The sequence below is a fragment of the Rutidosis leptorrhynchoides genome, chromosome 1 (assembly GCF_046630445.1).
Source record: "Rutidosis leptorrhynchoides isolate AG116_Rl617_1_P2 chromosome 1, CSIRO_AGI_Rlap_v1, whole genome shotgun sequence".
Taxonomy (NCBI): domain Eukaryota; kingdom Viridiplantae; phylum Streptophyta; class Magnoliopsida; order Asterales; family Asteraceae; genus Rutidosis; species Rutidosis leptorrhynchoides.
In genome coordinates this window covers 614,349,882-614,421,970 of record NC_092333.1, presented here as the reverse complement: position 1 = coordinate 614,421,970, position 72,089 = coordinate 614,349,882, and the positions used below count along the sequence as shown (strand labels likewise).

The 72,089-nt window shown below is 35.5% G+C and overlaps 1 protein-coding gene and 1 long non-coding RNA gene across 2 annotated transcripts; both read right to left on the bottom strand.

Moving 5' to 3' along the window:
• Positions 1 to 42,149: 42,149 nt before the first annotated feature.
• On the bottom strand, positions 42,150 to 43,065 carry LOC139885208 (uncharacterized). Its single transcript, XR_011771954.1, has 3 exons — positions 42,999 to 43,065; positions 42,777 to 42,913; positions 42,150 to 42,507 (listed from the first exon to the last, which is right to left on the bottom strand). It is a non-coding gene; the product is annotated as an uncharacterized lncRNA (long non-coding RNA).
• A 145-nt stretch (positions 43,066 to 43,210) lies between these two features.
• LOC139885197 (uncharacterized) lies at positions 43,211 to 45,090 on the bottom strand. Its single transcript, XM_071869140.1, has 5 exons — positions 44,868 to 45,090; positions 44,397 to 44,570; positions 44,239 to 44,310; positions 43,966 to 44,069; positions 43,211 to 43,876 (listed from the first exon to the last, which is right to left on the bottom strand). Exons 2-5 carry the CDS (start codon positions 44,505 to 44,507, stop codon positions 43,828 to 43,830), a joined length of 336 nt encoding a protein of 111 aa, XP_071725241.1. The 5' UTR covers positions 44,508 to 44,570; positions 44,868 to 45,090; the 3' UTR covers positions 43,211 to 43,827.
• Between the last annotated feature and the right edge of the window lie 26,999 nt (positions 45,091 to 72,089).

Sequence of the window (72,089 nt, the reverse complement as noted above, 5' to 3'; positions counted from 1 at the left end):
GCTATGGTGCTACCGGCTCGTGGTTCACACCATACGCAATTGAGTCATACTCTTTTATAGTGCTACCGGCTCGTGGTTCACACTCGATGCTACCGGCTCGTGGTTCACATCAATTATTTTATAGTGCTACCGGCTCGTGGTTCACACTCGATGCTACCGGCTCGTGGTTCACATCTTAGTTTATAGTGCTACCGGCTCGTGGTTCACACTCGATGCTACCGGCTCGTGGTTCACATCTTAGTTTATAGTGCTACCGGCTCGTGGTTCACACTCGATCACACACATGTTATGGCACTACCGGCTCGATGGTTCATACCATAACACCCACAAATAAATACGTCATATACACATACGTATAATTATTCCACTCACAATACTACCCTTCGCCATTGGGGTTATATCTAAGTCCGCATCACAATATTAACCCTTCGCCATTGGGGTTATATCAACCACATCACAACCACGTGTGATAATGTACACGCGAACGCGTACTTCGTCAAAGGTGGCCAACTAAAACTCACAACCGTGCCAATTGGACCTATACACAAGTCCATCAAATCCACCTATATGTGAAGTGAGCTCTATAACCAAGAAACACTTCACCCCGACCCGCACCCATCCTACACATACATATGCACATAGGATATTAACACTCACCTTGAAGTCTTGAAGAATGCTTCCAAGTAATCTGCAACTCGTCAATGGAAAGTACCTATTCCATTATCACAAATTCAACAACACACTTAGATTGGATTTACAAACCAACCCAATTTGACACTTAGTGCAAATTCGACCCAAATGCACTTCCAAGTACAAACCGCGCCCAAAATTAACCAATAATCACTAACACAAGTGAAAATGGTCTTAATACGCTAATTAAACCCGATCATAGGTGTTAAACACCTATCTTGCCCAAAAAGACACTTAAACCCTAATTTGACCCATAAGAAGTCAATATCACGCCATTAGCAAGTTTTGACACCAAAACATATTTAACTCGGTTCTATGCTTCAACTTAATCCATTTTAAGTTTATAAACCTTATTAAATCGACAATTGGGTCATAACCGTCACCAAACCCTAATTTTGACCCATAGTCAAAATTAGTCAACCAAATAACCCTAAATGGGTTCCAATACTTCCATAATCACTAAACCTAGTGATTAAACCCAATTACAAGTCATAACCATGGCCAATTAGTTCACCAACACAAAATCCACCAACAATAACAATAAACCCGATTACTAGCATCCACAAACTCAATTCAAGAGTTTGAATGGGTTTATTAACAATTTAAGTTCAAACCCTAACTTGAATATCAAATCACTAAGATGAAATTCGGAGTTAGAACTTACCAATACCGCCAAAATGATGCCGTTGACGAGTAGAACAACTTTAATACCCGAGGTTTGACCCGAAACACCCTTCTTCTTCTCCAATTGGAGCTCTCTCTCTCTCTAAAGCTCTACTCTCACTCTAGGGTTTGAAGATGAGAGTGTTTGATGAGTGAAAATGTTATCCAAACTGATCAAAGGATCAGTTTTGATGACCCCAAACCGACCCCAAGTGAAAAGACCAAAGTACCCTTCAGGTCAGTTTTCAGTTTCTTGTTTTGGCCATAACTTTTTGACCGTAGCTCCGTTTTCGATGAATCAAATATCGTTGGAAACGTGATAAGATTTCCTTTCCAATGGTAAGGCTTTGGAACATCAACACAAACTTTATTTGGGGTTGAAAGGATACGTACACACCTTGTCACTTCAGACAACGTCCAGTTTCCTTCGGCGTCCGAGCAAGCAACACGTAAACTTCATACACGCATCGTACACCATAAATACATTATGTACAATAAATATTTGGGTCTTACAGAATCATCAACAACAGGACCATTACAAGGTTAAGTACTATATGCTGTAATAAAAGAAGTTGCATTCACGATAAAAAGATGACGTCATAACCGACGTCAATTGTTTTACACCAACAGTATGCTTCTACGAATAGCAAGCATGAATAAACGTATGTGACCCTTAGGTCATTACAAAACATAGTTTCAAATGTATTAAAGTTTGAATGCAAGATAAACAGTTCATGCGGTGATAACACTAGAGCAGCGGGTGTCTACGGCAAGACTAGCACGACAGCGGAAGCAAATAACCTTAAGCACCTGAGAAAAATATGCTTAAAAACGTCAACACAACGGTTGGTGAGCTATAGTTTAAGTATAACAGTATGTAAGGTAGGCCACGAGATTTCAGTGCTACAAAGAGCGTTTCAAAACAGTATGATAAAGTATATGTTAACCGTGGGCACTTGGTAACTAACTTAACGTTTATACCCCCTGAAAGTACACTTGGCAAGTGCGTATGTCTACGAAGTATTAAACACTCGTTAAATGCTAGCGCTACTAGCCCGAGTGGGGATGTCAAACCCTATGGATCCATATCTAAGATTCGCGTTCACGGTTCAAAAGCCAATGATTAAACGTTACCGAGCTAAAGGGAATGTTTATGCCGTTGTATAACCCACACATATATAAGTTTAATTACTCGTGCCTAGTATGTAAAACATAAAATCCGCATGCATTCTCAGTTCCCAAAATAAGTTAAAGTAAAAAGGGAATGCTATAACTCACAATGATAAAGTAGCGGTAAAGTATGACTCGGAAAGTAAGCAAGTAATGAAGGTTGTCCAAACGGGTCCTAAACCTAAGTCAAATAGTACTAAGTCAGTAAATCGTCCGAATAGGTTTAAAAGTATGTAAATAAGGTCTTAAGGGTCATCATCACTCATCATCAAACAAAAGGCGTAAAGTAAGTTTCGTTTATGAAAGTAGTTTAAAACAAAGGCTGACTTCGATCAGTCACCACGGCCTCTACCCTTACTGAATTAAGGTGAGACCAGTGTCCATGGCTCTGTATACGAGTCCTTTAAGTGTGGTAAAATTTACAGAAGCAAACTCGTCTTCGTTTGACCGTGACGATGGTCTAAGTGCGAGTAGGTCAGAAATTTCTGCACAACGTTAAAGGACATAGTGACGATCGGAGGGCCATAAATCCTAAACCGTAACTCGAATTAAGACGAGTCCTATATAAAAAGTTATCTACTCGAACAGATCTATTTGAAAATCATAATAACAACAGCCCAGGTCTTACTGATCAGACCCGGAATACAGAAAACAGACAGGTCAGTAGGTTCCGGTGGTTCTTGGTGTTCGATGCTTATCACGGTTCTCATCCTTGATGCATGTAGCTTCAAGTGTACAACTCGTTGATGTGTTTGCATCATTTTCACCAAGGTTTGACCATCATAACCCAAGTGCAAGTCTAAGACATGAAGCAAAACTCACTTAAGAGTTGTATGAAGTTTGATGAACCAAAGTTACATCAAAGTCTTAGATCTAACACATACATGAACTTTAAAACTAATAATAAGTTACAAACTTGAAAGTGAACTTATGAAATCAAGATCTTAAGTTGTAGAACATAGTTCTTAGTTTGATCTTGAAGATCCAAGACTCAAAAGTCTAGATCTAACATAAGTGTACCAAGTTATAATAATAGAAAGTTTACTTACATGTTCTTGAACTTTTTAAAGTTAACTTTAGTTCAAGATTAATGAGATCAAAGTTAACTAGTAACATTTGACCAATAACAACCAACAAACATGAAATTAAAGTACATAATACAAAGAAATAACTAAGTAAACAAGTAAAAGGTTCATAGTTGTTCATACTTTAAAGATTCAAACCAAAGTTTGATCTTTAAGAAAGTAAACTTTAAAGTTTGCTTCATGAACTTCAAGTATGAGTTACAACACATGAACTTCCTTTCTTTAAACAAGTATTAAGTGGAGATCATAAACTAGAGAGTTTATGTCTTGTATGTTCTTGTTATAACAAGATAGATGAAAGATCAAACTAACAAGTTTGCTTCTTAGAAGATCACAAGTAAATAACAATAACAACTAGTAACTACATGTATTTAAACATTAAGCAAGAACAAGTAAACAACAACAAACAATGATGATGATTAAGGGTGAGTAATTCGGTTTTTGTAAGAAAAGAAGAAGAGAAAAGAAGTTCCATTTACTTACAAGAAAGAAAGAAACCTTGAGAGAAAAGAGGGTAAAAATGAAAGCAAGTAAAAGTGTGTGTGAAGTGTATGAAGTTTACAAGAGTACAAGCACATAAGTCTTCAAAATTTGAAAGTAAAAACCCACTCCCCAAAGGCCTAAACCTTCGGCCAGCAGCAGAAAAAAGAGGGGAGGGAGAAGTTTGTTGGTCACTAGCATGTAAAGCTCTTTAAAGTTGGTTATTAGATGGTTGCTGTAACAACCCAAACCAACACCCGACAAAACCTTGTGAAAATACGAAATAAAAAAAAAAATTCTGTTGCAGACCATCGGCGCGCCGCGCCATATGGCCCGCGCGCCGCGCCATATCTGGCTGTCCCCGGGACTTTTAACCGCGAAAAGATTGACTAGTTCCCGGCACTTTTAGACAAAACGCTTTTTACCATACAACCAAATATGTAAAACTAACATGTTTCAAACATAAAATTAAAGTTTTACAAGCGGGGCCCACACGACCCAAATTACAAGTTTAGTACAATTTAGGAGTTTCGACCACCAAAAAGTTTAAGTTCCAAACTACACAATGAGCATGGCGTTTGGGATTAAACTACCCAACTATCGGTCAAACTCTGAGAGCTACTAAAACCAAAAGCGTCCCTTAGCAACAAGCGGGATCCCTAGTCCAAAACGATGCCCTTACCCTTGTCCAACACCGAACCTATAAAAGTGGTAAACAACGAGAGGGTAAGCAAAGCTTAGTGAATGCAATAATTACACATACATATATATCGCCCATCTATTTGCAATCACAACACAAGATACCTCGTACGAAACGTGTAACACAAAAGCATGTCATCAACCTCAAACACTTAACAAGTCATACAATAACATAACCGAGTTAGCATATACTCAACACAACCATAAATAATTTAGCATGCTAAATATCAACAAATCTTAATATGGTTAACCATGACGCTATGGTGCTACCGGCTCGTGGTTCACACCATACGCATTGAGTCTCACTCATTTATAGTGCTACCGGCTCGTGGTTCACACTTTGTTTATAGTGCTACCGGCTCGTGGTTCACACTCGATGCTACCAGCTCGTGGTTCACATCAATTATTTTATAGTGCTACCGGCTCGTGGTTCACACTCGATGCTACCGGCTCGTGGTTCACATCAATTTACACACATGCTATGGTACTACCGGCTCGATGGTTCATACCATAACACCCACAAATAAACACGCCATATACACGAATGCATAATTATTCCACTCACCTCAAAATCTCTTGGTGAAAGATAACCGAGCTTGAACACTTCAATGTAACGCACCTATTACATTTATCACAATATCAAAATCACAACTCGAGTTGGTCAACACTCTAAAGCTCACTCCTAGTGTTAATTTGACCCATGGTGCAAATCCGACCCATTTGCACCCTTAACCCTAAAATCGGGTTAACTCATCACAAAACCCTATCATTAACCAAAGTAGGTTCATTACACATTTTAACACTAGTTTTAGGCTTCAACCACACATATTAATTAGCTTAGGTTCATTTTGACCCATTTGACACTTTCAAAGTTAACATACCCATTTTGGGTCAACCACTAACCCATTTACACCCATTTACATAAATCATGGTGTTCTAGCAATTTTACTAGCTAATTAGGGTTCTCTAACAACAAGTAACTCTTCCAAACCCTAGTTAACCCAATATTGAGTCTACATGACTCAAATTACCCTAGAACACCCAAAACACTAACAAAATGGGTTTTATGTTCATCTTCACCCCAAACCCTAGCCCTAAATCAAATTAAACAAAGAAATTAAGATTAGAGCATACCACAACTATCACAACGAAGCTAGAGGGAAGGCGAACAACTTTAATGCTTGGACTTAAGCAAGAAACCTTCTTCTTCTTCTCCAAAATGGGGTTTCCCTCACTAAAAGCCACACTCTCTCTAGAATTGATTTGGATAAGTGTTGGTAGTTGTGGAAGGAGTAAATGAACTCCCCAAAACTGATCTAAGGCATTAAATCCGGCCTCCAAGTGATTTTACCAAAATACCCTCAAAATATCTAATTTAAAAGAAAGAGAGAATCTGTCACAGACAGATGGCGCGGCGCGCCACCAGGCCGCGCGGCACGCAACTCTCCCAGTCCAGCTCCTTTTGCCTTTTTAAATATATACAACCAAACCCCGATTCGAGTACCGCACAATACACTTATATACACATGTGTACACTTCAATTATTCGGGTCTTACAACTCTCCCCCACTTATTCGGATTGCGCCCTCGCAATCCAAGCCGCATGACAAGAGGGAAGATACACTAACACGAACTCTTCGGGTTCCCAAGTGAACTCGGAACCCTTGCTACGCCGCCATTGGACTTTAAAAGTCCTCACTTCTTTATGTCTCAACCTCTTAACTTTCTCATCGAGTATGGCGACCGGTTCTTCGACATATTCCAACTTGTTGTTTAGCTCGATCTCGTCTAAAGGCATCCATAAGGAATCATCCGCAAGACACTTACGGAGGTGGGAAACATGGAATGTATTATGGATCCCCGCAAGCTCTTCGGGTAATTCCAATCGATATGCAACTTCGCCAACACGAGCTAAAACCTTGAATGGCCCAATAAACCGAGGAGCTAACTTTCCCCGTTTTCGAAATCGAATAATACCCTTCCATGGTGAAACTTTAAGCATCACCATGTCGCCTTCTTGAAATTCGATCGTTCGCCTACGTTTGTCGGCATACGACTTTTGCCTATCTTGAGCCTTCTTCAAATGTTCCCGAATAATATCAATCTTGTTGTTCGTCTCCAAAAACAAATCGGTACTCCCGATCTCTCGTTGACCCACTTCTCCCCAACAAACGGGAGTTCGACATCTACGCCCATAGAGCATCTCATACGGTGGCATCCCGATACTAGTATGATAACTATTATTGTACGAGAATTCCACCAAAGGCAAATGCTCGTCCCAACTACCACCAAAATCAATAATGCACGCCCGTAACATATCTTCTAGAGTTTGGTTCGTACGTTCGGTTTGACCGTCCGTTTGAGGATGATACGCCGTGCTCAACTTCAATTGCATACCCATATCTTCATGAAACTTTTCCCAAAATCGAGATGTAAAACGGGTATCTCGATTCGAGATAATAGATATAGGAACCCCATGACGAGCGACCACTTCCTTGATAAACAACTTAGCCAAGGTCTCCGACGATATTGCTTCTTTAATGGGAAGAAACAAAGCGCTTTTCGTCAACCGATCAACTATAACCCAAATCGAATCATATTGAGTCCTCGCCGTCTTAGGTAACTTAGTGATGAAATCCATGGTAATGTGCTCCCATTTCCACTTCGGGATCTCTAATGGTTGCAACTTACCATACGGCTTTTGGTGCTCGGCTTTAACTTACAAGCAAGTAACACATCGTTCAACATATTTCACAACATCGCGTTTCATGCCCGGCCACCAATAGTCTTTCTTCAAGTCGTGATACATTTTTGTCGCGCCCGGATGAATAGAATATTTTGACTTATGTGCCTCGTCAAGTAGCACCCGTCGGTAATCACCCATCTTAGGCACCCACACCCTTCCTTGAAATGACAATAAACCCCGCGGGCCCATAGTAATGAATTCCGATTGGCCCACAATTCACTCCGCATGCTTATTGTGAACATAAGCCTCTATTTGATCTTCACCCATCTTTTCAAGAAAGTCGTTAGTGATAACCAAACGTAACGATGCTACACGTATCGCCGGATGTTGAGTCTTTCGACTTAATGCATCCGCGACCACATTCGCCTTACCCGGATGATAAAGTATCTCACAATCATAGTCCTTCACCACATCCATCCACCTACGTTGACGATAATTCAAATCTCTTTGAGTGAAAAGATGTTTCAAATTTTTATGATCCGAATATATCGTACACTTGACACCATACAAGTAATGGCGCCAAATTTTCAACGCATGCACAACCGCCGCCATCTCTAAATCGTGAGTCTGGTACCTCGTCTCGTGCTCCTTTAATTGTCGAGAGGCATAAGCAATGACTTTACCCCTTTGCATAAGAACACACCCGATGTAGTGACCCGAACTTTTCCATGTTTATATATATTAATTGAGATTGATATTTACATGATTAAATGTTTCCAACATGTTAAGCAATCAAACTTGTTAAGACTTGATTAATTGAAATATGTTTCATATAGACAATTGACCACCCAAGTTGACCGGCGATTCACGAACGTTAAAACTTGTAAAAATGACTTGACGATATATATATGGATATACATATGGTTAACATGAGATTATGATAAGTAAGTATCTCCATAAGTATATTAACAATGAGTTATATACATATAAACAAGACTACTAACTTAAGGATTTCGAAACGAGACATATATGTAACGATTATCGTTGTAACGACATTTAAATGTATATATATCATATTAAGATATATTAATATATCATAATATCATGATAATATAATAATTTAACATCTCATTAGATATAATAAACAATGAGTTAACAACATTAATTGAGATCGTTAACTTAAAGGTTTCAAAACAACACTTACATGTAACGACTAACGATGACTTAACGACTCCGTTAAAATGTATATACATGTAGTGTATTTAGATGTATTAAAATACTTTTGGAAGACTTCAAGACATATATCAAAACACTCATACTTAACGAAAATGGTTACAGTTACTTTCCCATTCTTTTCTTTCATCAAGAATTCTAGTCGTATTCTTACCCGTATTATACACAGCTTCAAAACGTACTTACTATGGGTATATACCAATAGGAACTAGCATGGGATTCCACTTTTGATTATGTCATGTATGACTAATCAATTTTAACTTCTACCATGAGCTAGTCAACTAACTAGAACTCCTTTTAACCCCACTCACCACTCACCAATTAACACTCATCATTCACTCCATTTCACTTCCAAATCTCTTTCTAATTCTCTCTCAACACACCCACACTATTATGAACGCATTTTTCCAGTAGTTAATCATCATCTTCATCAAAAATCACTTCAAGAATCAAGCTATAATCATCATAGGAAGAACACTTCAAGAATACTTCAAAAATCCCTTCAAGTTTACTAATTTACTTCCAAGCTTCCTAATCCATTCCAAGTAATCATCTAAGATCAAGAAACCTTTGTTATATACAGTAGGTTATCTTTCTTATTCAAGGTAATATTCATATTCAAACTTTGATTCAATTTCTATAACTATAAACTATCTTAATTCGAGCAAAAATCTTACTTGAACTTGTTTTTGTGTCATGATCCTACTTCAAGAACTTTCAAGCCATCCAAGATCCTTTGAAGCTAGATCATTTCTTGTCACTTCCAGTAGGTTTACCTACTAAACTTGAGGTAGTAATGATGTTCATAACATCATTCGATTCATATATATAAAACTATCTTATTCGAAGGTTTAAACTCGTAACCACTAGAACATAGTTTAGTTAATTCTAAACTTGTTCGCAAACAAAAGTTAATCCTTCTAACTTGACTTTTAAAATTAACTAAACACATGTTCTATATCTATATGATATGCTAACTTAATGATTTAAAACCTGGAAACACGAAAAACACCGTAAAACCGGATTTACGCCGTCGTAGTAACACCGCGGGCTGTTTTGGGTTAGTTAATTAAAAACTATGATAAACTTTGATTTAAAAGTTGTTATTCTAAGAAAATGATTTTTATTATGAACATGAAACTATATCCAAAAATTATGGTTAAACTCAAAGTGGAAGTATGTTTTCTAAAATGGTCATCTAGACGTCGTTCTTTCGACTGAAATGACTACCTTTACAAAAACGACTTGTAACTTATTTTTCCGACTATAAACCTATACTTTTTCTGTTTAGATTCATAAAATACAGTTCAATATGAAACCATAGCAATTTGATTCATTCAAAACGGATTTAAAATGAAGAAGTTATGGGTAAAACAAGATTGGATAATTTTTCTCATTTTAGCTACGTGAAAATTGGTAACAAATCTATTCCAACCATAACTTAATCAACTTGTATTGTATATTATGTAATCTTGAGATACCATAGACACGTATACAATGTTTCGACCTATCATGTCGACACATCTATATATATTTCGGAACAACCATAGACACTCTATATGTGAATGTTGGAGTTAGCTATACAGGGTTGAGGTTGATTCCAAAATATATATAGTTTGAGTTGTGATCAATACTGAGATACGTATACACTGGGTCGTGGATTGATTCAAGATAATATTTATTGATTTATTTCTGTACATCTAACTGTGGACAACTAGTTGTAGGTTACTAACGAGGACAACTGACTTAATAAACTTAAAACATCAAAATATATTAAAAGTGTTGTAAATATATTTTGAACATACTTTAATATATATGTATATATTGTTATAGGTTCGTGAATCAACAGTGGCCAAGTCTTACTTCTCGACGAAGTAAAAATCTGTGAAAGTGAGTTATAGTCCCACTTTTAAAATCTAATATTTTTGGGATGAGAATACATGCAGGTTTTATAAATGATTTACAAAATAGACACAAGTACGTGAAACTACATTCTATGGTTGAATTATCGAAATCGAATATGCCCCTTGTTATTAAGTCTGGTAATCTAAGAATTAGGGAACAGACACCCTAATTGACGCGAATCCTAAAGATAGATCTATTGGGCTTAACAAACCCCATCCAAAGTACCGGATGCTTTAGTACTTCGAAATTTATATCATATCCGAAGGGTGTCCCGGAATGATGGGGATATTCTTATATATGCATCTTGTTAATGTCGGTTACCAGGTGTTCACCATATGAATGATTTTTATCTCTATGTATGGGATGTGTATTGAAATATGAAATCTTGTGGTCTATTATTATGATTTGATATATATAGGTTAAACCTATAACTCACCAACATTTTTGTTGACATTTTAAGCATGTTTATTCTCAGGTGATTATTAAGAGCTTCCGCTGTTGCATACTTAAATAAGGACAAGATTTGGAGTCCATGCTTGTATGATATTGTGTAAAAACTGCATTCAAGAAACTTATTTTTTTTTAACATATTTGTATTGTAAACCATTATGTAATGGTCGTGTGTAAACAGGATATTTTAGATTATCATTATTTGATAATCTACGTAAAGCTTTTTAAACCTTTATTGATGAAATAAAGGTTATGGTTTGTTTAAAAATGAATGCAGTCTTTGAAAAATGTCTCATATAGAGGTCAAAACCTCGCAACGAAATCAATTAATATGGAACGTTTTTAATCAATAAGAACGGGACATTTCAGTTGGTATCAGAGCGATGGTCTTAGAGAACCAGAATTTTGCATTAGTGTGTCTTATCTAGTTTGTTAGGATGCATTAGTGAGTCTGGACTTCGACCGTGTTTACTTGAAAAATGATTGCTTAACAAATTTTGTTGGAAACTATATATTTTTAACATGTGAATATTATGTGATATATTAATCTCTTAACGCGTTTGATATTATGTGATAGATGTCTACCTCTAGAACAAGTCTCATTGACTCACCTAATAATAATGAAGAGTCAAATGTAAATTGGAATGATTCGTGGACTGATTCACAAGTTCCCGAAGAGGAACCGGAAGAAGAGTCGGAACCAGAAGAAGAATCGGAATCGGAAGAAGAATCGGAACCGGATGAAGAAATAGAACCGGTGGGGGAAATAATAAAACGGTTAAGTAAAAGAAAATCCTCAACCAACCGACCAAGGTTAATTATGGTCAATGGTGTTTCCGCTAAGGAAGCAAAATATTGGGAGGATTACCAATTCTCCGATGAATCGGATTCCGACGAGAATTCCGATGATGTTATAGAAATTACCCCAACTGAATTTAAAAAGGCAAAAGAAAATAATAAGGGAAAGGGCATAAAAATAGAGAAATCTAATTCCAACCCCGATGAACTTTATATGTATCGTCAACCCCCGAAGTCCTTAAGTTGTAACAATGACCCGGGAACCTCTAAACCACCAGGTTTTTCTAAACCAATGTGGAAAATAACGGCTCGTATTAGGGGAACATCATATATCCCTAGAAACTTGGGAAAACGAACCAAAACCAAAGAAGAAGAAACAAGCGAGTCGGAATAAGATAGTTGTATTCGTGTGGTGTAATATATGTAATATAGTGTGCTTATGCTTTATGATATATGTAAAAATTGCTTGTATTAATAAGTATTTTTTATGAATCTAACTCTTGTCTATTTTACAGTATAAAAACACAAAATGGATAGACAACCCAATATTTTAAGAGACCTACCCGGAGACATGATTGATGAAATCTTGTCTAGAGTCGGTCAGAATTCCTCGGCACAACTATTTAAGGCGAGATCAGTTTGTAAGACATTCGAAGAACGTTCCAAGAATGATTTGGTTTATAAAAGGCTTTCGTTCGGAAGATGGGGGATATCACATTGGGAAATCCATAAGTTACGATGTGTTTACTTTGACGCATATATTGCGGGGAACCCAAATGCTATTTTACGCAACGGGTTAAGAAATTATTTTGACTCAGTATATCCAAATATAGGACTTCGTGATTTAGAAAAAGCGGCTAACATGCAACATAAAGAAGCATGTTATGCTTACGGGTTAGTAATGTTCGCTTCTCACCAAAGTGAGAACAAGAACATCGGGCTACAACTATTAAACAAAACGTTCCCTCAAGTGACGGAGTCGGTAGTTGGGGTAAGAAATGAGGTTTTTAGGTTATTACGAGACTGTTGGTCATTACGTAACCCTCGTCCCTTTGACGACGTTACAACACGCTGTCTTATCAACGGCCATAACGGTTATGTTCCACAAGACCAAGGATGGGAAGTAATCCTAGTAAAACCAGAATGCATGACTTGTTTCTGGACGTATGAATTACGTGTCTTTATTGCCTTTGCTGAACGACTTGTGTACTAGCTAGAATTATCTTCACAACCATCTTGTATCAAATTTATTGTGTGCTATATTTCATGCTATATGTAAAATAAGCGGTATTGTAAGTTTGTAAAATATTGTGTAAAAGTTTGAACGCGAAATATTATTACAATCAGTTTTTCATATAGAATTGTAGTAGTTGAATTGTATATTAGCTACTAAGTATGAACTTAACGGGTAGGTACTACCCGAATTTAAACTTATAAAACGCTAATATGAAGAAAAAGCTTTTATAAATGAGTTCATATTATGCTACGAAATACTATTAACTACTCTTAATATTCTGTATGATTAACTTGTTCCATTTAACTATTTTGAAGGAAATGGCACCGACTACTCGACACACCGTGAATATGAATGAAGAGGAATTCCGTACTTTTCTAGCTTCAAACATAGCCGCAGTACAGGCTGCGCTATATACCAACAATAACCTTGGATCTGGCAGTACAGGAAATCGTGTAGGATGCACCTACAAAGAATTCACTGCCTGCAAACCTTTGGAATTTGATGGAACTGAAGGACCGATCGGATTGAAACGGTGGACCGAGAAGGTCGAATCGGTGTTTGCCATAAGTAAGTGTACTGAAGAGGACAAAGTGAAGTACGCTACGCATACCTTTACAGGTTCTGCGTTAACATGGTGGAATACCTATCTAGAGCAAGTGGGACAAGATGATGCGTACGCACTACCGTGGTCAGCATTCAAGCACTTGATGAACGAGAAGTACCGTCCCAGAACCGAGGTCAATAAGCTCAAGACAGAACTTAGAGGGTTACGAACCCAAGGATTTGATATTACCACGTATGAAAGACGATTCACAGAATTGTGCCTATTGTGTCCGGGAGCATTCGAAGATGAGGAAGAGAAGATCGACGCGTTTGTGAAAGGATTACCAGAAAGAATCCAAGAAGATATAAGTTCACACGAGCCCGCCTCCATACAACAGGCATGTAGAATGGCTCACAAACTAGTGAACCAGATTGAAGAAAGAATTAAAGAACAGACTGCTGAAGAGGCCAATGTGAAACAAGTCAAAAGAAAGTGGGAGGAAAATGGTGATAAGAATCACCAATACAACAACAACAACAATCGCAACATCAATCGCAACTACAACAAACGGCTCAACAACAACAACAACAACAACAACAACAACAACAGCAACAGCAACAGCAACTACAACAATCATCCCAACAACAATAATAACCGCAACAACAACAACAATCAGAAACAGCTATGCCAAAGGTGTGAAAAGTATCACTCGGGGTTCTGCACCAAATTTTGCAACAAGTGTAAAAGAAATGGTCATAGCGCGGCGAAGTGTGAGGTCTACGGACCAGGGGTTAATAGAACAAAAGGAACAAATGGTGTCGGAACGAGTAATGGCGGAGCAAGTAGTGTCGGAGCAAGCTATGCCAATGTAGTTTGTTATAAATGTGGAAAACCGGGCCACATTATTAGAAATTGCCCGAACCAGGAGAACACAAATGGACAAGGCCGCGGAAGAGTTTTCAATATTAATGCGGCAGAGGCACAGGAAGACCCGGAGCTTGTTACGGGTACGTTTCTTATTGACAATAAATCTGCTTACGTTTTATTTGATTCGGGTGCGGATAGAAGCTATATGAGTAGAGATTTTTGTGCTAAATTAAGTTGTCCATTGGCGCCTTTGGATAGTAAATTTTTACTCGAATTAGCAAATGGTAAATTAATTTCAGCAGATAATATATGTCGGAATCGAGAAATTAAACTGGTTAGCGAAACATTTAAGATTGATTTGATACCAGTAGAGTTAGGGAGTTTTGATGTGATAATCGGTATGGACTGGTTGAAAGAAGTGAAAGCAGAGATCGTTTGTTACAAAAATGCAATTCGCATTATACGAGAAAAAGGAAAACCCTTAATGGTGTACGGAGAAAAGGGCAACACGAAGCTACATCTTATTAGTAATTTGAAGGCACAAAAACTAATAAGAAAAGGTTGCTATGCTGTTCTAGCACACGTCGAGAAAGTACAAACTGAAGAAAAGAGCATCAATGATGTTCCCATTGCAAAAGAATTTCCCGATGTATTTCCGAAAGAATTACCGGGATTACCCCCACAGCGATCCGTTGAATTTCAAATAGATCTTGTACCAGGAGCTGCACCAATAGCTCGTGCTCCTTACAGACTCGCACCCAGCGAGATGAAAGAACTGCAAAGCCAATTACAGGAACTTTTAGAGCGTGGTTTCATTCGACCAAGCACATCACCGTGGGGAGCTCCTGTTTTGTTTGTTAAGAAGAAAGATGGTACATTCAGGTTGTGTATCGACTACCGAGAGTTGAACAAACTTACCATCAAGAACCGCTACCCACTACCGAGAATCGACGACTTATTTGATCAACTACAAGGCTCGTCTGTTTATTCAAAGATTGACTTACGTTCCGGGTATCATCAAATGCGGGTGAAAGAAGATGATATTCCAAAGACTGCTTTCAGAACACGTTACGGTCATTACGAGTTTATGGTCATGCCGTTTGGTTTAACTAATGCACCAGCTGTGTTCATGGACCTTATGAACCGAGTGTGTGGACCATACCTTGACAAGTTTGTCATTGTTTTCATTGATGACATACTTATTTACTCAAAGAATGACCAAGAACACGGTGAACATTTGAGAAAGGTGTTAGAAGTATTGAGGAAGGAAGAATTGTACGCTAAGTTTTCAAAGTGTGCATTTTGGTTGGAAGAAGTTCAATTCCTCGGTCACATAGTGAACAAAGAAGGTATTAAGGTGGATCCGGCAAAGATAGAAACTGTTGAAAAGTGGGAAACCCCGAAAACTCCGAAACACATACGCCAGTTTTTAGGACTAGCTGGTTACTACAGAAGGTTCATCCAAGACTTTTCCAGAATAGCAAAACCCTTGACTGCATTAACGCATAAAGGGAAGAAATTTGAATGGAATGATGAACAAGAGAAAGCGTTTCAGTTATTGAAGAAAAAGCTAACTACGGCACCTATATTGTCATTGCCTGAAGGGAATGATGATTTTGTGATTTATTGTGACGCATCAAAGCAAGGTCTCGGTTGTGTATTAATGCAACGAACGAAGGTGATTGCTTATGCGTCTAGACAATTGAAGATTCACGAACAAAATTATACGACGCATGATTTGGAATTAGGCGCGGTTGTTTTTGCATTAAAGACTTGGAGGCACTACTTATATGGGGTCAAAAGTATTATATATACCGACCACAAAAGTCTTCAACACATATTTAATCAGAAACAACTGAATATGAGGCAGCGTAGGTGGATTGAATTGTTGAATGATTACGATTTTGAGATTCGTTACCACCCGGGGAAGGCAAATGTGGTAGCTGATGCCTTGAGCAGGAAGGACAGAGAACCCATTCGAGTAAAATCTATGAATATAATGATTCATAATAACATTACTACTCAAATAAAGGAGGCGCAACAAGGAGTTTTAAAAGAGGGAAATTTAAAGGATGAAATACCCAAAGGATCGGAGAAGCATCTTAATATTCGAGAAGACGGAACCCGGTATAGGGCTGAAAGGATTTGGGTACCAAGATTTGGAGATATGAGAGAAATGGTACTTAGAGAAGCTCATAAAACCAGATACTCAATACATCCTGGAACGGGGAAGATGTACAAGGATCTCAAGAAACATTTTTGGTGGCCGGGTATGAAAGCCGATGTTGCTAAATATGTAGGAGAATGTTTGACGTGTTCTAAGGTCAAAGCTGAGCATCAGAAACCATCAGGTCTACTTCAACAACCCGAAATCCCGGAATGGAAATGGGAAAACATTACCATGGATTTCATCACTAAATTGCCAAGGACTGCAAGTGGTTTTGATACTATTTGGGTAATAGTTGATCGTCTCACCAAATCAGCACACTTCCTACCAATAAGAGAAGATGACAAGATGGAGAAGTTAGCACGACTGTATTTGAAGGAAGTCGTCTCCAGACATGGAATACCAATCTCTATTATCTCTGATAGGGATGGCAGATTTATTTCAAGATTCTGGCAGACATTACAGCAAGCATTAGGAACTCGTCTAGACATGAGTACTGCCTATCATCCACAAACTGATGGGCAGAGCGAAAGGACGATACAAACGCTTGAAGACATGCTACGAGCATGTGTTATTGATTTCGGAAACAGTTGGGATCGACATCTACCGTTAGCAGAATTTTCCTACAACAACAGCTACCATTCAAGCATTGAGATGGCGCCGTTTGAAGCACTTTATGGTAGAAAGTGCAGGTCTCCGATTTGTTGGAGTGAAGTGGGGGATAGACAGATTACGGGTCCGGAGATTATACAAGAAACTACCGAGAAGATCATCCAAATCCAACAACGGTTGAAAACCGCCCAAAGTCGACAAAAGAGCTACGCTGACATTAAAAGAAAAGATATAGAATTTGAAATTGGAGAGATGGTCATGCTTAAAGTTGCACCTTGGAAAGGCGTTGTTCGATTTGGTAAGCGAGGGAAATTAAATCCAAGGTATATTGGACCATTCAAGATTATTGATCGTGTCGGACCAGTAGCTTACCGACTTGAGTTACCTCAACAACTCGCGGCTGTACATAACACTTTCCACGTCTCGAATTTGAAGAAATGTTTTGCTAAAGAAGATCTCACTATTCCGTTAGATGAAATCCAAATCAATGAAAAACTCCAATTCATCGAAGAACCCGTCGAAATAATGGATCGTGAGGTTAAAAGACTTAAGCAAAACAAGATACCAATTGTTAAGGTTCGATGGAATGCTCGTAGAGGACCCGAGTTCACCTGGGAGCGTGAAGATCAGATGAAGAAGAAATACCCGCATCTATTTCCAGAAGATTCATTAACACCTTCAACAGCTTAAAATTTCGGGACGAAATTTATTTAACGGGTAGGTACTGTAGTGACCCGAACTTTTCCATGTTTATATATATTAATTGAGATTGATATTTACATGATTAAATGTTTCCAACATGTTAAGCAATCAAACTTGTTAAGACTTGATTAATTGAAATATGTTTCATATAGACAATTGACCACCCAAGTTGACCGGCGATTCACGAACGTTAAAACTTGTAAAAATGACTTGACGATATATATATGGATATACATATGGTTAACATGAGATTATGATAAGTAAGTATCTCCATAAGTATATTAACAATGAGTTATATACATATAAACAAGACTACTAACTTAAGGATTTCGAAACGAGACATATATGTAACGATTATCGTTGTAACGACATTTAAATGTATATATATCATATTAAGATATATTAATATATCATAATATCATGATAATATAATAATTTAACATCTCATTAGATATAATAAACAATGGGTTAACAACATTAATTGAGATCGTTAACTTAAAGGTTTCAAAACAACACTTACATGTAACGACTAACGATGACTTAACGACTCCGTTAAAATGTATATACATGTAGTGTATTTAGATGTATTAAAATACTTCTGGAAGACTTCAAGACATATATCAAAACACTCATACTTAACGAAAATGGTTACAGTTACTTTCCCATTCTTTTCTTTCATCAAGAATTCTAGTCGTATTCTTACCCGTATTATACACAGCTTCAAAACGTACTTACTATGGGTATATACCAATAGGAACTAGCATGGGATTCCACTTTTGATTATGTCATGTATGACTAATCAATTTTAACTTCTACCATGAGCTAGTCAACTAACTAGAACTCCTTTTAACCCCACTCACCACTCACCAATTAACACTCATCATTCACTCCATTTCACTTCCAAATCTCTTTCTAATTCTCTCTCAACACACCCACACTATTATGAACGCATTTTTCCAGTAGTTAATCATCATCTTCATCAAAAATCACTTCAAGAATCAAGCTATAATCATCATAGGAAGAACACTTCAAGAATACTTCAAAAATCCCTTCAAGTTTACTAATTTACTTCCAAGCTTCCTAATCCATTCCAAGTAATCATCTAAGATCAAGAAACCTTTGTTATATACAGTAGGTTATCTTTCTTATTCAAGGTAATATTCATATTCAAACTTTGATTCAATTTCTATAACTATAAACTATCTTAATTCGAGCAAAAATCTTACTTGAACTTGTTTTTGTGTCATGATCCTACTTCAAGAACTTTCAAGCCATCCAAGATCCTTTGAAGCTAGATCATTTCTTGTCACTTCCAGTAGGTTTACCTACTAAACTTGAGGTAGTAATGATGTTCATAACATCATTCGATTCATATATATAAAACTATCTTATTCGAAGGTTTAAACTCGTAACCACTAGAACATAGTTTAGTTAATTCTAAACTTGTTCGCAAACAAAAGTTAATCCTTCTAACTTGACTTTTAAAATTAACTAAACACATGTTCTATATCTATATGATATGCTAACTTAATGATTTAAAACCTGGAAACACGAAAAACACCGTAAAACCGGATTTACGCCGTCGTAGTAACACCGCGGGCTGTTTTGGGTTAGTTAATTAAAAACTATGATAAACTTTGATTTAAAAGTTGTTATTCTAAGAAAATGATTTTTATTATGAACATGAAACTATATCCAAAAATTATGGTTAAACTCAAAGTGGAAGTATGTTTTCTAAAATGGTCATCTAGACGTCGTTCTTTCGACTGAAATGACTACCTTTACAAAAACGACTTGTAACTTATTTTTCCGACTATAAACCTATACTTTTTCTGTTTAGATTCATAAAATACAGTTCAATATGAAACCATAGCAATTTGATTCATTCAAAACGGATTTAAAATGAAGAAGTTATGGGTAAAACAAGATTGGATAATTTTTCTCATTTTAGCTACGTGAAAATTGGTAACAAATCTATTCCAACCATAACTTAATCAACTTGTATTGTATATTATGTAATCTTGAGATACCATAGACACGTATACAATGTTTCGACCTATCATGTCGACACATCTATATATATTTCGGAACAACCATAGACACTCTATATGTGAATGTTGGAGTTAGCTATACAGGGTTGAGGTTGATTCCAAAATATATATAGTTTGAGTTGTGATCAATACTGAGATACGTATACACTGGGTCGTGGATTGATTCAAGATAATATTTATTGATTTATTTCTGTACATCTAACTGTGGACAACTAGTTGTAGGTTACTAACGAGGACAACTGACTTAATAAACTTAAAACATCAAAATATATTAAAAGTGTTGTAAATATATTTTGAACATACTTTAATATATATGTATATATTGTTATAGGTTCGTGAATCAACAGTGGCCAAGTCTTACTTCTCGACGAAGTAAAAATCTGTGAAAGTGAGTTATAGTCCCACTTTTAAAATCTAATATTTTTGGGATGAGAATACATGCAGGTTTTATAAATGATTTACAAAATAGACACAAGTACGTGAAACTACATTCTATGGTTGAATTATCGAAATCGAATATGCCCCTTGTTATTAAGTCTGGTAATCTAAGAATTAGGGAACAGACACCCTAATTGACGCGAATCCTAAAGATAGATCTATTGGGCTTAACAAACCCCATCCAAAGTACCGGATGCTTTAGTACTTCGAAATTTATATCATATCCGAAGGGTGTCCCGGAATGATGGGGATATTCTTATATATGCATCTTGTTAATGTCGGTTACCAGGTGTTCACCATATGAATGATTTTTATCTCTATGTATGGGATGTGTATTGAAATATGAAATCTTGTGGTCTATTATTATGATTTGATATATATAGGTTAAACCTATAACTCACCAACATTTTTGTTGACATTTTAAGCATGTTTATTCTCAGGTGATTATTAAGAGCTTCCGCTGTTGCATACTTAAATAAGGACAAGATTTGGAGTCCATGCTTGTATGATATTGTGTAAAAACTGCATTCAAGAAACTTATTTTTTTTTAACATATTTGTATTGTAAACCATTATGTAATGGTCGTGTGTAAACAGGATATTTTAGATTATCATTATTTGATAATCTACGTAAAGCTTTTTAAACCTTTATTGATGAAATAAAGGTTATGGTTTGTTTAAAAATGAATGCAGTCTTTGAAAAATGTCTCATATAGAGGTCAAAACCTCGCAACGAAATCAATTAATATGGAACGTTTTTAATCAATAAGAACGGGACATTTCACCCGATCCCATTTAAGGAAGCATCACAATAAACTACCATATCTTCGACACCTTCCGGTAACACTAACACCGGAGCCTGACATAACTTCTCTTTTAACAATTGAAAAGCAATTTCTTGCTCGTTCTCCCAAACAAACTTCGCATTCTTCCTTGTCAATTTCGTCAACGAAGAAGCGATCTTAGAAAAATCTTGGATAAACCGACGATAATAACCGGCCAACCCGAGAAAACTCCGGATTTCCGTAGGCGTAGTCGGTCGTCCCCAACTCTTCACCGTCTCAATCTTCCCCGGATCCACTTGGATACCGCCTTCGTTCACAATATGGCCAAGAAATTGGACCTCTCTTAGCCAAAATTCACATTTAGAGAATTTTGCATACAACTTCTCCTTTCTTAATGTCTTCAAAACTTCACGCAAGTGACGTTCATGTTCGTGCATACTTTTCGAGTAGACTAGTATGTCGTCAATGAACACAATGACCGACTTGTCCAACATAGGTTGGCACACCCGGTTCATAAGATCCATGAATGCCGCTGGTGCATTCGTAAGACCAAAAGGCATAACCACAAACTCATAATGCCCATAACGCGTTCGGAAAGCCGTTTTCTCAATGTCTTCCTCACGGACCCGCATTTGATGATAGCCGGACCGTAGGTCGATCTTAGAGAAATACGTCGCCCCTTGAAGTTGATCAAACAAATCGTCAATCCTAGGTAACGGATAACGATTCTTGATCGTCACTTTATTTAACTCACGGTAATCGATGCACATACGCATACTACCATCTTTCTTCTTCACGAATAAGACCGGAGCGCCCCACGGCGAAGCACTCGGTCGGATAAAACCTTTCTCAAGCAACTCTTGAATTTGATTCAACAACTCTTGAATTTCCGTTGGTGCTAAACGATAAGGAGTTTTAGCGATGGGGGTAGCCCCCGGAACCAACTCAATGCGAAACTCGACTTGTCTTTCCGCCGGAACACCCGGTAACTCATCCGGAAAAACGTCTTCAAACTCATTAACTACCGGAATTTCACGAATAGGTGGTGGCTCATTACGAGTATCAACAACATGAGCAAGGAAAGCCATGCCACCGGTAACAACGGAACGACGCGCCCGTGCAAAAGTGCATATCGGCACCGTTCTTCTTCTCTTATCACCATGAATAATCATTTCTCCCCCACTTGGGGCCTTAACACGAATAAACTTGTCATGGCATGCAATATCGGCTCTGTATTGATCGAGCCAATCCATACCAACGACAATATCAAAATCGCCCAAGGTCATTGGAATGAGATTAATTTTAAAAGTTTCGGCACCAAAAACAACATCGCAATTCCTACACACATCAACCACTAGCACCGTCTTGCCGTCCGCTATTTCGACTTCTACCGGACGACTTAACTTAGCTAACGGTCTATCAAGTTTAGGCACAAATTTAGGAGAAACAAACGACAAATTTGCACCGCTATCAAAAAGAATTCTCGCCGGATTAGAATTAACCATAAAAGTACCTGAGACAACTTCGTTCGATTGTTTGGCTTCATCATTAGTCATCAAATAGTTGCGACCCCTAGCCGTACCCGCCGCCCTCTCCAACCTTTTCACATTATCATTTCGCAAGTCGGGACACTCCGGCTTCTTATGCCCCTCTTTGCCGCAATTAAAGCAAGTAACCTTGGTCGACGCCTTAGGACATTAACGAGCCATGTGCCCTCTTTGATTACAATTAAAGCAAGTGGGTCCAAAACTCCCGGAACCACCCTTCTTCGCACTATTAACGCTCTCGGCGCCTCTTTTGGACTTCTTGTTTGAAAAATTCGAATGGCTCGATCCTTCAAACTTCCTTTTCGAAAAAGTAAAATCACTCTTCCTAGGCACCTCCGGCTCAAAACCCCGAGCCAACTCAAACAATTCATCAAAAGTCTTAGCCATACCCCGGCTAATCTTGCTCTTGTAGTCGGCATTCAAGGTACGATAAAAATCTTTCATAAGCTTATGATCATCACCCACATACTCCGGGCAAAAACGAGTCTTTGCCAAGAATGTAGACTTGAGGGTAACTAAATCCATGGAACCTTGTTGCAAATGATGCAACTCGTCCCGGATTCGATCAAGATCGGATGAAGTTCGGTATTCCTTGAAAAACTCTTTCTTGAACTCCTCCCATGTCAAGTCCATGCATTGCTCTTCGCCATACAAATTGATTTTATCATCCCACCACAACTTGCCCTCTTCACGTAACATGCTAGACCCAAACCTCGTCTTCTTCTCGGGAGGACACTCCGCAGTACGGAAGGCCCCCTCGATGTCCGAAATCCAACAAGTACTTTTCAACGGATCCCTCACCCCATTAAACGTCGGAGGTTGAGTATCCTTAAAATTTTTGTAGTGGAAGTCTCTCTTTCCATCACCCCCTTCACCTCGAGGATAAATGTTTCTAGCATCAAGGGCCTCTTCAATAGTGGCCTTCATTCGTTCGTTTATCATTTCGGTCACTTGCCCATCGACCGACTCTTGGAAGACCTTTCGAACGTCCGCAAGAAAATACGATTTCAACTTCTTAAAGACGGCCTCGACCTTGGTAGAGAACTCGGCGTCTTCACTTGTACTTCCGTTATCGTGATCGGGACCGTTTCTCGTCTTCATTCTATAAAACGAATTAGCTTAAACCACGAAACGAAAGGGCAAATATACACAATTACATACATATACGCCTCACTACCCCATCTCGCTCAACAATCGTTGTACATTGCTTGTTTGACCCGATTTGCACCCGTAGTAATGGTAGCTAGTCATTACTACGCGAGCACGTCGCGCTAACTCGCTAGTACAACGTCCATCTCGCTTGATGATTGCTAAACACAACACAAACAAATAGCGCATGATTAGTTCACATAAACCTATGCACTAATCATTCCGATCCGACCCAAAGTCCTACAAGTCCCGCATAATCACGCACACAAAAGTCTAAGTCTAGGCGCCTATCTCAAGTCACCTAAATCCCTTAGACCATGCTCTGATACCACTTGTAACAACCCAAACCAACACCCGACAAAACCTTGTGAAAATACGAAATAAAAAAAAAATTTTGTTGCAGAGCATCGGCGCGCCGCGCCATATGGCCCGCGCGCCGCGCCATATCTGGCTGTCCCCGGGACTTTTAACCGCGAAAAGATTGACTAGTTCCCGGCACTTTTAGACAAAACGCTTTTTACCATACAACCAAATATGTAAAACTAACATGTTTCAAACATAAAATTAAAGTTTTACAAGCGGGGCCCACACGACCCAAATTACAAGTTTAGTACAATTTAGGAGTTTCGACCACCAAAAAGTTTAAGTTCCAAACTACACAATGAGCATGGCGTTTGGGATTAAACTACCCAACTATCGGTCAAACTCCGAGAGCTACTAAAACCAAAAGCGTCCCTTAGCAACAAGTGGGATTCCTAGTCCAAAACGATGCCCTTACCCTTGTCCAACACCGAACCTATAAAAGTGGTAAACAACGAGAGGGTAAGCAAAGCTTAGTGAATGCAATAATTACACATACATATATATCGCCCATCTATTTGCAATCACAACACAAGATACCTCGTACGAAACGTGTAACACAAAAGCATGTCATCAACCTCAAACACTTAACAAGTCATACAATAACATAACCGAGTTAGCATATACTCAACACAACCATAAATAATTTAGCATGCTAAATATCAACAAATCTTAATATGGTTAACCATGACGCTATGGTGCTACCGGCTCGTGGTTCACACCATACGCATTGAGTCTCACTCGTTTATAGTGCTACCGGCTCGTGGTTCACACTTTGTTTATAGTGCTACCGGCTCGTGGTTCACACTCGATGCTACCGGCTCGTGGTTCACATCAATTATTTTATAGTGCTACCGGCTCGTGGTTCACACTCGATGCTACCGGTTCGTGGTTCACATCAATTTACACACATGCTATGGTACTACCGGCTCGATGGTTCATACCATAACACCCACAAATAAACACGCCATATACACGAATGCATAATTATTCCACTCACCTCAAAATCTCTTGGTGAAAGATAACCGAGCTTGAACACTTCAATGTAACGCACCTATTACATTTATCACAATATCAAAATCACAACTCGAGTTGGTCAACACTCTAAAGCTCACTCCTAGTGTTAATTTGACCCATGGTGCAAATCCGACCCATTTGCACCCTTAACCCTAAAATCGGGTTAACTCATCACAAAACCCTATCATTAACCAAAGTAGGTTCATTACACATTTTAACACTAGTTTTAGGCTTCAACCACACATATTAATTAGCTTAGGTTCATTTTGACCCATTTGACACTTTCAAAGTCAACCTACCCATTTTGGGTCAACCACTAACCCATTTACACCCATTTACATAAATCATGGTGTTCTAGCAATTTTACTAGCTAATTAGGGTTCTCTAACAACAAGTAACTCTTCCAAACCCTAGTTAACCCAATATTGAGTCTACATGACTCAAATTACCCTAGAACACCCAAAACACTAACAAAATGGGTTTTATGTTCATCTTCACCCCAAACCCTAGCCCTAAATCAAATTAAACAAAGAAATTAAGATTAGAGCATACCACAACTATCACAACGAAGCTAGAGGGAAGGCGAACAACTTTAATGCTTGGACTTAAGCAAGAAACCTTCTTCTTCTTCTCCAAAATGGGGTTTCCCTCACTAAAAGCCACTCTCTCTCTAGAATTGATTTGGATAAGTGTTGGTAGTTGTGGAAGGAGTAAATGAACTCCCCAAAACTGATCTAAGGCATTAAATCCGGCCTCCAAGTGATTTTACCAAAATACCCTCAAAATATCTAATTTAAAAGAAAGAGAGAATCTGTCACAGACAGATGGCGCGGCGCGCCACCAGGCGGCGCGGCGCGCAACTCTCCCAGTCCAGCTCCTTTTGCCTTTTTAAATATATACAACCAAACCCCGATTCGAGTACCGCACAATACACTTATATACACATGTGTACACTTCAATTATTCGGGTCTTACAGTTGCATGCATGGGGATAACAAGTAACTAGCTAGTAACAAGATTCTTAATGAAATAAACTAACTAGTTAGGCATTAAATGGACTACTTACATGTGGTGCTGGGCTAACTAGTCCACTTAAGGGTGTAGGGTGGGCTTATAAGCCCATGTTCAATCATAAAGCCCAAGTATGTATTAATTAACAAATAAATCCAATTAAAGCCCAAGTAACTAACTAATCACCATAGTTAATTAAAATGATTAATAAAACTTAATCATGAACGTAAATAATACTTGAAAATATTATTCGTAAAAGTTTCGTGTGTCACAAAGACGTTTCGGGCAATTAAAGTCAAGTACGGGCAATCATGGCAGCATGTAAATGTAATAACATACATTCGTTAAATCACACGTATTAATAATAAACATTATTAATAAATAAACGTTGGAAAAATCCAGGGTCGTTACATTACCCACCTGTTAAAGAAAATTTCGTCCCGAAATTTTAGGCTGAGGTAGATGGAGGAGTCGGGAAAAGGTGAGGATACTTCCGCATCATTTGATCCTCTCGCTCCCAAGTAAACTCAGGTCCTCGTTTGGCATTCCATCGCACTCGGACGATCGGAATCTTGTTGCGTTTCAAAGTTTTGATCTCACGATCCATAATCTCGACAGGTTCCTCCACGAAGTAGAGTTTGTCATCAATTGTAACAAGTAAATTTGGGTGTGGAAGGCGAGTTGGGGCAATCACGAGAGATGTGACTTTTTTGCCCACAAGTATAGCAAGTGGGTACATGACCACCGGAGCCACCTTTCTTCACACTGTTAACACTTTCGGAACCCTTCTTGTTCTTTTTGTTGGAAAAGCTCGATTGACTCGAATTCTCGAACTTCCTCTTTCCAAAAGTAAAACCACTCTTTCTCAACACAAGCGCTTCAAAACCCTTCGCCATATTGAACAATTCATCAAAGCTCTTCACCACGTTCACACTAATTTTCTCTTGATAATTATCATTCAAGATCCTATAAAAATCTTCCTTCAACATCTTATCGTTCCCGACATACTCCGGGCAAAATTGGGTCTTGGACAAAAACACGGATTTGAGAGTGTTCAAATCCATCGACCCTTGCCTCAAGGAACGTAACTCGTCCTTAAGCCTAGTAAGATCGGCCGGAGTTCGGTATTCATCGAAAAACTCTACCTTGAATTCATCCCAAGTAAAATCCATGCGTTGTTCTTCACCATAACCTTGGATTTTCGCATCCCACCATAGCTTAGCGTCACCCCTTAACATGCTACAACCATACCTTGTCTTCTTATCAAGAGGACATTCACAAGTACGGAAAGCCCCCTCCATATCGGAGATCCATCGAGCACTCTTGAGAGGGTCTCGTTCACCTTCAAAGGTGGGAGGTTGAGAATCCTTAAAATTCTTATAAAAGAAGTCCCGTCTCCCCACATTATCCTCTTGATGAACGGCCTTCACTTGCTCCTTGACTACATTGACTAATTGCTCGTCAATCGTATCTAGAAACATTTTCTTAACATCCTCGAGGAACTCCGCCTTTTGACGTTTAAAGATGGCCTCAACTTTGGCCGTGAACTCAACGTCCTCACTCGTACCCCCATTTTCGGTGTCGTGTCCGTTTCTCATCTTCATTCTATAAAACGGAAAAAATTAAACAACGAACGGAACAAAAGGACATAACACGTATGCATATACGTATACCCCACACTACTCCATCTTACTCAACAATCGTCGTACATTAATTGTTTGACACGATTTGCACCCGTAACAATGGTAGCTAATCATTGTTACGCGAACACGTCGCATTAACTTGTTAGTACAACGTCCATCTCGCTTGATGATTGCTAAACACAACACATATCAATTAGCACGAGGCTAATTCACATAAACCAAAGTACTAACCATTCCCGATTAGACTCAAAGTCCTACAAGTCCCGCATAAAAGCGCATGCACAATAAAGTCTAAGTCTAGGCACCTATCTCAAGTCGCCTAAATCCCTTAGACCATGCTCTGATACCACTTGAAACAACCCAACCCGTATTCCATACGATAAATTTTTTTTTTTTTAAATAATACACATTTACGCGCCAATTAAATATGTAACCATTCCACACGTTCGTTGGAACATACAACAAGTTTTAGTGTTTACAAAAGGCACAAAGGCCATTAATGAATGAGGTACAAGTTTGACCAATACAAAAATGATAGTTTTAAACCAAACAACACATCGAGCATGGTTTGGGACTAAACTACCCAAAACGCTAGGCCAACTTCCAAAAGCTCCAACAAAACGTCATCAAAGGACACCTAATGCCCGATAACCCATTTGCCTTTATCCACACCTGCATCTAAAAAGATAAACAACGAGAGGGGTAAGCTAATGCTTAGTGAATGCAATAATTATACATACACATATATAATATATCTACTTGCAAACACTTACACAATACCGTACACAAGCTAGCAATTCGACAACCATGCAAAACATTATGCATATACCAATAACCGCAATTCACATTGAGCTAGCAATAACAAAAGCATATAGTTCATATTTAAGTATGCTAATGCACAATTCATACAACCATGGTTAACCATCGTAAAAGGAATGGTACTCTAATTTCCCATTGGTGTTCATAACAACCGTTAGTGCACAACACATATATCACTAACCCTTGGACAACACATATCCGTTTATAAAATCGTTAGTGTACAACACATATAACACTAAATCGGACAACACATATCCATTCATAAATCATTAGTGTACAACACATATAACACTAAATTGGACAACATATATCCGTTCTTAAAACCGTTAGCGTACAACGCATATATCACTAACTTGGACAACACATATCCATTTCTACAAGTAAACACATCATATACGTACATGTATACTTATTCCACTCACCTTGACACAAGGATGATGATTATGCACGTCCGAACTTCAAGGCAATGTACCTAATTCATTAAGTACACATTCAATACACCAACTAGTGGAATTAACCACATTACACATACTTGAGCATTTAATGACCCAATTTGCATTAAATGACCCAACTACCACAAAACCGTCCATAATTGGCCAAGACTCAACTTTAATCACTAAAGCTAGTGAATTAAAGTCTGCTAACCTCAACTAACGTAACTTAGGGTAATTTCATACCCAATTCACCCAAACTAGGTCAACATTACTCTTTTGACCCATTTTAACATTTACACATTCAAACTTAGTCAAACATGACCCATTTAACATCTCTTTCAACTTTAAACAAGTGTCTTGATGCTCAACAACACAATTTACACTTAAAATTCTCATTAAACAAGACCAAACCCTAGATTACATCTATTTAGGGTTTTCCTTTCATCACATGACCCAAGTTCACCCATTTTAACCCCAAATGGGTCATACAAGTCTCTAGTGGCCAAAACCTAACCATAAACCAATTAAAACGCAAATCATAGAGTTATGACTTACCAAGACTACCAAAGTGTAGCTAGAGATGCAAGGAACAACTTTAACACTTGGGTTCGGGCAAGATTCAACCTTCCTCTTCACTAAAACAAGCTTTCTCACTCTTACAGTATCACTCTCTCTCTAACTTTGTTTTTATTTAATTGGAAATGAATTAAATGAGAAAGAGATAAGGTTGGATCAGCATTTACTCCCCCAAAACTGGCCCTATGTGAAAAGACATCAATGCCCTCAAAAGATTCCATTTAAAATGGACAAAAAAGTAAAACAACGACCTCTGTCGCGTTTCGCGACACTCAAACGCGATAAACAAGTTTCAAACGCGATAACCTTGACAGAATTCAGGATTTTGACACGTCGCGTTTTGATGCGACTTGTCGCGTTCTGCGACGTACTGGGTCGCGATACACCTGCTCCAGACGCGACAACTTGCCAGTAACCACACAACTTAAATTTTTAAACACCAAAACTCTACAATATCGAGTATAGATATGAAATTAAGCGTACACAAGGATAAATAAGTACCTTAAGTCACATTCGGGAGGAACGGGATGTTACAACTCTCCCCCACTTGAATCGGAGCGCGTCCTCGCGATCCAAGCCGCATGACAAGCCGGAAGATAAACCAAAGCAAACTCTTCGGTTTCTCATGTAAACTCGGAACCCTTTCGATGTCGCCATTGCACTTTGAAGGTTCTAACCTCCTTGTTTCGCAACATCTTAACCTTTTCATCAAGGATTGCAATCGGCTCTTCCGCATACTCTAACTTGTTATTCAGCGCAATTTCATCCAATGGCACCCAAGTCGAGTCATCCGCAAGACACTTACGAAGATGGGAAACATGAAACGTATTATGAATTCCCGCAAGTTCTTCGGGCAACTCTAGTCGATAAGAAACCTCACCAACACGTGCCAAAACCTTGAAAGGACCAATAAACCGAGGAGCTAACTTTCCTCGTTTCCGAAACCGGATAACACCCTTCCATGGAGAAACCTTAAGCATCACCATGTCACCTTCTTGAAACTCAAACATTCTCCTACCTTTATCGGCATAAGACTTTTGTCGATCTTGCGCCGCTTTAAGTCGAGCCCGAATCATCTCAATTTTACTATTTGTCTCCAAAACCAAATCGGAGCTTCCGATTTCTCGTTGACCCACTTCTCCCCAACAAATGGGAGTTCGACACATACGCCCATAGAGCATCTCATAAGGTGGCATTCCAATACTAGTGTGGTAACTATTGTTGTATGAGAATTCCACCAAGGGTAAGTGCTCATCCCAACTTCCACCAAAATCAATAATACACGCCCTTAACATATCCTCTAACGTTTGGTTCGTACGCTCGGTTTGACTGTCCGTTTGAGGATGATACGCCGTGCTCAATTTCAATTGAGTACCCATATCTTCATGAAACTTGTTCCAAAAGCGGGACGTAAAACGAGTATCCCGATCCGAAACAATAGATATAGGAACCCCATGTCTCGATATCACCTCCTTGATAAACAACTTGGATAAAGTCTCCGATGATATCGTTTCCCGAATGGGAAGAAACAAAGCACTTTTCGTCAAACGATCAACTATCACCCAAATCGTATCATATTGGGTTCTCGCCGTCTTCGGTAACTTAGTGATAAAGTCCACGGTAATGTGCTCCCATTTCCATTTCGGGACTTCCAAGGGTTGTAACTTATCGTACGACTTTTGGTGTTCGGCTTTAACTTGCAAACACGTGACGCATTGTTCAACATACTTAACCACATCACGTTTCATACCGGGCCACCAATAATCTTTCTTCAAATCATAGTACATCTTTGTTGCACCCGGATGAATGGAGTACCTTGACTTATGTGCTTCATCAAGTAGCACATGTCGGTTACCACCCATCTTAGGTACCCACACTCTTCCTTGAAACGACAACAAACCACGCGAGCCCATAGTAATGAACTCCGTTTGCCCCACAATCCGCTCTTCATGCTTGTTGTGAACATACGCTTCTATTTGAATCTCACCAAGCTTTACAAGGAAATCGTTAGTAATAATCATGCGTAACGATCCTACTCGTATCGCCGGATGTTGACTCTTTCGACTCAACGCATCCACGACCACGTTCGCCTTTCCCGGATGATAAAGTATCTCACAATCATAATCCTTTACCACATCCATCCACCTACGTTGACGATAATTCAAATCTCGTTGAGTAAAGAGATGTTTCAAACTCTTATGGTCCGAATAAATCGTACACTTGACACTATACAAGTAGTGGCGCCAAATTTTCAACGCATGAACCACCGCCGCCAATTCAAGATCGTGAGTCGGGTATCTCTTTTCGTGTTCCTTTAATTGTCGAGAGGCGTAAGCGATGACTTTACCTCTTTGCATCAAAACACACCCGAGCCCATTTAAAGAAGCATCACAATAAACCGTCATGTCTTCTACCCCTTCCGGCAACACTAACACCGGAGCTTGACACAATTTCTCTTTTAACAATTGAAAAAGCGATTTCTTGCTCGTTCTCCCAATTGAATCTTACGTTCTTCCTCGTCAATTTAGTCAAAGGAGAAGCAATCTTAGAAAAGTCTTGGATGAACCGACGATAATAACCGGCCAATCCGAGAAAGCTTCGGATTTCCGTAGGCGTAGTCGGTTGTCCCCAACTCTTCACCGTTTCTATCTTCCCCGGGTCTACTTGAATTCCTTTTTGATTCACAATATGGCCAAGGAATTGGACTTCCCTTAGCCAAAATTCACATTTGGAGAATTTTGCATACAACTTCTCCTTCCGCAATGTCTTCAACACTTCACGCAAATGGTGCTCATGTTCCTTCATACTCTTAGAATAAACGAGTATGTCGTCGATGAACACAATTACCGACTTGTCCAACATAGGTTGGCACACTCGGTTCATAAGATCCATGAATGCCGCCGGTGCATTCGTAAGACCAAAAGGCATAACTACAAATTCAAAATGCCCGTAACGCGTTCGAAAAGCCGTTTTCTCTATGTCTTCCTCACGGACCCGCACTTGATGATAGCCGGACCGTAAGTCAATCTTAGAAAAATACGTTGCACCTTGGAGTTGGTCAAACAAATCGTCAATCCTAGGTAATGGATAGCGATTTTTGATCGTCACTTTGTTCAACTCCCGATAATCGATGCACATCCGCATACTTCCATCTTTCTTTTTCACAAACAAGACCGGAGCACCCCATGGCGAGGAGCTCGGTCGAATGAAACCCTTCTCAAGTAACTCTTGGGTTTGATTTAACAATTCTTGCATTTCCGTCGGCGCTAAACGATAAGGAGTTTTAGCAATGGGAGTAGCTCCCGGAACCAACTCAATGCGAAATTCTACTTGTCTTTCCTCCGGAACCCCCGGTAACTCATCCGGAAAAACATCTTCGAACTCACTAACCACCGGAATTTCACGTATAGGTGGTGGCTCTTCACGAGTATCAACAACATGGGCAGGAAAAGCCATGCCACCACTAACAAGAGAACGACGTGCCCGTGCAAAAGTGCATATCAGCACAAGTCTCCTACGCTTATCACCGTGAATAATTAACTCTTCCCCACTTGGGGTCTTCACTCGAATAGATTTTTCATGGCATGCGATATCGGCTCTATTTCGATCGAGCCAATCCATACCAACAACGATATCAAATCGCCCAAAGTCATAGGGATGAGATCAATTTTAAAGTTTTCGACACCAAACACAACATCACAATTTTTACACACATCAACCACTAGCACCGTCTTGCCGTCCGCTATTTCGACTTCTACCGGACGACTTAATTTAGCTAGCGGTTTGTTAAGCTTAGATACAAATCGAGGCGACACGAAAGACAAATTAGCACCGCTATCAAAAAGAATCCTTGCCGGATTAGAATTGACAATGAAAGTACCTGAGACAACTTCGTTCGATTGTTTGGCTTCATCATTGGTCATCAAATAGTTGCAACCCCTCGCCGTACCCGCCGCCTTCTCTAACCGCTTAACATTATCATTGCGCAACTCGGGACACTCGGGCCTTTTGTGCCCTTCTTTACCACAATTGAAACAAGTAAATTTGGGTGTGGAAGGCGAGTTGGGGCAATCACGAGAGATGTGACCTTTTTGCCCACAAGTATAGCAAGTGGGTACATGACCACCGGAGCCACCTTTCTTCACACTGTTAACACTTTCGAAGCCCTTCTTGTTCTTTTTGTTGGAAAAGCTCGATTGACTCGAATTCTCGAACTTCCTCTTTCCAAAAGTAAAACCACTCTTTCTCAACACAAGCGCTTCAAAACCCTTCGCCATATTGAACAATTCATCAAAGCTCTTCACCACGTTCACACTAATTTTCTCTTGATAATTATCATTCAAGATCTATAAAAATCTTCCTTCAACATCTTATCGTTCCCGACATACTCCGGGAAAAATTGGGTCTTGGACAAAAACACGGATTTGAGAGTGTTCAAATCCATCGACCCTTGCCTCAAGGAACGTAACTCGTCCTTAAGCCTAGTAAGATCGGCCGGAGTTCGGTATTCATCGAAAAACTCTACCTTGAATTCATCCCAAGTAAAATCCATGCATTGTTCTTCACCATAAACTTGGATTTTCACATCCCACCATAGCTTAGCGTCACCCCTTAACATGCTACAACCATACCTTGTGTTCTTATCAAGAGGACATTCACAAATACGGAAAGCCCCCTCCATATCGGAGATCCATCGGGCACTCTTGAGAGGGTCTCGTTCACCTTCAAAGGTGGGAGGTTGAGAATCCTTAAAATTCTTATAAAAGAAGTCCCGTCTCCCCACATTATCCTCTTGATGAACGGCCTTCACTTGCTCCTTGACTACATTGACTAATTGCTCGTCAATCGTATCTAGAAACATTTTCTTAACATCCTCGAGGAACTCCACCTTTTGACGTTTAAAGATGGCCTCAACTTTGGCCGTGAACTCAACGTCCTCACTCGTACCCCCATTTTCGGTGTCGTGTCCGTTTCTCATCTTCATTCTATAAAACGGAAAAAATTAAACAACGAACGGAACAAAAGGACATAACACGTATGCATATACGTATACCCCACACTACTCCATCTTACTCAACAATCGTCGTACATTACTTGTTTGACACGATTTGCATCCGTAACAATGGTAGCTAATCATTGTTACGCGAACACGTCGCATTAACTTGTTAGTACAACGTCCATCTCGCTTGATGATTGCTAAACACAACACATATCAATTAGCACGAGGTTAATTCACATAAACCAAAGTACTAACCATTCCCGATTAGACCCAAAGTCCTACAAGTCCCGCATAAAAGCGCATGCACAATAAAGTCTAAGTCTAGGCACCTATCTCAAGTCGCCTAAATCCCTTAGACCATGCTCTGATACCACTTGAAACAACCCAACCCGTATTCCATACGATAAATTTTTTTTTTTTTAAATAATACACATTTACGCGCCAATTAAATATGTAACCATTCCACACGTTCGTTGGAACATACAACAAGTTTTAGTGTTTACAAAAGGCACAAAGGCCATTAATGAATGATGTACAAGTTTGACCAATACAAAAATGATAGTTTTAAACCAAACAACACATCGAGCATGGTTTGGGACTAAACTACTCAAAACGCTAGGCCAACTTCCAAAAGCTCCAACAAAACGTCATCAAAGGACACCTAATGCCCGATAACCCATTTGCCTTTATCCACACCTGCATCTAAAAAGATAAACAACGAGAGGGGTAAGCTAATGCTTAGTGAATGCAATAATTATACATACACATATATAATATATCTACTTGCAAACACTTACACAATACCGTACACAAGCTAGCAATTCGACAACCATGCAAAACATTATGCATATACCAATAACCGCAATTCACATTGAGCTAGCAATAACAAAAGCATATAGTTCATATTTAAGTATGCTAATGCACAATTCATACAACCATGGTTAACCATCGTAAAAGGAATGGTACTCTAATTTCCCATTGGTGTTCATAACAACCGTTAGTGCACAACACATATATCACTAACCCTTGGACAACACATATCCGTTTATAAAATCGTTAGTGTACAACACATATAACACTAAATCGGACAACACATATCCATTCATAAATCATTAGTGTACAACACATATAACACTAAATTGGACAACATATATCCGTTCTTAAAACCGTTAGCGTACAACGCATATATCACTAACTTGGACAACACATATCCATTTCTACAAGTAAACACATCATATACGTACATGTATACTTATTCCACTCACCTTGACACAAGGATGATGATTATGCACGTCCGAACTTCAAGGCAATGTACCTAATTCATTAAGTACACATTCAATACACCAACTAGTGGAATTAACCACATTACACATACTTGAGCATTTAATGACCCAATTTGCATTAAATGACCCAACTACCACAAAACCGTCCATAATTGGCCAAGACTCAACTTTAATCACTAAAGCTAGTGAATTAAAGTCTGCTAACCTCAACTAACGTAACTTAGGGTAATTTCATACCCAATTCACCCAAACTAGGTCAACATTACTCTTTTGACCCATTTTAACATTTACACATTCAAACTTAGTCAAACATGACCCATTTAACATCTCTTTCAACTTTAAACAAGTGTCTTGATGCTCAACAACACAATTTACACTTAAAATTCTCATTAAACAAGACCAAACCCTAGATTACATCTATTTAGGGTTTTCCTTTCATCACATGACCCAAGTTCACCCATTTTAACCCCAGATGGGTCATACAAGTCTCTAGTGGCCAAAACCCTAACCATAAACCAATTAAAACGCAAATCATAGAGTTATGACTTACCAAGACTACCAAAGTGTAGCTAGAGATGCAAGGAACAACTTTAACACTTGGGTTCGGGCAAGATTCAACCTTCCTCTTCACTAAAACAAGCTTTCTCACTCTTACAGTATCACTCTCTCTCTAACTTTGTTTTTATTTAATTGGAAATGAATTAAATGAGAAAGAGATAAGGTTGGATCAGCATTTACTCCCCCAAAACTGGCCCTATGTGAAAAGACATCAATGCCCTCAAAAGATTCCATTTAAAATGGACAAAAAAGTAAAATAGCGACCTCTGTCGCGTTTCGCGACACCTTGTCGCGTTTCGCGACACTCAAACGCGATAACCTTGACAGAATCCAGGATTTTGACACGTCGCGTTTTGATGCGACTTGTCGCGTTCCGCGACGTACTGGGTCGCGATACACCTGCTCCAGACGCGACAACTTGCCAGTAACCACACAACTTAAATTTTTAAACACCAAAACTCTACAATATCGAGTATAGATATGAAATTAAGCGTACACAAGGATAAATAAGTATCCTTAAGTCACATTCGGGAGGAACGAGATGTTACATGTCCAAACGGGTCCTCAACCTAAGTCAAATAGTACTAAGTCAGTAAATCGTCCGAATAGGTTTAAAAGTATGTAAATGTCTTAAGGGTCATCATCACTCATCATCAAACAAAAGGCGTAAAGTAAGTTTCGTTTATGAAAGTAGTTTAAAACAAAGGCTGACTTCGATCAGTCACCACGGCCTCTACCCTTACTGAATTAAGGTGAGACCAGTGGCCATGGCTCAGTATATGAGTCCTTTAAGTGTGGTAAAATTTACAGAAGCAAACTCGTCTTCGTTTGACCGTGGCGACGGTCTAAGTGCGAGTAGGTCAGAAATTTCTGCACAACGTTAAAGGACATAGTGACGATTGGAGGGCCATAAATCCTAAACCGTAACTCGAATTAAGACGAGTCCTATATGAAAAGTTATCTACTCGAACGGAGCTATTTGAAAATCATAATCACAACAGCCCAGGTCTTACTGATCAGACCCAGAATACAGAAAACAGACAGGTCAGTAGGTTCCGGTGGTTCTTGGTGTTCGATGCTTATCACGGTTCTCATCCTTGATGCATGTAGCTTCAAGTGTACAACTCGTTGATGTGTTTGCATCATTTTCACCAAGGTTTGACCATCATAACCCAAGTGCAAGTCTAAGACATGAAGCACAACTCACTTAAGAGTTGTATGAAGTTTGATGAACCAAAGTTACATCAAAGTCTTAGATCTAACACATACATGAACTTTAAAACTAATAATAAGTTACAAACTTGAAAGTGAACTTATGAAATCAAGATCTTAAGTTGTAGAACATAGTTCTTAGTTTGATCTTGAAGATCCAAGACTCAAAAGTCTAGATCTAACATAAGTGTACCAAGTTATAATAATAGAAAGTTTACTTACATGTTCTTGAACTTTTTAAAGTTAACTTTAGTTCAAGATTAATGAGATCAAAGTTAACTAGTAACATTTGACCAATAACAACCAACAAACATGAAATTAAAGTACATAATACAAAGAAATAACTAAGTAAACAAGTAAAAGGTTCATGGTTGTTCATACTTTAAAGATTCAAACCAAAGTTTGATCTTTAAGAAAGTAAACTTTAAAGTTTGCTTCATGAACTTCAAGTATGAGTTACAACACATGAACTTCCTTTCTTTAAACAAGTATTAAGTGGAGATCATAAACTAGAGAGTTTATGTCTTGTATGTTCTTGTTATAACAAGATAGATGAAGAATCAAACTAACAAGTTTTCTTCTTAGAAGATCACAAGTAAATAACAATAACAACTAGTAACTACATGTATTTAAACATTAAGCAAGAACAAGTAAACAACAACAAACAATGATGATGATTAAGGGTGTGTAATTCGATTTTTGTAAGAAAAGAAGAAGAGAAAAGAAGTTCCATTTACTTACAAGAAAGAAAGAAACCTTGAGAGAAAAGAGAGTAAAAATGAAAGCAAGTAAAAGTGTGTGTGAAGTGTATGAAGTTTACAAGAGTACAAGCACATAAGTTTTCAAAATTTGAAAGTAAAAACCCACTCCCCAAAGGCCTAAACCTTCGGCCAGCAGCAGAAAAAAGAGGGGAGGGAGAAGTTTGTTGGTCACTAGCATGTAAAGCTCTTTAAAGTTGGTTATTAGATGGTTGCATGCATGGGGATAACAAGTAACTAGCTAGTAACAAGATTCTTAATGAAATAAACTAACTAGTTAGTCATTAAATGGACTACTTACATGTGGTGATGGGCTAACTAGTCCACTTAAGGGTGTAGGGTGGGCTTATAAGCCCATGTTCAATCATAAAGCCCAAGTATGTATTAATTAACAAATAAATCCAATTAAAGCTCAAGTAACTAACTAATCACCATAGTTAATTAAAATGATTAATAAAACTTAATCATGAACGTAAATAATACTTGAAAATATTATTCGTAAAAGTTTCGTGTGTCACAAAGACGTTTCGAGCAATTAAAGTCAAGTACGGGCAATCATGGCAACATGTAAATGTAATAACATACATTCGTTAAATCACACGTATTAATAATAAACATTATTAATAAATAAACGTTGAAAAAATAAGTCGTGTCGGAAACATTAAATCATATCGAGAATTTGGTTCAAAATAAGTCGAAATTTTTCCGGGTCACCACAAAATCAAAATTAACAACATAATGTTACTTTATAACCCTTATCATCAAAATACATACAAAGTGTTCTATAACCCTTATCAACAATTTCTTCCGAGTTACTCGAATCATAACTCTCTTCTTTATATCCTACAGTACCATTCTAATCCTTTTTTAATCCATGGATCTTTGGTACGATATAAAAATACCATCATAATAAGCTACAAAATAACAAATAAACATCAAATAAATCTTATAAAAAAATTAAACTCAAATACAAATGAGTTCGCAAGAACAATAACTCAAACTTAATAGTACAGTACACTTTACATACCTCAAAAATGATATAAGAAAAATTAGATGCAAGAGCATTGAACTTCAACACTTTGTTAATATACAAAAACAGTGTGTTTGACATTAGTACTATAAACTAAGTAAAGAAAATGATACGGAGTATATATTAAAAAAATGACCATAAGCTAAAGTAAAGAATCTAGCTGTTTAAACGATGAGAACCTAATAAGTCAAATAACCTACCATGCATTCTATGTAGAATGTACTGGTCAATTGAAAAATGTCAATCTTTTAGTTTGAATATACAATATGCTTTCTACAATACCTATGTTAATACCTTTCTATTTTTCATTTCGTATTGAGACAACTTTTAATAGTGTAGAGCAAAAAGAAAAGAATGGCTAATTGATCCATCTATCTATTAAATAGGGAATTAGATAAACATTTAGTTTGAATCTGAATTCTATAGTATAGTAACATTAATCAGTCAAGAATGCCAATGACCAACAACAATAGCAACATATAACGCACGTAACACATATAATCAAATTAACAAACTTCACATAGCATGAACACTTGTCACACAAAACAGATAGCGAATTCAAGCAGAATAATTAATATTCAAAAAGCTAAAAGAACATAAAAAAAACTTACCAACCGTAGTTGCAATTCAGATACACACCCACAATAACCTACAACGAAATGATACATTAAAATAACACAAAGATTAAAAAAATGAATAGTCAAAAGGATACGTGTTTGATTAAAGTAATAGCAATAGTTCCACTGGAAAAAAACTGATTGAATGTTCTTCAATTCCTTACAAATTAACATAAGAATGAAATAAGATTGGATAAGTAATCAATCCTTTACGATCCATCCGATCAGGAAGGTTCGTTATGTAAAAAGTTGTGGTAGGTTTTTTTCAATTTTGATTCATAAGGATTAGGAATTGAGAGATTGTTACCGTTACGTACCTTGTAATACCAACCATCCTATTCTCGGCGATAAACCGATCTGCCTCCCATGATCTGCCGCCGATTAGCCGGGGTGAAAACCCTAAACCCTAAATCTAAACCCAAAGCCTAAACTCTAAACCCTACACCTTAAACCCTAAACTCTTCTAAATCCTCTGTTTTAAAAACTAAATCTAAACCATAACCCTAAATCCTAAGCCCTAAAATCTAAACCCTAACCTAAACCCTAAAAGCTAACCCTAAACTCTAACATAAACCATAAACTTTAAACCCAAAACCCTAAACACTAAACTCTGAACCCTAAACCTAAACCTACAAATAAAGCAAAACTTAAACCTAAACATAAAGCTAAACCTAAACCTAAACTCTTCACACTAAACCATAAAAGCTAAACCCAAACCCTACAACCTAATCCTAAACCCTAAACACTAAACCATAAACCCTAAACCCAAACCATACAACCTAATCCTAAACTCTACACACTAAACCCTAAACTTTAAATCCTAACCCCTAAATTGTAAACCCTAAACCTAAACCTATGTGTATATCAACATATTCTGGAATTTATCTTATAATGCAATAAAAAGATGGATGCTAAAGGCACTAGCTAGTCAAATTGGTAATGTTTTTTCGTTACCGAGTCACTCTGGTAAAGTCATAGTATGGGTCAATTATTTAAATAAGTCATAAGTAACCTATAATGTATTTCCGCCATTGTTGTACAATCTGTTTAAAACATGCATCATTATATTAGTACTCGAGGTTAAATTTCTTTACCATTGTTTTCACATACCTAGCATGAGCTTGCCGTAATGATGACCGGATTTCGGAGTAAGTTGTAAGTGTCCATATTGAAACCATTGCGTGGTCATTCCATAGCATTAGTTGGACGAAGTTGTCACTGTAAATGAAAAAACAACCTTCAGCAGTGAATTTACAAGGGATTATAGTAAAATTGTTTTGGTCACATAATTATAAATGCAGTGGTTTCTCATTTGAGGTTTATAATGTCGATAGATCTCCGTTGTTTTTGGCCTTCTTGTGAGTTTCCACTGGTTCTGATTTGGTCGACGACCTGAATACACCCTATGTGGTCTATTGAATAGGGATGCTAGATTTGATTTAAGCCCTTAATTTTGTATCATGTATCAAGATCTACTTGTGATATCAAGATCTACTTGTGATTCGCTTTTCCTTTTCATCGAGATTGAGGATGGAGTCGAAGAACTACTTTCACTGGATGAGGAAGTTGGTATCTAGACACAAATTAGCATGTTTGTGTTAAAAAAATATTTCAATTTGCTCATAACTTGTCTCATTTCCTGGATGTAATAAAAACTAAGTAAATTAGCTACCTTTTGAGCAACTGATTATCTAAAACTAAAACAAAATTGATGAAACTAAACCAAAATTTACATTACACCTCATCACAATTTCAAGAACATAGACAAGAAAGAGCTCAATAAGTTGATAATATAATAAAACTATTATTTGACCTTTTGAGAGAGAAAAAGATTATACTACTGTAATTATTTAATTATTTATTTAGCTAAAGCTAAAACAAAATTGATGAAACTAAACAAAAATTACACAGCACCTCATCACATTTTCAAGAACACAAATAACAAAATCAGAGATCATTAAAAAAATGATGATAAAACTTAAAGTTGTTATTTTACCTGAAGATTGATTGTCATTGTGTCACAAGGAGATGATGCAGCAACGAGTGGATCACTAATTTGACTTAAAAATGACGTTGCTATCAGCATCAAATCAAATCAAGATAATTGAATCAAAACTCATATCCAACCAACCCGTTTTGACACCACCATTAGTATTTAAGCTTCAATTACAGGCAACAATTTTGAGGTTGAAACAACTCCAATTCAAAAGAGATTTCAATAAAGCATACTACTACCTGTGAACAACAGCCCAATCTTTAAAAGTCGCCTAACGTCTACTTTGAATGCATAAAACCTCGAAACTCATTATCCCGAGAAGCAATTTATAAATGTATCTGTGATCACAACTAACGTGGAAAACTATTCTTCAATAAATTATAAGGACTACATAAGTGGGTCAACCTGCACCGGTCAATTTCCACTTGAACAATACATTGATGGTTTCGAGTCCTTTACAGGTTATGTTATTGAAACAAATGATCACAATATCTAAAATGAATGGTACCTTTGAAGTGATGCTTGACATTGATATGTTGATAAAATTTGCACCTGCCTCAGTTGCAACAGCTTTTGCAAGCATTGTTTTACCGGTATCAGGGAGTCCAAAGAGCAGAATTCCTTTACAAGGCTTAAAGTGATCACCTTTTTTGTCCGATTAATGAAAAACGTAATCTATTTAATAACGTGAAACATTATTATAAAATTATAGTTATACTTGTGCTCCTACCTTTGTTAACTGCCCTTTGCAAAACAGTTCAGGGCGCTGAAGAGGTAGCATAACCAGTTTTTTTATAGTTTCTTTAACAGATTCTAAAGCACCAATATCCTCGAAAGTAACACCGAGCTCGTTAGGGGGAATAACTTCAGCAAGGAGTCTTTTCTCAAACTCGTTTTCTGTAACCACATCCTAAACATCAGAGATTAAGATTAGGACCTGTTAAAATTATAAAAATAATTAATTAACGATCAAAAGATTCAAACATCAACTTCAACTTGAGGGTCTTCTTAGAACTTTTATTTTCATTTTGAGTACCTTGCAGTATATCGATCCCATACTCGAGACTACAATCCACATTATGAAACGATAAGCAGAAAGCACTTAAAATGCATCTAGATTATTTATATTTTTCTTTTTAATATCTAATAATTGCGACTTGTAGAAGCGATAATTAGTTCTTATGGTGGAACAGTGCATCAAGGTTGGGGCAATCAAGACCCACACGTTTCAGAACCTGAAATCGCGTAATCAGAATCATTAGAAATGGCAACATTGATATACTTATTTATGAACGGGTCCTCGGAGTAATGTCGAATACATAGGTAAAATCAAGAAATAAAAATCAAGTAACTTCGATATACTTATTCTTCCTGTTCCTGACCAGACCTATTTCAACCGCTAAGAAAAACTCACTTTGGCCATGACCAACCCAGCTATTTTACAACGTATAACTTTACAGAAAATAGATTAACATCATGAAACTGCAGAAAACAAAAGAAAGACATGGCAACACTCACCGCACGGATGCTAACAATATTTGATTGTGATTTCATTTTCTCTATATCACGGTCCAGCTGTTGCTTCCAGTCTGAAAGTAGCAACTCATCCTACCATGATTTCAAAAAAGATAAAATTAAAAAAGCTCCATAAGCACTTATGAAACACCACATAAATATAAAAAGTAATTTTCACTTACTTGGGCATCTGTATAGTCACTTTGTTTGGGAAAAGACGACTAATTTGCTTCATCGTTTTAGGGGCTTCTTTGCTCTTACCATGCATTCTTCCAAAACTATTATCCTGAATAAATTTCAAAAGGTTGTTTTAACAATTTGATGTAAATAATTACAATGCAAACATCCTTTAAAACTATGTAGCATCAAAAACATCCATAAGTAACCACGTGAAATATATGCATATGAGTGTGTAATATGCGTTTCAAAACTGATCAAAATTATTCATTGCATACCGGGAAAGCCAAGTCGAGTAAAGTTGTATGATTGCTACCAAACTTTGTAAGCAACAATCCTCCAGGATGAGACTGCAAATCATGTGCAACTTAAAACTATTAAATATCAAATAGACATATAATGATGAATGTGTGTGTGCGCGCATGTTACCACTTACTTTCTCCTTACGACTATCCATTTCAGTGTTTGAAGCGATGCCAACGACATTCCCAGGTAAACTCTCAAGCTTACTCTTGAATGAAGCATAGACTTCCGGGTTTCCCAACATCGATTTCTCTATATCTTTCACAAACAAAAACAACGAACATTTTTTACTTCCTTCGACAGCAACCTACATAAAACGTGCACTTTTATAATTAGACGTCAAATTTTTAACCAACTTAAGTAGAAAAAAAGTCAACATAATTATTCACGGTTATATAGCACACTGTTTCAAATTATATTATACTATTTTAATAAATTATCACATCAAATGAACTGTACTGAAGATATAATCACTAATAACAACAACAATTGGCCCCTGATTTTTTTTTTAAAGTTTAGAAAATAACCATAGAAAACAACAATGTGTATTCAAACAGATACAGAAACCAAGAAGAAAAGAAAATAGCCTTGAGTCTAGACTTACCGCAAACAGTTCATTGATGGCAAACTTTTCGACATCATCAGCAGAAGAAGAATCAAGGCGCAGCGAATCAGCTGTGCATAAAATTCATAGTAGTTGCCACAATTCTGCTTTTGTTTACATTTCTAAACACAAACCAAATAAATATTAGATATATTCATCATAAAAATAAGGTTATGATAATTGTACACATGATATTTATTTAAGAATAGGATTGTTAGTCATACTTTATCGACTTGATCCCCTGATGTATATCACATCACATAACAATGATTTAGTAAACATAAATTCTAAATCATAGTCAAAATTACCACGTTTAGGAATAAACATGAATCATAATACTCAACTAAATACGAACCCTAGCACGTTGCGAGATGTTAATCAAATGGGCCCTTGTAATTCCTAGTACCTGATTATGTAACAAATAATATATAGGATTTAACTATAAACAAATAGGACTCCATTCTTCATACACACTCATGCCTTCAGTAACCTAATGAGGCAAAACAAACATATGTTAATGTAGGTTCGTATTTTGATTAACAAACTGCAATAGATGGGCCCTTGTTCAAACCGTATTTTGATTAACAAACTTACCACGTTGCGAGGTGCTTCGATTTCAAACCCTAGCACACAGTACAATTGCAAGCGTTTTTTTTTTTTTTGTCTCAACCCCCTTTCGTAACAAATAGAAGGGACGCCCCTTTGTGCGTTTAATCCGTATTATTTAAGGGTATTTTAGAGAGTGTTTATTCTAACTTGATTTATTAGCTAATAAGTTTAGATGATAAATAATAATTATTGGATTAAGAGGTATTGTGAAGTAATTTTTTGATCTAATGGTGATTAAAGTGGTTTCACAAATGAATTATTAGTTAATAATGACTCTTTTTTAATATATATATATATATATATATATATATATATATATATATATATATATATATATATAGGGGCAGGATCAATGGGGAAGTAACCAATCGGGGGGAAGCACAAATTTTTTTTTTTTCATTTTTTTGAATTTTTTTTTTCCGGCATCAAGATCACACGAAAATATGAACATTTAGAAGAGACACTTCGTGATGAATGTTATTATTTAGGCGGGAAAACGATCGACAAAAATAACATTCAAGATAATATTGTTCGTGAAGAATATGAACGTTTTTTTCATGTTTTGTGAAGTAAAATTTAGCCCGTGTTAAAAACTCAATCTAAATCCTAAATCTAAACCCTAAATTTCTAAACTCTAATATCTAAACCCTATAAACCCTAATATCTAAACCCCAATAGCTAAAACTTCAAAATATGCTCGAAAAACACGATAATTATTATATATTACTTCTTCGAGCGTTTTCCCGCCAAAATAAAAACATTTATCACAAAGTGTCTCTACTAAATGTTCATATTTTCATCTCATCTATAATGTTCGTGAACAAAGTTTTTTCACAAAACGAAAAAAAAAAAGTTTTTGCTTCCCCCCGCTTCCCCCCGAATGGTTACTTCCCTCTTGATCCTACCACTATATATATATATATATATATATATATATATATATATATATATATATATATATATATATATATATATATATATATACATTAAATTAAAGATTTTACTAATGACAACTTTAAGAATTATTGTTAACATGCATTGAATCCTTGTAAATAGCGGTTATCACTCACTTTCAAAATGGCAGTTATCAAAATGTACAGAAATATAAAGCATTGTAATGACAGCTCTAAGAATTATCGTTAGCAAAATCCTTAAATTAATAATGTTGATGTAAAAGGATTAAAAATGTCAAAATTAATAATAACCCCACTATGGGCTCTGGTATAATAATAATAATAATAATAATAATATTTAGAGTAGATGAAAGATTATCTACATTTCATCTCACATTCCTCGCATGTGCGAGATTGAATATTGTTTTTGTTGTTGATGTTGTTGTTGTTGTAATAATAATAATTATTATAATAATAATAATAATAATAATATATTAAATTAAATAAAATATAAATATTACTGTATATAATATTAATAAATATAAATATATTATAAATTATATATTATAAATTCGAAATTACAAATATAATATAATAATAGTAATATGCCACCAAATCCACATGGCTGAGTTAGCAGAACATGAGTAGAGATTAGAGAAGGGAATAATTCTAGCCAGTGCTGATTTCAGATAGAAATTTTTTCGTACTAATTATATCTGAATATTATTTTAGTAGTTGTTTAATTTTAAAAAAAAATTACAAATTCAAAAAATATACGTGATTCGAATAGTTAAATTTAATGGTGTCCTATACAATTTAAAGGAAAAAATATAAATTCGAAAAATATATGAAATCTTGTAGTTAAATTTGGTGGTGTTATATGCAATTCAAAGCGTATTTTATACGTAAAAAATTCAAACTAGTGGTGTTCCGTGATCCCACTGGCTATTACATAAAATCAAAGCATCTTCCATCGTAAACATCCGTTGGCGTGTGAAAACACCAAACTTCTACCTTTTTCGTCAACCACTTATAAAAGAGTCTTGTTAAAATGTTTTAAAATTATTTTCTTCGAGAAGAAAAGAACGTTCTTTGTTGAAAAATAATATATAGTGTGAAATTAAGTTTAACTCTGAACTTGATACTTGATGTTAAACTTGAAGTTGAATGAGTAACTGAGTTTTAAGTGAAGTTAAAACGACACACATCTGATCTTCACTAACAACATATATCAAAATGATAATAAGATGACTCACTTACAAGATAATCCGATTAAACTAGGGGTGTTCATAAAACCGTCAAACTACGAAAATCGGCTAAACCGTATCGATTTAGTTAGTTCGATCCAGTTTTGGATATTAGCGGACCAACCGCCGATTTTACAATCACCAACCACAAAACTCGGTCTGGTTTACGATTTTTTTAGACCAACGACTGGTAAACCGGACCAGACCAGACCAGACCAGATTAATCAGTAGAATGAATGTATTTGTTCTCGGTTATTTGAGATATCGTAAGTTATCACCAGCAAGAACTAAAACAGAGCAAAAAAAGAAATTAATATATGTCACCTATACAATGAAATAACCACGCAGGCTTGCATGAGTGACCACCGAGTTGCCCAATGAAGCACACCATCCGGGTTCAATTCCTGGCTATGCCAAATTGTTCAAAAAGGGAGTGTGACTAGAGGGTGCGCATAATGCGCAATTTACCCGGTACCAAGTCTTGCGCTCGGGGGGTTTGATTACCCGAGGTTTTACCTTCTATGGGGAAGCCAATGTGCTCGTTCGTATTAGGGTTTTCTCGCTTACCCAAAAAATCTATACAATGAAATTAAAAATTTATACATAACGAACGTTTACCTAGCTCACATCACTTTGATAAGAAAAGATAAAACAAAATATCTGTTGAAGTACAACAACTCCTATTTACCAAGTATCTGTATTTTTCCATCTAGTTGTTGCTCTGAGTATGATGTTATTCATTCTACAATATAAATACATTTATAGCCAAGTTACCACATCAGTCACTAATAAATTTGCAATCACTAATTAATGAGAATACATTCCCCTGTTAAGTGTCTGGCATAATTTTAAGGTGAAATGTGTTGCCTTACTAGTTGAACATTCAATCCTCTGGCCCAGACATGTATGGTAATCAAGACACGAATAACACAAACTCTTACATAATAGCATCACTCTCCTTTTGAGGCATGTCTCCATGAAAAAATTGTATATTTCATGTAATATACACAAAACAATATGGAAAAAAGAACTCGAAACAGTCAAATCGCTCAAACCGGACCAAACCTTCCAGCAAGACAACCTACTCGGCCTATTCTAGTTTATGTAGAAACTGTAGATGCCAGTTTTGTGACGACCCGAAAATTTCCGACCAAATTTAAACTTAATCTGTATATGATTTCGACACGATAAGCAAAGTCTATAATGTCGAGTCTCAAGAATTTTGAACAAATTACATGGACACGGTTAACCTTTGACTATTCCCGACGATTCACGAACCATTGTGTGTAAATAAACATGTAAATATAAATATATAAATATAAATATAAATGTATATATTATATTTTAAAATACACTTTAATCAATTGGAATTAAAAATATAAAATAAAATACAGAATAATTAAGTTACTATTAAAATGAATATATATAAATATATATGTGATTTTTATATCAAATTAATATGATATGTAGATTGTGATATAATAAAATATATAAAATTAATTAATCAATATATGTTATATTACTTATAATTATTAAATATTACATAGCTAATGATATGTAATAACAACATATAAACTTACTTACAAATTTAAAATCTTACATTATTATTATTATTATTATTATTATTATTATTATTATTATTATTATTATTATTATTATTATTATTATTACTAATAAACCTTATAATTAGTAATAAGAATATGATTTTAGTTATTATTTTGATATCACCAATATTATTATTATTCTTATTATTATTAATAGTAATTTTATTAATAATATTAAAAGTATTATTATTATTATTAAATTCATATTTATTAAATATTAATATTAAGTATATAAATATAATATATAGATAGATACAAAATCAGTTAGGTATCCATTCTAAATTCTGTACTGGCTGTTTAATCCTGTCTCTAATTTGATTCCATGTCAAGAATCAAGTTACCATACAAGTCCAAAATCAGTTGCAAGTTTTAATCATACTGTTTAAAATTTTGTTCCTGTCTGTAAAAGAATCGAAGTCCATCACAGATACACACAAAATACTGTTAAATCATGAATGTAAATACATTATATATATCCATTGTTGGAAAAACTTGATAAAAACATGTGTTTTCACCAAAGTTTGGACACAAATAATTATATGTTCGAGTGACATATAATAGTAACTATTTAGTGAGTTTTGTAGTCCTTGACGAGGGCTTTAAAATGAGTTAAAGAGTGTCCAAAATGGTTTAAATGTGAATGAAATATCGAATCTCAAAGTTGCTAGTTTGGTGCAAAATCTAGAAGTTTTAGTATTTTGTCCCACATCGGTTGTGGGAACAAACCTAAGGCTATAGTTTTCACTATAAATAAAGGCCTTAGGCTTTGAAGAAAAATACACTAAAAATTGTATAGGCATTCTTATACAATATGGGTTTTCTTCTTAGCCACAACAAGGTCTCCCCATTCCAGTTACCTTTCAGGCAAGTGTTCAAGTCCGGCAGTACGCTGCTTCGGACCGGTGTACCCTGGGAATAGACGTCGAATCTGTTTAAGGGAATTGTGTCAAACACAAGCCCGGTTCAACCATTCAATTCGGTTAGATTGTCAAATCGGTTAGATCGTTCTATCTTTTTCCGTTCTTAATATGATTATTTATTATACGTATTGTCTATCTGGTTATTACGTTTGTGATAATATGTATATCTATTTCAGTTTCGTATATATTTTACCTACAAACTTAGATCGTCAACCCGAGGGATTTCTAGCACATGGACAAGAAAGGAAAGTGTGTAAACTTGTTAAATCTTTATATGGATTAAAACAAGATCCTAAACAATGGCACCAGAAGTTTGATAATGTCATGCTTGATTCAGGATTTAAAATCAATGAATGTGATAAGTGTGTGTATGTGAAAGACACACCAAGTGGATATGTTATCCTTTGTCTATATGTAGATGATATGCTCATTGCTGGTAGTAATGAAAAGATGGGTGTTTCATACAAAAAGCTGAGTAAAATGGGGACTTGTCCCACATCGACCCAAAGAGGGAAATTTGGGTTGTATATAAGCTTTTGACTTCAAGCTATGTTGTGAACTTGTGTACTTGTGTTCTACTCTAACACCTACGTGCGCGCAGGGGGGTGCATAAAATGGGATTTGGGCTTGGATTTCTCTGATCCAATGCATGCCCGCGCGACATGCGAACACGAATGCAGCTCCGAAATTCTGGGCCAGTGCGAGCCAGTTTTGCAATCTATTTTTTTGAAACCAAAAATGTGTTTACCTTATCAACCAAGAAAAGGGATTTTTCTTGTCCACCAAGAACAAATCTTTTCCTTATTTGTTGATTTTGTAAATTGTTTCCGGTTTTAAAAGATAGCGTTTTCAGTATAAATACCAAGGCTTTGGTATTTAGAAAAGACACACACACAAAAAACACAATGCAAATTTACCGAAAACCTTCACCTACGAATTCAAGTTTCCATCTTCTTCTCGGATCAACTTCGGTCTCCCCGTTTCCGGTTGTTTTTCAGAATGTCTTAGTCGGATGCTACCGCCTTGAATAATGCTAAGAATGATGGTGGAATTGTTGCACCGCTACCTAATGACGTTGTTTCTCATGCTGAGAAACCTGAAAAGTTCACTGGTGTGGACTTTAAACGTTGGCAGAAAAAGATGCGTTTTTATCTGACCACGTTGAACATTGCGAGGGTCTTAACTGAAACCGCTCCCCAACTTATTGAAGGGGATGCTCAAACTGTGAGCGCGGTTGAGGCATGGAAACATTCTGATTATCTGTGCCATAATTATGTCTTGAATGGTTTATAGAATTCTCTCTATAACGTGTACTGCACAACAGAGACTGCCAAAGAATTATGGAAGTCTTTGGAGAAAAAGTACAAGACTGAAGATGCTGGTACCAAGAAATGGGTAGTAGCTAAATTCTTGGATTTTAAAATGGTTAACTCAAAGACTGTTATGAGTCAAGTCCAAGAATTGCAAGTCATTATTCATGACATACATGCTGAAAAAATGGTAATCAGTGAGAGTTTCCAAGTTGCAGCAATAATTGAAAAGTTACCACCAAGCTGGCTTGATTTCAAGAATTACTTGAAACATAAGCGAAAGGAAATGACTGTTGAAGACCTTGTGGTCCGTCTTCGCATTGAGGAAGACAACAAAGTTGCTCTTAAAATGAGCATTACCCCTAGTTCAGCAAAGGTTAATATTGTTGAACATGGTCACTCCTCAAAAGGTAGCAAGAGTAAAGGAAAGACTGAGAAAAGTAACAAGGGGAAATGGTTCAAGTTTGGACCTAAAGGTGGTGTTGCCAAAAAAAGAAAGGTTTCTCTGGCAAATGCTTTAATTGTAACAAGCCGGGTCATCGTGCTGATGAGTGCAAGAAGCCAAAGAAAGAGACTATCCGACAAGCTAACATGGTTGATGATGATGCTGACAACCTGGTTGCTATGGTTTCTGACCTCGCTATTATGGTTTTCGAGATTAATCTGGTTGGTTCTAATACCAGAAAGTGGTGGGTTGATACTGGGGCTACCCGTTATGTGCGTGCTGATAAGAGTCTCTTTAATACCTTCAAAGAGATTACTAGTGGAGATAAGCTGTTTATGAGAAACTCTGCTACAGCTGATATCAAGGGTGAAGGAAATGTGATTCTGAAGATGACTTCTGGAAAGGAACTTACTTTGACTAATGTGTTGTATGTTCCTGAGATTCGTAAGAATCTTGTGTCTGGATGGTTATTGAATAAGTTTGGCTTTAAACTAGTGTTTGAGTCTGATAAGGTCGTGTTGACCAAAAGTGGTGTTTATGTTGGTAAAGGTTATGCCCTTAATGGCATGTTTAAGCTAAATGTAATTGTTATTAACAGTGAAGCTAATAAAACAAGTACTAGTTCTGTTTATTTGCTTGAGTCTTCTAATGTGTGGCATGGTAGACTAGGTCATGTTAATTTTAATTCCATTCGTCGCTTAATTAAATTGAATTGCATACCAACTTTACACATTGACTCAAAATATAAATGTAAAACATGTGTTGAAGCCAAATTAACAAGATCATCCTTCAAATCGGTTGAACGAATAGCCGAACCCCTTGATATGATCCACACTGATGTGTGTGATTTGAAATCTATTCCAACGAGGAATAATAACAAGTACTTCATTACTTTTATCGATGATAGCATGAAGTACTGTTACGTTTACTTATTAAAAAGTAATGATGAAGCAATTGAGAAATTTATTGTTTATAAAAATGAAGTTGAGAATTAACTTGAACGGAAAATCAAGGTTGTCCGCAGTGATAGAGGTGGTGAATATGTTGCACCTTTTGCTGAATTTTGTGCGCAAAATGGCATTAGACATGAATTCACTGCACCTTACTCACCCCAATCAAATGGCACTGCTGAACGAAAGAATAGAACCTTGAAAGAAATGGTGATATCCATGTTGGCGTGTTCTTGTGTAAATCAGAACATGTGGGGGGATGTCATTCTATTGGCAAATTATCTTTTAAATAAGATACCCTAGAGGAATCGGGATAAAACCCTAAATGATTTATGGTGAAAAAGAAACCATTCTATGAATACCTCAAAGTGTGGGGGTGCCTAGCAAAGGTAGTTGTTCCCTACCTAAGGAATAAAAGATAGGGTCAAAGACTGTTGACAGCATATTTATCGGATGTGCTAACCACAGTAGTGCTTATCGCCTCCTTGTGCATGAATCCAAGATTTTGGATATACACAAAATTTCGATAATAGAATTGGGAAACGTTTCATTCTTTGAAAATATATTTCCATACATTACAAATTACAAATGAACGTGAAAGTTTGTCTAGAATAGACGATGTAGGTGTTGAGGATGGGATACCTAATGAGTTAGTTCAAGAGGAACTAATAGAATTAAAGGAACATCCTCGATAAATGGCATATACTGAATGTATAAAAAGATATACGTGATATTTAAAACCCTCTTAAATGGTATATTTAAGGCTGTGTTTAAGTGAATGGAGACAGTTTTGTCATGATACAAGGGATATGGTATGACATTCCTTGTGAGAAAAGCTATAGAGAACATGAATGATGCGTCTTATATTCTCATGCTTTGGACTTGAAGTCTATATAATACTAGACTTAGACTTGTTAATAATGATCGTCTGCACGATCAATTAACAACTAATATTGCACTATGTTGAAAGAATTCATATGTGGAAATATAATTTGAGTGCGAGAACTTTGTTAAGTTTTTTAAATTCGATGTCTCTAGGTCAAACCTAGAATATGACTAAGAATTGCTTAAATGTGTTAAAATATAGATCACAAAAGATGTAAATCTTATGTGTGGCATTTGAACGCTTCATTTATTAAAATCATATTAGATATATATGATTATGATATCAAGTTGCAGCATTAAAAGGATGAGCAGTAACCCTTGTTAGTTGTGTAAAATGAACACAAATAACTTTAAAATGTGGGGGTGTCTTGTATTTGATATCAAGAACATGAAACATGATAACGCGTTTTAATGTATCTAATGAGTTTGTACTAGATCCGACTTAGCATATGTTGTAAGCAAGCTAAGTAGATACAAGAGTAATCCAAGTACATCTCATTAGAGCTAAGTCAGTAACAGATATCCTGCAGTGATCAAGGGACACTGTGATGCAAGCTAGATATCTGATACGAATGATTCCAGAGCGACAAGTGGGGTATGTATTCACACTTGGAGGTGCGACTATATCGTGGAAATCGTTTAAACAAGCGGTTATTGCTAGATCCAGGATGGAATCAGAATTCATCGCTTTAAATAAAGCTGGTGAAGAGGTAGAATGGCTATGTCAATTCGTTAAAGATATACCAGATGGCCTAAGCATGTGTCGGCTATATGTATACATTGTGATAGCCAATCGGTGATTGGTAGAGCTCATATTACAATGTGTAATGGTATGAATAAACATATGAGACGTAGACATAATAAAGTACGACAACTAATCTCTAAAGAAATTATCACTATTGATTATGTGAAGTCAAAGGATAATGTTGCGGATCCGCTGAAAAAAGGCTTAAGCAGAGAGTTAGTGTATGATTCGTGCATGGGAATGGGACTGAAGCCCATGAAAGGCTAAGTTTATATGAAGGAAAACCTATCTCAGTTGACTGAAGATCCCAAGATCTGAGTTCAATAGGACAACCTACTTGTATGAACTAGCGACGATCACTGTGGGGGAGATAATTACTAAACTAGCATCCCTACACTTTTAAAGGGAGTTTACTAATTAAGAGTAGACTTCCTAGTCCATTCCTAAAAGTGACAAGTAAGAGGATAAGCCTATGGCTTTTAATGATTCAACTGAAATAACCATGCGTGGTTAGTCAGTAGCCATTCGGTGGTGAATCACCTATGTGAGAGAGAAGTGGGGTCGCTTCGAAGAGTATTGTTGGGGCACAATACTTGATAAGCTCTCGCAGAACCAGGCTAATGTTCATGACCATAACGAACATAACTATGAGGACTTGAAGTTGTCAGGGAGAGTCTTGTGTGAAGCGTATTGTCGCCTACACAAACGACATACGAGTTCAAAGACATCGCCTTCTACTCAGAGCCAGTAGACTAAGTACGTTTTCACAAGCGAAAGTTCAAAGGGTAACACCTACTTATCGTATGCAAGATTCAACCACTGAAACTTAATCGGAATATTGTTGTTTCTGAGATCGATCTCCATTCATGTGGGGGATTGTTGGAAAAACTTGATAAAAACATGTGTTTTCACCAAAGTTTGGACACAAATAATTATATGTTCGAGTGACATATAATATGTTCGAGTGACATATAATAGTGACTATTTAGTGACATATAAAATGACTATTTAGTGACATATATAGGCATTCTTATACTATATGGGTTTTCCTCTTAGCCACAACAAGGTCTCTCCGTTCCGGTTACCTTTCAGGAAAGTGTTCAAGTCCGGCAGTACGCTGCTTCGGACCGGTGTACCCTGGAAACAGACGTCGAATCTGTTTAAGGAAATTGTGTCAAACACAAGCCCGGTTCAACCATTCAATTCGGTTAGATTGTCAAATCGGTTAGATCGTTCTATCTTTTTCCGTTCTTAATATGATTATTTATTATACGTATTGTCTATCTGGTTATTACGTTTGTGATAATATGTATATCTATTTCAGTTTCGTATATATTTTACCTACATCCATATCTGCAATTGAGGAGAATTAAACAGAAAAATAAAGAAACCCATCATCTAAACCTCTGTTCTTACACTTTTTGGTCATATATCAATTTCGAACGAATTTTCAAAATATGTTAATGCAATCTTGTTAGGAATCGTCTATCTAAACTATCTGTAAGTTTTCAATCCTCAATTTTTTCTATTAAATTCTAATTTGAGAGTCAAAGTTTTGGTTTTAAAAGTCAACTGAGTATTCTTGAATCAAATTCGAGTTTGTTTTGATGTTTCCAGTTAATTTGATGATCCATAAAGATTATAGGAATGATTTGAAACACATTTCATGTTGTAATCATAATCTATAATATTCTTAATTTCAAAACCAACTTTTGAGCTCATGTGTTCGTGACAGTGATATACACTGAGTTGAATTCGAAACAAATTTCAAAAACTAAAAATGCAGAGTTGTTAGGAATTATTTACTTAAACTTCCTGTAAAATCTCAAGTTCCAATTCTTAATAACGAATTCGAATTTGCGAGTCAAATTTATTTTGTCAAAAGTCAACCAATTTGTTCATCGAGAAATTAGAGCTCGTTTTGATGTTTCAAGTTCAATTGACGATTCCAATAGTTTTTAGGAATGATTTGAAACTAATTTCGTGTTGTAAGAATTGTCCAAAACGTAATTGAAATGGAAGAACATTTTTTTTTTTTGGAACCTACTAGCTTCAGCAGTAGGCTCAAATTCAGTTTTTTTTGATTTTTTTTTTCAAGAACACTTTTATTTTTTGTTTCATGTTTGTTTAAAAGTCCTAAAACCATTTTGATGATTGACTATTAAAAATGAAGTTGTTTGGTCGTTTGATTCCAATGAAGAAGATGATGAGTATTGATAAATTTGGGTTAAATATATATGGTTATAGATATAATCAAGAAAGACAGAAATGGCAGAATGGTTTGAGGGTGTTGTGTGTGAGCGAGAGGTCTTGGGTTCAAACCTTATTTGGGGCATATTTTTTTAGAAAAGCTTTGGAAGGTAGATTTCTTTACCAAAATTATTATTATCATTATTATTGTTATTGTTACTAAAATTATAATTTTTATCATTATTATTGTTACTAATATATGTATTATTACTATTATTATGATTAGGATTATTATTATTACCAAAATAACACAAACTATTATTATTATTACTCATATTGGTATTAGTATCATTATGTACTTATTAGTATTATTGGAATCATTATTAACATATGTATTATCATTATTATCATTATCATTTTTGTTATTAGTATTATTGTTATTAATAAAGTTATTATTAGTAGGACTATTATTAGTGAATCATTAATATCAAGACTATCATTTTTAACAAATAAATATTTTGTACATAAAACATACTTATTACATATATTATAATTACATTAATATTTCACATAACTATATATATCAAATCTATTAACATTATACTTACATATAACAAAACAATTGATTTTTAGATATAACACTACACATATATGTAGATATATAGATATTCTAAAATGAATAAGATAATAATTATCTTAAAGTAATATATATAATATATAAGTTAAGATATAAAAAAAATATAAATGAAGTATATGTTTTTAATAAAATTTGGTATACAATTTATATAAACTATAAACACATAAATAATATATACTTAATAAAGGAAATTATGTGATTTCCATTATACGTTTTAATAGATATACAATTGATATAGGTTCGTGAATCCGAGGTCAACCCTGCTTTGTTCAGTTTCATCGTGTGAATATTTTTACTACAAAATATCGTATCGTGAGTTCATTTGATTCCCTTTTACCCTTTACATTTTTGGGACTGAGAATACATGCGCTGCTTTTACAACTGCTTTATTAAATGCTTTTGAAATATATTTGAACTGCGAATACATGAAATGTTTTTATAAATGTTTGACGAGATAGACACAAGCAAAACATTCCTCGAATGAATTATTATGCAGACAGAAGTTCTGCGGATTATTATTGAATTATGTGGACGTGATAATTGCCACCAATTGATGAATATATTTTCCCCTGATTATTATTGCTTGGTAACCTAAGAATTAGTAAACGGGTATGGCCCTAATTCACGCGAATCCTAAAGGTAGCTACCAGGTTTAACACCCCCACCCAGAATGTTCACTAGACGGAAGAGCTAGTGGGCGTGGTGTTTAGTACTTCAAAGTTTATATATTATACAGACGATAAGTTCTGTTTTGGGGATATTATTATGCGCATTATATGTTAAGGTCGGTTACCAAGCCAAGCTATGAAAGCAAAGTGAATGTTATGTATCGAGAGAATGATTTTTATACACAGGTTGTGTGTATTAGTTTTTGTGCACGAGATATGTGTACGATTATTAAAAATCGCGGGGCAGCCTACGGGGGAGAAAAGGATACAAACCTACTCTGCTAAGCATTATGAAAAATGGTTTCGTACACGAGATAGGAGTACTATATTTAAAATCTTGTGGTCTATCAAAATGATGAATTTTAATGTTTACGATAAACCTATGAACTCACCAACCTTTTGGTTGACACTTGAAAGCATGTTTATTCTCAGGTATGAAAGAAATCTTCTGCTGTGCATTTGCTCATTTTAGAGATATTACTTGGAGTCATCCATGAAATTTTTCAAAAAAACGTTGCATTCGAGTCGTCGAGTTCAATCAAGAATATTATTAAGTCATTTATAGTTGGATGTATTATGAAATGGTATGCATGCCGTCAACTTTCGATGTGATGAAAGTTTGTCTTTTAAAAACGAATGCAATATTTGTAAAATGTATCATTTAGAGGTCAAATACCTCGCAATGAAATCAACTATTGTGAATCATTATAATGTATATGAACGGGTCCTTTCAGTTGGTATCAGAGCGGTGGTCGTAGCGAACCAGGTCTTGCATTAGTGTGTCTAACAGGTAGTTCTTAGGATGCATTAGTGAGTCTGGACTTCGACCTAGTAATTGTTAGGTTATATTAATGAGTCTAGACTTGAACCTGGTCTGCATATAAAGAGCTTTGATTACCATTCTTTGTCGAAAAATATCTGCTTATCAGTCTCGACACGTCTTATTGCAATTATTGCATAGATGGTGTACAGAAAAATTCATATCACATCACATTAAACCTTGTCTGACACGTTTTCTTAATTTCCTCCGTAATCTACAGGATCTTCTGTACTCTATTTAGGTATTCTATGTAAATAGAATATCATCCAATATTCGAAAATCATTTCATATCAAAAACTCTTTATCTAACCGTACAAGATGGAACTCGTCACTAGTTCAAGTCCCTCGGATTCCGATATGAAGTTCACCTAAGCTTCAAAAGCAGTGTCACCAGAATGACTCAACCAATCAGCCATCCCTAATTCATCTGATGGGTTCGTAGTCGACTTAATCAATGAAGACGAGAATAAGTCAATCCTTTCCACCAACCGAATTCACCTATTGACGAAGAACCTGAAGCACTTACCGGTGAACCTGTTCGTAATACCATTTTCTCTCTCATTTTCAGAATATCTCATCACAATTATATACTATCTCAAATTCTAAATCTTATTCATCCGCTCGTTCTGACCGACAATCATCCCGGAGTAATAGAAGAAGTCAACGAACTTCGCGCTCGAGTAATAAATTTGAAAAATATAATGCAAAACGTACCAGCTTCAGCAACATCACTGGCACCAACAGTACCACCACCAACAGCAACATCCGTATCCTACACCTCAACATCAAAATCTATACCTCGAACATCAATATCATATGAACCATAGATACCAAGGAGTACCAACAACAATGAACGATGAAGTATTGACCCATAACTTTATTTAAGAAATATTCTGCGAAGAATATGTGATTCCTAATAGTTAACGATGAAGTATTGATCCATAACTTCATTGAAGAAATATTCTGCGAAGAATATGTGGTTCCTAATAATTAACGATGAAGTAATGATCCATAACTTCATTAATATTCTGCGAAGAATATGTGGTTCCTAATAGTTTTAGAGATTACTTAATCTAGCTCAAACTGAAAAGCAATTGAGATTAATATCATATTAACTCATTAAATCCATGGTTACATCTGAAGAAAATATATATGTAAGTATATATATTTTCATAAATATTGTAATTAAAAAAAAATTCTTTTGTACAAACTGTTAATGGTGAAAATATTTTAACGGGTAGGTAATACCCGAGGAATATTTAGATTTCACATTAATAAGTTGCACTGTACATTCTTCGAATCTGATTCAACGGGCATTTACTATCCTACTTTCATTCACACATATACGTATCCGTTCACCGCATAATTACCATTTTTATTCAAATTTCGTATTTGGATTTTGACCTATCAGAATCCAACAAGTGGCATAATGAAGAAAACATTTGAAAAAAAAATTTGTTAGAAACAAACAAATTAAGTAATTGAAATTTTGTTAAGATCCACGCTAACAAAATCCTAGCTAACTGTTCCTAGCTAACTGTTAACTCTTTATTACATTTAATTTATCGCAATTTATTTATCGCAATTTATATTCTCGCAATTTTATTTATTGTCATTTAATTTCTGTTATTTATTTTACGCACTTTAAATACCGGGACACGTATACAAGGTTTTGACATACCATATCGACGCATATATATATATATATATATATATATATATATATATATATATATATATATATATATATATATATATATATATATATATATATATATATATATATATATTATTTGGAATAACCATAGACACTCTATATGCGGTAATGCCCGAGTTAGCTATACAGGTTTGAGGTTGATTCTTAAATAATATATATATTTTGAGTTGTGATCGAGTCTGAGATGAGACGACCCGTCCTAATCCATCTGGATGGATACATTACATTTGGTTACATAGCGAGGTACTTGACCTCTATATGATACATTTTACAAACATTGCATTCGTTTTTTTTTTTTTTTAAACAAACTTTCTTTACATCGAAAGTTGACGGCATGCATACCATTTCATAATATATTCAACATAATTGACTTAATAAAAATCTTGATGATCTCAACGACTCGAATGCAACGTCTTTTTAAATATGCTATGAATGACTCCCAGTAATATCTCTAAAATGAGCAAATGCACAACGGAAGATTTCTTTCATACCTAAGAAAAAACATGCTTTAAATTGTCAACCAAAAGGTTGGTGAGTTCATAGGTTTATCGTAATCAATCATTTTCATAATTTTAATAGACCACAAGATTTCATTTAATCAATAATCATACACTCGTAAGTGTTTAAAATTCATTCGTATGGATTGAACACCTGGTAACTGACATTAATAAAATGCATCTAGAATATCCCCAAATATATAAACATCGAAGTACTAAAGCAGCTCAAATTCTTTGACTGGGGCGTGTCAAAGCCCATAGATCTATCTTTAGGATTCGCGTCAATTGGTGGCAATTATAATAAACACCAATTCTTAGGTTACCAAGTTCAACAAGGGCGATATCCGGTATAACAATTCAACCATAGAATGTAGTTTCAAGTACTTGTGTCTATTTCGTAAAACAGTTATAAAAGCAGCGCATGTATTCTAAGTCCTAAAAATATATATTGCAAAAGCATTTAAAAAGGGAGTAATAAAACTCAATATACTGTATTTTGTAGTAAAAATACATATGACGTCATTGAACAAGTGTAGGGTTGGCCTCGGATTCACGAACCTATATTATTCATATATTTATTAAAACATATACTTGTAATCGAACAAGTTTAGATATTATTATTAATTGTTATTTCAGTAACTTTGTATGTTTCATTGATAACTATATTAACTATATTTATTTTATATACTTTATATAAATAATTAGTATTTATTATGAAAATATTAATGTTGTTATGCGATATGTTTTAAATATATTCTTATATAGCTATTTATTTGTTAAAATATTATCAATAATAATAAATAAAAATTTGTATCTTTTTATGATAATAATAATAATACTTAAACGTAATTAGATTTAGTAATGATACTGCTATTAATAGTTTCGATAATAATACTAATAATAAAAGTAATGTTAGTAATAATAATAATAATTTTAATGAAAAGATAATAATGATGAGATAAAAATGTTAGTTTTCATAAAAATAATATTTTAAATAATAATGGTACTTTTAATAAAAATGATGATTCTAATAGAAATTTTAATAGTCATATTAATAATAATATTATATATTTTAATAATAATAATAATAATAATAATAATAATAATAATAATGATAATAATATTAATTATACTAATAATCTTATTTCTAATATTGGTAATAATAATAATTACTTAATAACAATCAATAATAAATAATTATAATAATAATAATAATAACAATAAAAAAATAATAATAATGAAATAATAATAATAATAAGAGTATTAGTAATAACTACCTCAAAGGAGTAGCCCTTAAAAAAAACCCAAGTCCGGGTTTGAACCCGCGACCTCCTGCTAACCCGATAATATCCTTAAACATTACTCCGTATCAGTTTTTCTATTATTATTAAGATTTTAATATCTTTTAACTTGGTTTTTCTGTTTTGAATCATCATTAATCATCATAAACGTTTTCTCCATCATATTATAACCCCATCATCATATTTACCATTATCATCATCTATCATACTATCATCATCACGAAATCATTATTTCATGTATTATCAATATAATCCTCATCATCATAATCCTATGATCACGTCTACCATCCTAACCATCACCAATCATCTTGAATCAACACAATCATCGTCATTTATGCTCGTATATCATTTTATTAGTATAATAACTATTGAAGTCCTATCAAAAATCCAACATCTAAGATAACCGAATAGATTATACTCGGCCCATATCTAAAATAGAAGTTTGGCAGCCCAATAAAATGAAACTCATTAAAGCCTAGTCCCTAATCCATGTAACTTAAAAGGTTTACTGTATCATTACAGTCATCTAGTACCATCGCCATTTTAATAGCAACCGAAGCAAAAAACACAAGTATAGCTGTCCATATAACCCAATGTTCTTACTGCCCACTTAGATAATTTAATTGGTCCATGATTTAAATATTTCTATGTCCAAGTAAACACGAAACAGAAGTCGGCAACTCAAAAACATGTGTTAATATAGATTGAATGATGGGTTAAAGTTTGTGGGGTTCATCTGGTAATGGGAACTCAAACGCACCATTCTTACATCATCAGCATATGCCACAAAGTTACTTTTTTATATATATAATGGGACGCCTTTTAACCCAACATATGTCGGCCATGAGTAATGATTTTTGTTCCACTTGCTTATTATTAATACGTTATTTATTAATATTATACCTCCATGTTAAACGAGCTTTAAACACTTTCTTATCCTTTTCATTCGATAAAGTGTTCAAAGATTGTGAGTTGTGGTGATGATTATGGTGGTTGATCATGGTGGCCGTGAAGCTTGGGTGATGAAGAGATGAGGGTTGATTAATCATTTTATGTGTATGTATCATATAACTATATGTGTACGTGTATGATACTTGTAGACTGTAATAAAAACTTCAAGACGGAAAATAGCAAATAGCGAGTAATAGAAGTAACAATACTCTGTCGAACATGGTGGTTTAAGGTGATGGGGTTTCAGCAGTAACGGGGGACAGTTGTGATGGTTTCTTGATGATAATTAAGGTGGTAATCTAAGTTATGTTTGTTTATAATCAAAACAGAAAAATATATAGTGAAGGATGATGGTTACATGGTGGTCGTTGATGATGACGATGGTACACAATAGCAGTTTGAAGTAGAAGGTGATATATTTTGATGGTTTGTGTATCGTTGGCAATATTAACAATAAAGATGGTTCGGTTTTGGTTTGAAAACTGAGCACAACAAGAGTAATTGCTCAGTAGGCTTTGTGTATCTTTGGGGTGACGTTTGAACCGGAACACAGTAGCAGAAATCCAAGTGAGTTTCAAACAAGAAGAAGCAAGTAAAAGTCGATTGTATTATCATGAAAGTTCACGAAGGAGTTAGAAGAAGAGTACGCACATCAGTAGCATTTAAAAGAGTAGTAGATGGTGGTTTTGTGGTGTTTTAGGATGGTGGCAGGTTGGCGTCCATGGTGGTGTCGTGGAGGTTGAGGTGGTGGCTATAGGTGGCCGGTTCTTGGTGATGGGTGCAGGAAGGTGATGGTTAGTATGTGTTTTCATGTGCCTTTCTATATATGAGTAAATGTATATAGATAGTGGGTTAATTGATTTAAGAGATAGGAGACAGGAAAATGAATGATTGAAAGTTGATTGAATTCATATACGTGCATAAGTATCTAATTAATTATAGAGGTGGTGGGAAACACCAAAAGCAAAAACAGTATTATCCGTGATTAATTAATTGTTTCATTTTATTGTATCTGTCGACATATATTATTTATTATGATAGTGGATGGATTTACAGTAAATTAACCCAACATTGTTCAATCACGGGTAATTAACAAAAGCAATTGATTGTGATGTGAAACAGATTTGAATAAATATTTCTTCTTATAATTTGTACTTAATTAATATTAATACTTAACAAATATAATAATACTAATAATAATAAAAATAATGATAAAAGTAATAAAAGTAATGATAACAATAATTTTAAATAAAAATGATAATTTTTAGTAATAATAATAATAAGCATATTAATTACTAAAATTAAGATTTTACTACTAACTATAATAATAATGATATTAATAATGATAACAATAATATTAGTAATATTAATAATAATATAACAAATTAAATATTTCAAATTATTATATATATTTTTATATATGCATCTATTTACAAATAGAAGTTCGTGAATCGTCGATAACATTCAAAGGGTGATTGATTACATAAATATAATTCCAAAATTTTGAGATTCAACATTACAGACTTTGCTTATTGTGTCGAAATCATATAAAGATTAAGTTTAAATTTGGTCGGAAATTTCCGGGTTGTCACATGAGACATGTATACAATGGGTCACGATACGTATTAATTAATTCGAATATTATATATTAAACTATATATGAATTATTGAATTGCTAAATGTAGACTACCAACATTGGACAATTAAAATGAATTAAAATATTGATTATAACATATGAAACTAAACAATTCTTCAAGTTTGCCACTTGATTTCATATTAAACCTCATTTGTATCTTGACAATTACAATCTGCGTTCAAACCTTTCATGATTCTTAAAACACCTCAATCGAGAGGATGAACCAACCACACTTTACCTAAGGAAGGAAAGATTGATGCATATAGTTGTGCACCTGAAAATACTCGAAACCTGAGTAAACGTTTAACACGTATCTGTGCTAGCTCCTTTGGCGTTGTTATTTCCGAAAATAACCTTACAATCCCACTCCAAATTAGCCAATTTTGTCACAGCTCCAGCAAATCAACATCGATCTTTCATTCGGACTAGCCTTATTATAACCTTGATATATAATATTGCCTTTCATTGTCGTTACCGGAGAACCGTTTATATCCCACCACATTAGTAGTAAACTTACCATCAACCTCATTAATCTTTGACTCTCCAAAAAACCAATATATTTATTCATTAAAACCCTATCGTATACTCATCCGCATCTTGTAACAAGAACTGTAATACCAATTACTGGAATCAGCAATCAGTATTTTGAAATCTCGCAACGTTTCTATATCAACAGTTATATGTTTACATACAACATTTATCTCTTAGAATTATGATCTTTCATTCTAAAATTCTGAAAAGCACCCAGTCTACAAATCAATACTTCAAATTCTGAAAAAGCTGAATACAACAGCAAAAACTGTACACGACTTTAACAATCGAAAGTTTGATGATAAAGAATAGTATGTTGGCAAAGCTCAGAAAAGTTGAAACTGGAAAACGGATTGAGCAAACCAAGAAGGAGGCTGTACACAAATCACAGAGAATAAATCTGCCTTCAAAGAATCCTGATGATTCTGTTTCTGATGAAATCTTTAGCGAATACCTTGCTCCTTAATCGCTCTAAATCATCGTGCATGAATTTCTTCATCACAATTTGATTCTAAAATTCTAAGATATTATCGTATCTTTCATTATAAATATCCTCAAAATTTCTGAAGATATCTTCATAAATATTCTCGTCCGATATTAATTATCTCTCCGTGCTATCTGTGATATATCATAAAAGGAAACTATTTTAGTTTCTAAATTCTGAAAAATTCGAACTTAAAATATTTTTGAAGTAGTGTTAGGAACTGATGCATGAGTTAGTATAATATAATGACACTTGATCAACGTGATTATATTACAGTAAGTCATGCTGAGTTTCTAATGGAACATGGTGATTCACAGACCATAACGTCATCATGTGCCATATTACACGACTCTTACATTCTATCTAATCTATAAACATATCAAGAACATATTTTCTTGATAGTCCTATCTTTTCCCTTGAATTCTAGTAATTTGACAAGTCAGATTGAGCTATTACCATTTCTTTCTTAGAACATTAACTATGTTCCTTCCGAAATTCATATCTGCGAATTCCGGACCATTGCATGCGGTGCTTAATGGATAGAAGAGAAAACAGAGCATGAAGATCCTAAATAGAAATTGGAGTATAAATCGCAACAAATAGGAGAGAGCATTAACTGTGGATGACAAAGATTATATAAGACAGAAGTAAGGACTCCGAAATATAAGGAAAAATATAAAGCCCGATAACAACACATAAATTACAAACCGTGTATATCAATGTTTATCACAAAATAAAGATACAGGAGAATTAAAAACATAATAACCCCAAGGGCGAAGTAGAAGTAATCAGATTCCTCCAATGGAAGTTGGAAAAGGAGAATGATTGTTGCGATAGTCAGGATAAGGACAAGGATCAGAACTGGATTAAGCGTTTTTACAATCTTTTGAATTTAGGAGTTGAGTATAGGAGTGGTAAAAGTAATGGAATAGAAGAAGTTAATTTATAGTGAAATATCTAATAAAGAAATCAAGGCAGATTTTCGCATTTAATTAGAGGCTCCTAACTTCCTTAAATTACGAAGAATCAAATCTTATTACGAAGATTTCTTCTAAATTCCTTGATTTTCAGAAATTAAACGTGACTACGTCACCGATTAAGATGAACTGCATTTACTCTTTTTACTCTTTTGTGATAGCTTCACTTATACTTTTCGCGTAATCGAATTATTTTATCCATATTACTCACTGATGATAAAAACTCTAATTTCTATCTCGTATGCGTCATGAAAACATATTTATTGTCAGCCATGATGATTTCAATCAAATTTCGGGACGAAATTTCTTTAACGGGTAGGTACTGTGACGACCCGAAAATTTTCGACCAAATTTAAACTTAATCTGTATATGATTTCGACACGATAAGCAAAGTCTGTAATGTTGAGTCTTAAGAATTTTGAACAAATTACATGGACACGGTTAACCTTTGACTATTCCCGGCGATTCACGAGCCATTGTGTGTAAATAAACATGTAAATATAAATATATAAATATAGATATAAATATAAATGTATATATTATATTTTAAATACACTTTAATCAATTGGAATTAAAAATATAAAATAAAATACAGAATAATTAAGTTACTATTAAAATGAATATATATAAATATATATGTGATTTTTATATCAAATTAATATGATATGTAGATTGTAATATAATAAAATATATAAAATTAATTAATCAATATATGTTATATTACTTATAATTATTAAATATTACATAGCTAATGATATGTAATAACAACATATAAACTTACTTACAAATTTAAAATATTACATTATTATTATTATTATTATTAATATTATTATTATTATTACTAATAAACCTTATAATTAGTAATAAGAATATGATTTTAGTTATTATTTTGATATCACCAATATTATTATTATTCTTATTATTATTAATAGTATTTTTATTAATAATATTAAAAGTATTATTATTATTATTAAATTCATATATATTAAATATTAATATTAAGTATATATATAGAATATATAGATAGATACAAAATCAGTTAGGTATCCATTCCAAATTCTGTAATGGCTGTTTAATCCTGTCTCTAATTTGATTCCATGTCAAGAATCAAGTTACCATACAAGTCCAAAATCAGTTGCAAGTTTTAATCATACTGTTTAAAATTTTGTTCCTGTCTGTAAAAGAATCGAAGTCCATCACAGATACACACAAAATACTGTTAAATCATGAATATAAATACATTATATATATCCATATCTGCAATTAAGGAGAATTAAATAGAAAAATAAAGAAACCCATCATCTAAACCTCTGTTCTTACACTTTTTGGTCATATATCAATTTCGAACGAATTTTCAAAATGTGTTAATGCAATCTTGTTAGGAATCGTCTATCTAAACTATCTGTAAGTTTTCAATCCTCAATTTTTTCTATTGATTTCTAATTTGAGAGTCAAAGTTTTGGTTTTAAAAGTCAACTGAGTAATCTTGAATCAAATTCGAGTTTGTTTTGATGTTTCCAGTTAATTTGATTATCCATAAAGATTATAGGAATGATTTGAAACACATTTCATGTTGTAATCATAATCTATAACATTCTTAATTTCAAAACCAACTTTTGAGCTCATGTGTTCTTGACAGTGATATACACTAACTTAAATTCGAAACAAATTTCAAAAACTAAAAATGTAGAGTTGTTAGGAATTATTTACTTAAACTTCCTGTAAAATCTCAAGTTCCAATTCTTAATAACGAATTCGAATTTGCGAGTCAAAGTTATTTTGTCAAAAGTTAACCAATTTGTTCATCGAGAAATTAGAGCTCGTTTTGATGTTTCAAGTTCAATTGACGATTCCAATAGTTTTTAGGAATGATCTGAAACTAATTTCATGTTGTAAGAATTGTCCAAAACGTATTCGAAATGGAAGAACATTTTTTTTTTGGAACCTACGAGCTTCAGCAGTAGGCTCAAATTCAGTTTTTTTTTTCAAGAACACTTTTATTTTTTGTTTCATGTTTGTTTAAAAGTCCTAAAACCATTTTGATGATTGACTATTAAGAATGAAGTTGTTTGGTCGTTTGATTCCAATGAAGAAGATGATGAGTATTGATAAATTTGGGTTAAATATATATGGTTATAAATATAATCAAGAAAGATAGAAATGGCAGAATGGTTTGAGGGTGTTGTGTGTGAGCGAGAGGTCTTGGGTTCAAACCTTATTCGGGGCATATTTTTTTAGAAAAGCTTTGGAAGGTAGATTTCTTTACCAAAATTATTATTATCATTATTATTGTTATTGTTACTAAAATTATAATTTTTATCATTATTATTGTTACTAATATATGTATTATTACTATTATTATGATTAGGATTATTATTATTACCAAAATAACACAATCTATTATTATTATTATTACTCATATTAGTATTAGTATCATTATGTGTAACAACCCAACATTGATTTACCAAAAACACGACACAAAAAAAAATTTCTGTGACTGCCCATCTAGACGGCGTCCAGAAATCGGGACGACGTCCAGCCTTTACAACTGGGACGGCGTCCAAGGATTTGGGACGGCGTCCCAATGAACTAAAAAGTACTGATCAGTTTTTGTTTACACGTGAGCGAAAAACTCGCTCCCCGACACTTTTCAACGAAACCATTTTCACAATATGACATATTAAGTAAAACTAAGATATTGCCACCATAAAAACAAGTTTTACAACCCCGGGCTCACAATGACCCGTTTTACAAATAAAGTAGCAGTTTCGACCCATTTATCTCTTTAGACGGATTAGAACTCTACAACCCAACCCGATACCAAGAGCATAATCCCGGGGACTACCAAAACCCCCATCCGCGTCCAATTATCCGAAAGCTACCCCATCAAGTCCAACCGCTCCTGCACGTCTAGTCTAACAACTAGCTAGCATCAATAACACAATACCTGTAAAAAGGTAAACAACGAGAGGGGTAAGCCGAGGCTTAGTGAATGCAATAATTATACACATAAATATATAATATACCTACTTGCAAACACTTACTCACATACCGCATACATGCTAGCAACACAATTAGCTTATCATCACAATTACAAGCTATAACCTCCAATAATCAAGCTAGCATAACAAAAGCATATATAATATGAACAAATATAATATGCTTACGCTACAACACAAATAACCATGGTTAACCAATAGTACAAGGGAACGGCGCTCGCGAAAACGCCATCGGTGTTCATAACATCCGTTAGGGCACTTAACACCTCGCACCACTAACCCCTAGGGTGGCACCTTAACACCTCGGCACATCACCCCGAGTGGCATCTTAACACCTCGATGCAACACTCATTATTTTACGGAGTGGTGTCTTAACACCTCGACACTACACTCCTAGGTGGCATCTTAACACCTCGATGCTACACCCGAGTGGCATCTTAACACCTCGATGCTACACTCTTCACGTGAAACATGGTGTCTTAGCACCTCGACACTACATATTTCACGCTACAACAAATAGATACATTATATACCTACACATATAATTATTCCACTCACCTCGAATTGCCCGCACAAGTCATAAACGTAAATCGCCTCCAAAAGCAACCGAGCAAACCTTTTACCTATAATACGCATATAGATATACAAACAATCAACATACATTCTCTACGAGAGAATTCGACTTCAACACCCTTAACCAAGGGTTTACACCTATCACCACAAACCGCCCATTTAGACACATAAAGTGAACTTCACCAATTACCACTACGGGTGGTAATTCCGACCCATCCAACAAGTACAATTTAACCAAAATTGCTTATCATCCAATTAATCCAAAATTAAAGTCATTACCAAATTTGACCCATCTAAGTCAACCCATTTTGACATAAGTCCCAAAAACATCTTTAATCACTAACGGCTAGTGGCTAACTTTCCCAAATACCATTTAACACTTGAATCAAACATTTATATACTTGGTTCATCAAATCTTGACCCATAACTTAGTTTGACACCGAATCAAGCTCACTTGACCCAAAATACCCATTCGACCCATTTTGACCTAGATTAGGGTTTACACCCAAAAATCAAGTCAATACAAGTGTTCTAAGTTTTAACTAACACATGCAAGGTCCAAACTAACAATTCCATCAATTGAAACCCTAAGTCACCAATTCGGGTTTACATACATGAATCTTCCCTAAAAACCCCCAAACTTCACAATAAATGGGTTATAACTCTAACTAGCACAAACTTTAACTCAAACAATAATCTTAACAAAGAAATTCGGATTTAGAGCTTACCAACACTACCACCACGTAGCCGTGAACGAGGTGAACAACTTTAACTCTTGAGACCCGACCCGAATCACACTTCTTCTTCTCCAAATCCCCAACTCTCTCTCGCTAGAACCTCTCTCTCTCACTAGTGTTTGATGAGAGTGTTTGAGAAGGTGAAATGGGGATAAGAATGAGAGTGGATCAGTTTTAATGGCTCAAAACCGACCCCCAAGTGAAAAGACTCAAATACCCTCTTTTAAAACCTTTAAAATACAGCTGCTGGCCTGTCAGGCACTTTGGACGGCGTCCAAAATGGCCGGACGGCATCCCACCCTTCATTCTTGGACGGCGTCCCAAAGTCTGGACGAAGTCCCAATGAACTGAGCCTGAAACTGAACTTGTTTTGGTCGTAACTTTCAAACCGTAGCTCCGTTTTTGATGAACCAAATATCGTTGGAAACGTAATGAGATTTACTATCCAATGGTAAGGTTTTAGAACATCAACTCTAATTTTATTTGGGATCCAAATATACGCTTACATGCCTCGTATTTCGAATGACGCTCGAAATAACGTGTAACTGAAAAACGGGTGTTACAACTCTCCCCCACTTAAATTGGATCACGTCCTCGTGATCCGCACAAACACTAGAAGTTAAGCACTTCTCCCACGAACATTTCCGCTTCCAACGCGGAGTCACACAAGTAGTAAACTCATCCGAATCCTCGCTTCGTGCACTAACGCATCATAATACAACAACCGTACTTCACAATCGTCCTAAAAGAAGGACAATTCACCGGCAACCATCGTCGTCACACCTCACGATTCCTACAAAACACAACAAAGCCCGTCATCTATAACATCATCCGTGAATTCTAAGATCACACCACACGCTAATGATCACTAGCGTGCACTACCGCAATAAACGATA

Bases quoted from the DNA above. Each gene is read 5' to 3' on its own strand.
- LOC139885197 (XM_071869140.1), bottom strand. From the start codon at position 44,507: ATGTTGGGAAACCCGGAAGTCTATGCTTCATTCAAGAGTAAGCTTGAG. The intron at 44,311-44,396 runs GTAAGTGGTAAC...CATGATTTGCAG, and splicing joins TGGATAGTCGTAAGGAGAAA to TCTCATCCTGGAGGATTGTT. The intron at 43,877-43,965 runs GTAAGTGAAAAT...AAATCATGGTAG, and splicing joins GTGACTATACAGATGCCCAA to GATGAGTTGCTACTTTCAGA.